Source organism: Antechinus flavipes, chromosome 2, assembly GCF_016432865.1.
Source record: "Antechinus flavipes isolate AdamAnt ecotype Samford, QLD, Australia chromosome 2, AdamAnt_v2, whole genome shotgun sequence".
Classification (NCBI taxonomy): Eukaryota; Metazoa; Chordata; class Mammalia; order Dasyuromorphia; family Dasyuridae; genus Antechinus; species Antechinus flavipes.
The window spans coordinates 575,341,563-575,413,651 of record NC_067399.1 but is presented as its reverse complement, the minus strand read 5'-3'; the positions used below and the strand labels follow the sequence as shown (position 1 = coordinate 575,413,651).

The window sequence follows — 72,089 nt, the reverse complement described above, 5'->3', positions numbered from 1 at the left end:
ATGTTGTGTGTCTGTGCCCCTGCATGGGTACAACTCAAATCTCTAGTCCCATCTTCTTCCTCCATTGGTGGGGAAAACAGTTCTTAAAGCAAATATACATGGTCAAGCAAAATAAATTCTTACATTGATGATATTTGAAAATGTTTCTCTCATTGTGCATCCTGAGCCCATCCCTTCTCTGTCAGGAAGAGAAAATTTGAATTGCAACTGGTTCTCTGGAATTGTGGTTACCATAATTAAAAAGCATTCAACGAGTTTTCTGTCTTTTGTATTTATTTTGTTTTCCTAGTTCTGCTTAAAATTATCCTGCATCAGCTTAGTAAGTTTTCTCATATATCTCTGAATTCTTCACAATCTGTTACATTCATGTATACCATATTGTTTAGACATAACTTTGTGATTTGTATTTAATATGCAGGGTTGGGCCAGGGATGAAGGTAATGTGGTATTGGAAAGAACAGGATCCCCGATGAAATTGGATCAGTTGATCTATCTCTATGATAAAATGTTTTTGCCAGTGTCCCTGGGGTTTGAGGCAGAGGGGTCATCAAGAACATTTCCCACTGGTGTTGATTAGAAAGCATTGGTGGTACTTTTGATATTACAGAAAGAATCTAGAAAATTTGGGAATTTTCTTCCTAAAGCCAACACATGGCCTTCAGTCATTCTCAGGATTATGGACTCCTGACTACAACCACGATCTTTGCTTTGCCAGTATCCACATGGAGTCCCCGCCAGCCAGAACCCCATTTCCTTCTTCTCAAATTTTGTTAAATAATTGATGGCACAGGAAGACAGCTTGAACCAATCTGGTACTCTGGGCAGGATCCTAGATGTAGATGAGAATATCCTTAAAGTGCCACTTCTTGCACAAAGCTTGAAACCTTGAATTCATGAATTGTATATTTGTTTTCATTTAGACAGTACCTACTCTGTGCCAGGTAATAGTTAAGTGCTTTTACAAATATCATCTTTTGATCTTCACACTAAACCTGATAGTAATGTGCTATTATTATAATATTAATTTTACAGATGAGGGAACTGAGCCAATCAAAGGGTCATATAAACTAGTGACTGAGGCTGGATTTGAACTCAGGTCTTCCTGACTCTTTAAGCCCAATGCTCTCTCTCTATCCAATTGTGCTATCTAGCTGTTGAGTAAGGAAATCATCACCCTCATAACCTCAATGTGGAGGTTACTGGTCCCAGGTGTTCAGGAGGGTCTCCAAAGTGAAGATGACCACGATTTCTGCCTCACAGTTTAGTGAAAGGGGTGCTCCGCTGGGGCTTGGGGGTGCAGGCAGGTTGCACAGGTTTGGATCTTGGCTCTGGTACTTCCTGGTTTCATGACTATGGGCAAAGCATTAACTCTAAACCTCAGCTTCCTCATTTGTAAAACGGGGATAATAATACTTGCGTTCTCTTGTGTGCGTTTTTCTGTGGGAAGTGCTGTGAATCCTTCAGGTACTACGTAAATGTGAGCTAGTCTTACTCATTTTTGTGGATCAGCATTAGGCCTCCAAGGAAGACTGGATGAAATCCTTCTTTGGATTCTTTGCCAAGAACTCCCACAGGACGGCTGTGTAACAAGGAGATCCAGCTTAATGGGCCCCGATAATCTTGGTTCTGAGGAGAGAGCCTGCCATCTCTTCAAGGGAAGAATGCAACCCGAGGACTCAGGTCGGAGGGTTAGCTTCCCGGAGAAGCACAGCGTTGCTGAATTTGACAGCATGGGTCACATCATCTGCAGCACCAGGAGAAACACCACCGTGTTCCATCTTTCACTTCCATAGAGCTGCCCCTGTCTTCGGCCTGGGATAATCAAAGATTATGCCTAAAAGAATCCTTGGGTTCTTCAAAGCACTGAGTGGGAATATCTCCCAAATGATATCTTTGCTGGTTCCTCTAGTTGTCAGTCATTTCCCTTCAACTAAATGACCTTTTATTTATTTTATTTTATTTATTCATCTATCTATCATCCAAACTCTCTGTATGTGTATGTGGGCAGCTAGGTGGCTCAGTGGATAGAGTGCAGGGCCTAGAGTTAGGAAGACTTCTCTTTGTGAGTTCAACTATGGCCTCAGATACTTCCTGGCTGTGTGATCCTGGGCAAATCACTTAACTCTCTTTGCCTCAATTTCTTCATCTATAAAATGAGCCAGCTGAAGAAGGACATGACAAACCACTGCAGTATCTTGGCCATGAAAACCCCAAATAAGGCCACAAAAGAGTCCAATATGACTAAAAAACAACTCAACAACAATAAAACATATTGCCATGGGGGTTATGACATAACAAAGGGGTTCACGTGATTTTAAGAGAACTGAAATTCTAGGGCTGAGAGGAATGGGAATGTCCGGTACAAGAGCGGATGTAAAAGGTGGGCCAGTGAATACAAGACCAGAATTCCAACCCTTGAGCTGACTCTGACTCAGCCCATTTCCTACAGCTTCAGTTTTGTTTCCCTTGCATGGATTCTGGCTGCTGTGAGACACGGGCATAAGAGAATGGTCCCAGAATGCATCAGCTCCCTCCCTCCCTCCCTCCAGACTGAGCTGCTCTGGCCCAAGAGCCTGGTCATAACCCTTCCTGATTTGGCTACATTTGAAAGCCTGGGCTTGGACAATGGATAACCCGGAATGGGGATGCTCCAGGCATCCAACACATTACATTTCATTGTAAAAAAAAATAATTACATCACAGGCCTGAGATATCTGTATCTCTTAGTAAGCCCTTTCTACTTAACCACCTGTGTTAAGGCTCAGCTGGGTAGTAAAATGGCAAACCCAATGGGGCTTGGGGTTGGAAAGATTTGAGTTTGCCTCTTGTTTCAAATATTTATTAATTTTGTAAACTTTGGCTCTACAAAACACTCTGTAAATGTCAAGCACTATATCAGGGGCAGCTATTTGTGGGTGATATGTGCTGTTTTTTAAATTCTTTTTTATTATGAACAATCATCCACAAATATGAATGTTTCAATTAACTAGGAAAGAAGGATTGTATGTGGAATCTTAAACTTCTGTGCATAGCTGTTGGTTTTTTAAACATACATTTAATATGGCAGTAGAAATACTTCTTTGCCTGTGTGTTTTTCTAAATTTTTTGTTTCCTCCTGTGCAGTTAAAATTTTTTTATGTTCTTTCTCTTTGTCTCTGTTTCTCTCTGTTAACTAATCAATAACATGCTATTCCCCCCCCCCCCAAAAAAAAAAAAGTTCTCCTTTGTAAGTATAGTCAAGTACAATAAATCAACATATTGGCCAGTTCTGTTTTGAGGAACAACTAAACTCTTACGGAAAACTGTTACAAACTATAGCTCTTCACCCTTCCCTCTTTATACCTATCTAAACCTACTTGTGCTGGAAGCATTTTTTTTAAATAAAGCTTTTTATTTTCAAAACATATGCAGATAATTCTACAACATTGACTCTTGCATAGCCTTATGTTTCAGATTTTCTCATCCTTCCCCCTACCCCGTCCCCCTAGATGGCAAGCAATTCAATATGTTAAACATGTTAAAATATATGTTAAATCCAATATGTATAAACATATTTATACAATTCTCTTGCTGAACAAGAAAAATCAGATCAAAAAAAAGAAAGTAAATGAGTAAGAAAACACAATGTAAGCAAACAACATCAAAAAGAGTGAGAATGTTATGTTGTGATCTACATTTAGTTCCCACAATCCTCTCTTTGGATGGAGATGACTCTCTTCATCACAAGATCATTAGAACTGGCATCAATCATCTCATTGTTGGAAAGAGTCAAGTTCATCAGAATTGATCATTGTTTAATCTTCTTGTTGCCGTGTATAATGACCTCCTGGTTCTGCTCATTTCACTCAGCATCAGTTCATGTGAGTCTCTCCAGGCCTCTCTGACATCATCCTGCTGGTTGTTTTTTACAAAACAATAATATTCTATAACATTCATGTATCATAACTTGTTTGGCCATTCTCCACTCAGTTTCCAGTTTCTAGCCACTACAAACAGGGCTGCCACAAACATATTTGCACATGTGGATTCCTTTCCCTCCTTTAAGATCTCTTTGGGGTATAAGCTCAGTAGAAACACTACTAGGTCAAAGGGTATGCACAGTTTGATAGCTTTTTGAGCATAGTTCCAAATTGCTCTCCAGAATGCCTGGATCCGTCCATAACTCCACCAACAATGTATCAGTGTCCTAGTTTTTCCCACATCCCCTCCAATATATTCATCATTATCTTTTCCTGTCATCTTAGCCAATATGACAGGTGTGTGTAATAGTATCTCAGAGTTGTCTTAATTTGCATTTCTCTGATCAATAGTGATTTAGAACACCTCATATGATTAGAAATAGTTTTAATTTCTTCATCTGAAAATTGTTCATATCCTTTAACCATTTATCAATTGAAGAATGGCTTGAATTCATATAAATTTGAATCAATTCTCTCTATATATTAGAAATGAGGCCTTTATCAGAACTCTTAAATGTAAAAATGATTTCCCAATTTAGTGCTTCCCTTCTGATGTTGTCCGCATTAGTCTTGTTTGTACAAAAACTTTTAAACTTAATATAATCAAAATTATCTATCTGGTATTCAATTATGAGTTCTAGTTTTTCTTTGGACACAAATTCCTTCACATATCTGAGAGGTAAACTACCCTATGTTCTTCTAATTTGCTTATAATATCACTTTTTATGTCTAAATCACGAAGCCATTTCAACTTTATCTTGGTATATGGTGTTAGGTGTGAGTCAATGTCTACTTTCTGCCATACTAGTTTCCAATTTTCCCAGCAGTTTTTGTTAAATAGTGAATTCTTATCCCAAAAGCTAGAGTTTTGGGTTTGTCAAACACTAGATTGCTATAGTCATTGACTATTTTATCCTGTGATCCTAATCTATTCCACTGATCAATTAGTTTATTTCTTAGCCAGTACCAAATGGTTTTGATGATCACTACTATGATAAAGTTTTAAGAATGGTACAGATAGGTCACCTTCATTAGCATTTTTTTTCATTAATTCTCTTGAAATTCTTGATCTTTTGTTTTTCCAGAGGGATTTTATTATTTTTTTAGATCTGTAAAATAATTTCTTGGGAGTTCGATTGGTATAGCACTAAATAAGTAGATTAATTTAGGTATTTTCATTATATTTTTATTATATTCACTCAGCCTATTCATGATATTTTTCCAACTGAGTAGATCTGACTTTGTGTGGAAAATGTTTTGTAGTTTTGTTCATATAATTCCTGACTTTCCTTTGCAGACAGATTCCCAAATATTTTATACTATCAACAGTTATTTTGAATGGACTTTCTTTTTGTATCTCTTGCTGCTGGACTTTGTTGGTGATTTATGTGGATTTATTTTGTATCTTGTAACTTTGCTAAAGTTGTGAATTGTTTGTAGTATTTTTTTAAGTTGATAGGATTTTCTAGGTATAACATCTGCAAAGAGTGATAATTTGGTTTCCTCATGACCTACTCTAATTCCTTTAATCTCTTTTTCTTCTCTTATTGCCAAGCTAACATTTTTAATATAATATTGAATAGTGATGGTGATAGTGGGCCACCTTATTTCACTCCCAATCTTATTGGGAATGGTTTTAATTTATCCCCATTACATATGATGCTTGCTGATGGCTTTAAATAGAGGCTACTGACCATTTTAAGCAAAAGTCCATTTATTCCTATACCATCTAGTGTTTTTAATATGAATGGATGTTAGATTTTATCAAATGCTTTTTCTGCATCTATGATTTCTTTTAGTCTGGTTATTGATGTAGTCAATTATGCTAATAGTTTTTCTAATATTGAGCCAAGCTGCATTCCTTAGATAAATCCTACTTGGTCATGGTGTATTATCCTGGGGATGACTTTCTGTAATCTCGTTGCTAATATTTAAGAGTTTTGCATCACTGTTCATTAGGGAAATTGGTCTATAATTTTCTTTCTCTGTTTTTGTCCTACCTGGTTTAGGTATTAACACCATATCTGTGTCATAAAAGGAATATGGTAGGATTCCTTTTTTCCCTATTTTTTTTTTCAAATAGTTTATATAGTATAGGAATTGTTTGGTAAAATTCACATGTAAATCCATCTGGCCCTGGAGATTTTTCTTAGGGAGTTGATTAATGGCTTGCTCTATTTCTTTTTCTAAAATGGGACTATTTAAATAATTTAATTTAATTTAATTTAATAATTTAAATAATTTATTTCCTCTTTTGTTAATTTGGGCAATCTATATTTTGTAAGTATTCTTCCACTTCTTTAGATTATCAAATTTATTTGCATATAATTGGGCAAAATAAGTACAGCCATAACAGAAATGTAGTTCTCAAGAGTTCTTTCCTTTCTACTTTTTTTATGTTTCTCTTGAGTTCTATGTTTGGAGATAAAATTTTTTGTTCAATTCTGGTCTTTTCATTAGAAATAAGTGAAATTCACCTATCTCATTGAATGTCCATCTTCTTCCCTGAAAGATAATGCTTATTTTAGCTGCATAGCTTATTCTTGGCTGTAATTCAATTCTTTTGTCTTTCAGAATATCCTTTGATCCTTTAAGGTTTCCACCATCTAGGTCCTGGGTAATCTTAATTGTGGCTCCTTGGTATTTAAATCTTTCTGGCTGCTTGTAATATCTTTTCCTTGGTGTGATAGTTCTGAAATTTAGCCATGATAATCATTGCGAATTTAATTTTGGGATCTCTTTCATGAGGTGATTAGTGAATTCTTTCAATGGCTATTTTACCTTCTGATTCTAAGATATCAGGGCAGTTTTCCTTTATGATTTCCTGTAAGCTATCTAGGTTCTTTTTTTCATCAGGGTTTTCAGGAAGTCCAATAATCCTTAGATTGTCTCTCCTATATCTATTTTCCAGGTCAGTTGTTTTTCCTAGGAGGTATTTTCTACTATTTTTTCATTTTCTTTTGTTTTTGTTTGACTGGATCTTGAAATCTTATTGAGTCATTCACTTCCATTTGTTCAATTCTAATTTTATTGTATTATTTTCTTCAATTACCTTTTTTTAATTGGCCAATTGAATTGTTTTGTTCTTTGAATTCTTTCTCCATTTCACAGATTTTATTTTTCAGTGAATTGGTGTCTTTTTTTAATATATCTCTTTTGTAGGGCATTATGTGCTTTTTCCATTCCTTCTTGCATTGATCTCATTTCATTTCCCCATTTTCCTTCTAACTCTCTTTTAAGATCCTTTATGAAATCTTGAAGACAACTTTGTAAAATGAGGACCAGCTTATATTTTTCTTTGGGGATTCATCTGAAGTTGATTTGGAGTTGAGATCTGTTCTTCTCTCTATAAAAGTTATCTATGGTGAGAGTTCTTTTTTGTTTTTTATTCATTTTTTTTAAAGCTTGAGGTCTGTTCACTGCAAAGGAGCACAGCTGCTGTAATTTGCCCTGGGGCCATTCTGCTGATTGATTTACAATGGTGAGTAATGATGGCTAGGTCTCTAGCTTTTCCTGGGCTCGGTTTACAATTTGCCTTTAGTAGCAAATCTGCCAAACCACCTACTTGCTACTAGGGCAGAGTGGCCTAAAAGGCCCACAGAAGATTCCCAGATGTGGGGAAGCTGCCTTGCTCTGATTCCCTGCCCCAACTCCTTGCCTCGTGCTCCCTACACTTCAGTGCTCCTGCCCAGAACACACCTGTTCTGTCGTTCTTCCAAGATATCTTCTTCTGGGAATGGGCTGTGCTCCTGATATTAGTGGGTTCTGTGACTCCAGAACCAGTTTAGCTTACTCTGCTGTTGGTTTGAGAGAAGATCAAAGGAGGTTGCAGAAGGTCGGGTCTGCTCTCTGCCATCTTGGCTGTGTCCTTCATAAAACCTGGAAGCATTTCTAATTTGCCTATCTTCTTTTAAAATGACCGTATCATCTGAGTATGAGAAGACATTATTTGAAATAAAGAGGAGAGCATTAGACATGAGATCAGGTAACCCACTGGTGAGAAATAATTTATGGTAAGAGAAAAGCCATGGAACCACAGCGGGAGGGGGAGGAGGAGGTCTTTCACATAATCTACCCCTATGAGAACTAAGGGAGAATGGGAACTGATAAGGATAGTAGTGTTCACCAGGAGGGCCACAAGTACAATAGAGCAGACAGATTTTTTCTTTTTTCCCACATGCCATCATCCACATTCCTTGATATTTGTGCTTCATAATTTGTAATGGCGCAGGCTTGGGATTTTCCGGGGGAGGTCATTTGGAAGATAGTGAGATTTGCTGGATGTAGATGAGAGAACAAGGGGTAGGAATGAGCTGCTTTTCCTCTCACAAGGTCATTTCAGTCCCTGGGGTCTTTCCCTCTACCTTTCACATCCCATCCCCTTCTGTCCTTCCTTTATACTCTTAGCCCTGTCCTAGTCCTCTCCAGTTCCTGTGCTACAGTGCCCCTGGAGGGCCTCCTTTTTTGTTCATATACTCTCCTTTGGCTCATGTCTCTATTTCTCATATTCCTTCTGTCCTTCAATTCTCACTGAAATCCAGGTTCTTTCTGAAGTCACATCATCTCTCTCCCTTTTCTCAATCTGGCTACTCTCCCACACCAGACACACAAGGTCAAGGGGAAAGCTAGCAATCTCTCCAATCCCAGTTTCCAATTTCAGAAACTCACTCTGGCATTTTCCCTCAGCAAGACTCTTTCCTCTTTTAAAGTTTGCTCCATCCATCCAGAATACAGTCATCTAGAACATCTTCTCTCCTGCCTTGTGGGTGCATTTTTATTTCCAGTCTTTTTCCCTCCATTCCAGTCCCTGTCCTTTTTGAAGATGGTATCTCCAAGTTTCTTAGTTTTCTCAACGTCCATGACCTTTCTATCTCCAGCTTACTTAAATGATACTTAGGAATGAGTATTTTCAACTAGCCCCTCAGTTGCTCTTCCTTATACCTCTTTTAACTTGATAAAATTTGCTTCAGATACTGGAATTTCCCAGATACCTTTCTATTCTTGGTATCCACTTCATTTTTTCATGTGTCAGGTGCTACATTCCAATTTGAACATTTCTGCACAGATTTTTCTTTCCATTTCCCCTCTATTTATTATATTTTTAGGATCAAAATTCATAGAGCTTAGGGCTGGATAAAATCCTAGAAATGGAATCATTAGGTCAATTTTATGATTCATTGTATATTGCCTCATCCCTATCCTAAGTGTTTATACCAGATTTCAGTTTTATAAACAATATATTAGAGCTCTTCCATAACTATGCCAACATTGAAATTTTGTTTCTTTGGGGGCTATATTTGTCATCCCAGTGGGTGTAAGGCAGCATCTAAATTTTGCCTTGATTATTAGGGAATTTGACAATCTTTTCATGTGGCTGTTCAATAGCCTACATATTTTTTGAAAATGTTTTGTATCCTTTGCTTAATCAAAGATTATGCTAATAGATATAAGCCAGTTCCTCCTATATTTTGAATGTTAGATCTTTATTTGATATATTTACCATGAATATTTTTTCTAATCTAGTTCTTTTTTTTATTGTAGAGATATTGGTTTTTTATTGTGTAAAAAGACTACTCTGTTTGTTTATTTGATAAATGTGAAGTCAGATTCCTTTTTCCTTCTAGTCTTTTATATTTTAAAAAATATTTAAGCCACTAATCCATTTAGAGTTTTTGTGGTATCTGGTAACAGGCATGGATCCAAACCCATTTTTCTCTAGACAGTTATCCAATTTTTCTGACAGGTTTTATTTTTTTAATGAATTGTGATTTTGTTCCTTGTTATTTTTTAAAATATCAACTTTATTTTTATTTCCAGGTATTTAAACACAAATAAAAGTATAAAGGCAACTTTTTAAGATCCCATCTGAATTTTCCTTCAGAGACTGGGCTGTTTTAAGATTGTCATCTTCCAATTTTGTTATTTTCTGTAGATAATCATTCACATCTTCTAGGTTCTCAAAATAATTAATATAGAGCTGTATGATGTAATTTCTGGCAATTTTCTTGATTTCTTTTACCCTTTTTATGTTCTTTCCTTTCTCATTTTTAATTTTGGTGATTTAGTTTTTCTCTCATTTTTTAAAATGAGATTTGTTAATTATCAATTTTGTTGGCTTTTAAAAACAGCTCTTGGCTTTATTTATCATTTTGAATGTTCTCTTATATTTTCATTTGTATTAAACTCTGCTCTAATCTTGGTTATTTTTCCTTTTATATTTTTCTGTCTGTATATTGTTTGATTGCTATTTAAAGTGTTTTAGTTACAAAACCAATTTCTTATCTCCTCTTTTTGTTATTGACCAGCATCCAGCTTTCTAAATTTACCACAGAGTACTGATATGGCTGCATCCCATAAATCTTTATTATATGATAACTGAAAAATACCATTTTAAAATGTACCTTTTAAAAATTAATTTTCTTTCACATTCTTATGTGTTTTTTATGTGATATAATATGGAAAAGTTTAGGTGAGTGGGAGTAGATCTTCAGGAAAAGGTACTTCAGAAAACAAGGCTAGATGCAGATGATAAGTACAAAAGCCCACAGACCAATTGAATGTAGCAAATTGAGATAACACCACATAAAAAATTTTTAGTGATTGGCTGAGAGGCTAAATAAATCATTCTTTCCAAAAATGGATGGGTAAATGGGAACCCAGTCTATATAAAAAAGAAACTAGCCAGTTCTAAGATACGGAGCTCTGGTAATGGAAAAGAGGGCTTAATTTGGAAGATTACAGCTCCCCAGAATACAGCCTCCAGTGGAGGAGATTTTTTTTTCTCCCCCATCCCATCAGCAATGGCCTTTTGAATGCAGCCTGAAAGAATTCAAGGTCATTATTGCCTAACCTTCCCAAACCCTAATCTTTTGTGTAGAGGTTGGGATTCTGAATGTTCTGAGTGTTCTAAGGTGTCCAGTTACCAAGTCACCTTGAGGAGTTCAAGTTGAGAGCTCAGTGACCAGAGCTGGTCCTGGCCGGCTGCAAGGCTGGGACTCTCCTTGGTTCTTGGTGGGTTCTTCAAAAGTATATAGCCTCAAAAGTATATAGCTTCAAAAGTATATAGCTTCAAAAGTATGGCCTGGCCCTCCCCAGGCCAGGATGCCAGTTGAGTTCAAAGCTGCAGTGCTGGTGCTTTAAGCCAGACAGCCAAGTAGTATCCGACAGAAACTGTTAAGACCAAGATCTATGGATCTCAGTAGTCCTGGAAGCCTGAAGCACTGCAGGATGACTTGCCCCTCCTCACATACATTGTAGACGTATGGGTTCCCTGTACACATATGCCTCTTTACTAATATACTCTTTCTGTGTGTCCACTTTGTGGGCATTTTTAGTTGAGTGTCCCCCAGGCTTACAGGGAAAATATTTAAAGCTACTATTCATTCTATGCCATTTAGTAAATACTTTTGGGCTATCTGTATGATTATTTAAGATAAACCCACTAATGAGGGCTATATTTTTAGGATTGTAGACCCACAGATTTTCTTGAAGTCAGAGTGACTGTCTTCCAGGGACCCCAATCTGTGAATGTAAGAAGGGGTATCTCCTAGTACTATGGCAGTATCTTGGATCCTGAGTACTTATGGCTACCAATTCTGATGTCAGTCCTAAGGATGTCTATATTTAGCCAAGGGTTTCCCGCCTAAACAAACTACTTCGTTACATATCAGTTTCTCATTTATAGGATCTTATGTAATATCTAAAATGTGATAATGTATATAATAGTCCTTTGCCATCTTTTAGTGCTATGTAAATATTGATTATTATGCTATTGTTTTTGTTGTTGTTGTACTAATCATGGCAATCCAAACACTACCCCAAACATGTTCCTAATGAATACTTGAAGGAATATTGACTTTTTACCACTCTAACTTTCAGATGAGTGGAATGGTTTTATTCTTTTCCATGTCCCACCAAAGTTTTATCTTCTGACATCAAATATCATCTACAGATGGAAAGTTTATCCCTCCCTCCCAGGTATAACTCCTTGATTTGCCAGAATCTAGTAAAATTTCACTTTTTCCAAATGGTCTGCCCATAATGCCCCAAGAAGAAAAGAATAATAATGGAATTTCTTTATCACTTTAAGCTTCATTCTAATATAAAGGGTTTTACATTTTTTCAATTTTTCTTCCTCCTTCCCAAAACCATACTCCCTCCCTGCTATAAGAAGTCCTATCTCATTCCTTTCTGCCAGGCTGATTTCCCTATTATAGGGCTACTTCTTCCTTTACAAAATAACACTCCAGGAGAAATAGAAAATTATTTTCAAGCACTGAGGCTGAGGAGGGAAGACAAATGGGGTCTAAATCATTACCGAAGCAGGGGTCAAACAAAAGGCTAAGCTGTGTTTGTCCCAGGACTAATTCAGAGAGCTAAAAGAACTGGATTAAAAACAAGGATGGAAAATCAGGTCCAGGAGCAGTTTCAGGCCAGGAGATCCATGCCAGAGCAGAATGCAACGTACAAATGGAGTTGGAATGAAAGCAGTTGACTGTCAAGAGTTTTTTTTTTTTTTTTAATCCATCTCCCTAATGCTCCAGCCTTCAGCGGTGGCTGAATGCATTCCTTGCCCCAGATCCTGCCCTTACCCAGCATAGTAGGACTTATTTCCGTGGTCTATATCATGTTTTCTCCTGATGCAAATGTTCCAGTAAGGCCATAAGCATGGACATCCTGAAGTGCTGAGCTGGGTAAACTGGGTCATTGTTCTTCAAATAGTTATGGATCATCCTACCACAACCATGAGGTGACTGAGGGCTCCAGTTGGCTCCCAGATGCATCAATGCAGGGCTCTTTTGTTTTCTTCTGCATGCATTTTGAACTCTTTACAAATTTCTAATTCCTTTGCTCCTCCAATCCTTCCTTAAGCTAAACCATCTGGACAATTAGCCCTTCTAAATCTTTGGGTCTCACATGCTTTGCTAAATGATCCTTGAGATCATCACTTAAAACTTCTGAAAATCTCAATAAGATTGCCTCCTTCTGCTCCCAGAGAAACTAATAGCATTGAAATTAATTCATACATCCAATTGATCACTTAGTACTCCCCTTGAGCCCAAGATAAAAGTTATTACATGGTTTTTCTGAATGTACCCCCAAATCACGAGAATCTCATTTTTGAAATGTGGATAGTTGCCCAGCAAGAGCTTTTTTTACCCCATCCGTCAGTGGTATGGCTTTATAAATACCCTTCATTCCTTGCAGGTATAAGGAGAATTTTCCCTTGTTGGAGGAATCTGTAATGACTATCCCTTCCTTCCCAGGAAAATGTAAGTAGGAGCTTTTCTTAGACTTTTTGGGTCATGGATCTCCTTGACTATCTGGTTAAACTTAGAAGCCATCTCAGGATCTTTTTAAATAATTGAAGAGAATGCTAACTTTCAGGTCCAGATTAGTGAAAATAAATATTTAATTTCTTCTATTCAAATTTATAAATCTAGTAGATTCTAGGTAAAGAACTCGACACAGAAACTTACCTGTCTGTTTCCATGCTCTCCCACAAAACATTAAAATATTGTATAATGATCAGCTCATCGCTATTATCATTATTAGTATCCTATGTAAAAACTCCACATCTTCCTGCCTCCCTGTGGTGGTAGATTCTTCACTGGAGGTTTTCAAGGAATGTCTGAATCAGTTCTCTTAGGAACACTGTAAATAGTATTATTGTTCAGCTACAGGTTGGACTTGAGGGTTTCTGAGGTGCCTTCCAATAATTACATTTTATAAACTTGGAGTGTGACTTTAGAAATGAATAAATGACCTAACCAAAAGGTTAATGGATTGATCTCAACATGGAAGTATATTGTAAAAAGAATATCTTAAGATTTTCTCTTCAACCATATTTTGGTCAACATTATTTTTGTTTTATCACTGACTTAAAAATACTACAGATGAGGAACATATTAGCCTTGCACAAAGCACAAAGGGTAACTAATATGTTAAATAAAACATCGTTCAAATATATTTTTAAAGGATATAACAATTTAATCCCACAACATAAAAAAAAAAACTTAATAGGAATAAATGTAAAAATCATGCTTTTAGTTTCCAAGAAATCAAATGAAGTAGTGAAGTAGTATAGAAATGGCTGGCTCAGCAACAATTTGCATGGAAAAAATATGATGATGTAATGAGGAGTTTGGATTAGGTTATCTTGACTGTCTTTTTCAGTTCTAAGTCTTATGATCCTATGGTCTTTGTGCCATGGTAGCTCAAAGAAGATTATGACAGTGATGTTATGTTTCAGTAAGACACACGTAACTAGAATTATGAGGTGATAGTTCCACTGTACTAACCCTCATCCCGACCACACTTGGAATATTTTGATTAGTTCTTAGTGCCCACATGCTGGGAAGGAGATAGACAAATGAGAATTAAATGAATATGATCAGGGTGAAGGGTCTTGAACTCATGCTATATAAGAGTGGGTTAAAGGAACTAGGATTCTCTTCTCTGGAGAAGAAAAGTCTCAGAGAGGACTCATGATTCCTGTTTTTAAGTCTCTGAAAGATTGCCATGTGAAATAAGAGTTAGGTAGCTTTGTTCCCTTTGATTTCAGAGAATAAACCTAGAAGAGACAAAAACTACGTACACTAAATTATCCTAAAGTCGAGTAGGTTGTTATTGTACATAACTAGTTTCCCCTCATTTGAGGTCTAAAAGTAAAGGTTGGATGACCACCTGACACGTATGTTTTAAAGAGGATTCTTATCTAGATATAAGTTGGACTAGTAGATACTTTGGTGCTTTCAAGAAATGAAAGTCAATCTATGCCTTTTTGTCTATTGATTACAGTAATATTGAGGGATTTGGAACAGAACTGAGAAAGTACTTGGAATCGAAGAAGAGACTGGGATATCAAATGCTGAATTATAAATAGGAATGTTTAGCCAAACAATGTAGTAGAAAATAGAGAGTAGTCCTAGTAGATCCTAAGCAGGAATATCCAATCAGTAAGATATTTTGTAATGATATGGAAAGCACAAGTATTGTATGAATACTTTTTATCTCTGGATAAGAGAATTTCAAGTGCTGGCTTTACTACTTATTAGCTGTGTGGCCTTAGGCATGTCACTTAAACACTCAACCTCAGTTTCCTCATCTGTAAAATAGGAATCATACCTGCCTCCTCTACCTCAGAGAAGTTGGTTATGAGGATCAAATGAGTTAATATACATGTTTTCAAAGCTTCATCCAAATGTCAAGTAACAGGGCTATGAGGGGTGGGAGCCAATAAATGAAAGAATTTCATTATTTTTAGTTATGATTTGCTTACCTTCATTACTGTCGGAATATGCAGTACTCACCATTTCTGTAGCCTAAAGTTGACAACATTTTTGTTCATGTTCCTTAGAGCTTTCTAAAGAAATTTTGATGTTCATCTTGTTTACTGCTGTTCTCTTTTCTTTCTTCCCCCTTTGTCCTCTTCTTCCTCCTCTTCCTTATTATATATAAATTATATTTTCTTATAATGACATGTTACAAGGAGTGGAGCATGATTGCTCTGTTATCTCCAATTTGAAATGAACACTTGGAGGGTGATTGCTGATGTAAATGCTTCATGCCCAATTAGAAGCCATGTGATAATTATGTTAATTGTGTGCTTTTTTGGAGCTGAGGAAAGCTCACTCTTTTTCTGTGGGAGACAATGAGTCAAGTAACTAAGTGAAAAATGGAACAGTAAAGCAGAATCACTTACAAGATTTTCATTCCAAAGAATTTTTGTGCCAAATATAGGCAACGAAGGTTAAAACGAAGTCTCATTAGGCCCAAGTAAGAGCTGGCCCATCACAAAGGTAAATGGAGTAGCTATACTTGACTGACTCTATTTTAGACCTTGCAAGCATTAGAGGAACTAATCTCGATCAGAAAGCAAGGGAGCCCCTCATACCTAGGAAAAAGATAAATATGACAAAATATGGAAATAGCTAATGTTGAAAGTGATATGGAAAAATAAGCACCTAAATATCTTGTTGGTAGCATAATACATTGTTCCAATCATTCTGGGAAACAGTTTGGAATTATTTTTTTAAAATGAAACTAAAATATTATAAACTTTGACCTTGAGATTTCATTGCTGGGCAAAAACTCCAGGGAGGTCAATGTCATAAAGGCAAGCCCCCACATATACAAAAATATTTTAGCAATGTCTTATGTAGTAACAAAAATGGAAAACAAAGATACCTATGAGTTGGGGCATGGCTAAAGAAATCGTGATACATAAAGATAATGGAATATTATTGTATCATAAGAAATGATGACTAAGAAGAAGAGAAGCATGGGAAAATCTGATGCAAAGAGAAAGAAGCAGAACAAGAAAGGCAATATATACAATAACTACAACACATCAATAGAAATAACAACAAAACAATAATAATATCTATTAATAACTTAAACAAAGTTGCAGGATATACAATAAACTTACATAAATTATCAGTATTTCAACATATTACCAATAAAGTCCAGAAGCAAGAGAAACAGAAAGTCAAGATAAAGCCAGGAACTATATGCACAAAATTACACAACATTTTTCACACTAACAAAATAAAAGCTAAACAATTAGGAAAATATTAATTGCTTGTGAGGGCTGAGACATTATAGTAAAAAGGACAATTCTAACTAAGTTAATTTACTTATTTAGTGCCATGCCAATCAAACTACTCAAATTATTTTACAGAGCTAGAAAAAATAATAACAAAATTAATCTGGAACAAAAAGTCAAGAATATCAAGGGAATTAATGAAAAAAAAATGTGAATGAAAGGGGCCTAGCCAGGCCTAGTTCAGATTAGTAATTATCAAATAAAATAAAACTGTAATAATCAAAACAATCTGGTACTGAGAATTTAAATGTGGGTCAATGAAAGAGATTAGATATATATAATACACAGTAGTAAATGATCATTGTAATCTAATGTTTGATAAATGCAAAGATCTCAGCTTTTGGGAGAAGAATTGACTAGGTGACAAAAAACTGCTGGGAAAACTGAAAAGCAATTTGGCAGAAAGTTGGTGTAGATTGATCTCTCACACAGTCTCCAAGATAAGGTTAAAATGAATACATGATTTAGACATTAAGTGTGAAGCAAGTTAAGGGAGCATGGAATAGTTTATCTGTCATATCTATGGATAAGAGAAAAATTTTGAAACAAACAAGAGATATAGAGCATTCTGGGATGTAAAACTGATAATTTTGCACAAACAAAACCAATATAGCTAAGATGAGAAAGAAAAAAGAAAACTAGGGGAAAATACTTTACATCAAGTTCCTCTTATTGATAAAGGTGTCATTTCTCAAATATGTAGAGAACTGAGTCAAATTTATAAGAATGCAAATCATTTCCCAATTGATAAATAATCAAAGGATAGGAACAAGTAGTTTTCAGATGAAAAAATCAGAACTATCTATAGTCAAATGAAAAAATGGTTTAATTTACTATTGATTAAAGAAATGCAAATTAAAACAATTCTGAGGTACCACCTCATACCTATCAGATTGAATAATATAACAGAAAAGGAAAATGACAAATGTTGGGGGGGGATATGGAGGAATTGAGACACTAATGTATTGTTAGTAGAATTGTGAATTGCTCTAATCATTTTAGAAAGTAATTTGGAACTATGTCCAAAGGCCTACAGAACTGTGCACATCCTTTGACCCAGAAATATCACTATTAGGTCTATATCCCAAGGAGATAAGGAGGTAAAGAACCTTGTGTACAAAAATATTTATAGCAGCTCTTTTTGTGATGGCAAATGACTGGAAACTGAGGGGATCCCCACTGACTGAGGAATGTTTGAACAAGTTGTAGTATATGACTGTCATGGATTCTTATTGCGCTAAAAAAAATGATAAGTGGGATACTTTCAGAAAAAAAAATGAGAAGACTTACATGAACTAATGCAAAGTGAAGTGAGCAGAACTAAGAAAACATCATTCACAGTAAAAGCAATATTGTACAATGACCAGCTATTAGCTATTCTCAGTAATACAGTGATCTAAGACACTTCCAGAGAAAGAACTAATGGAATCTGAATGCAAGTCAAACCAACCTTTTTTTGGTGGGTTTAATTTATTTGTATTTTCTTCCCCAATATGACTAACATCAAATATGTTTTACATGATTTTATATGTATAACCTATACTTTCTACCTATTGCTTGCTATCTTAGAAAGGAGAAGAAATGGCAAGGAGGGAGGGAATTTGGAATTTAAAAACCGTACTAATATTATATAGTGTTAACCACTGTGAGAAAGAGCTTGACATTTATGTTGCTGGTCCTCACAACATTCCTTAAAGAATTCCTGGGGAAGATTCCCCATTTCACATATGAGAAAACTGAAATCAACATACATTAAGTGACTCATTAGGGTCACTCAATTCCTAAGTATCTAAGATTGGATTTGAATTCAGACCTTCCTGACTCTAGGTCTGGAATTCTATCTACTGTGCCACCTAACTGTCCCCATTCCATTGAAACTGAATGTTTAAGGGGCAGTGAGGTGGTGCAATAGTTGAGTACCAGCCCTGAAATCAGGGGGACCTGAGTTCAAATCTCAACCTCAGACACTTAATATTTCCTAGTATGTGATCCTGGGCAAGTCCCTTAACCCCAATTGCCTCAGGAAAAAAAAAAGAAACTGATTGCTTCATAATTATTATGATGAATCATGGCTTGAAGAAGAGGTACTTTATTTTTTTCAGAGGTGGAGTACTATGGAACAAAGTAAATTCCAAACTTTTTCAATAAGTTTTGTTGAATTGATTTTTGTTCTCTTTTTTCCCCTTTGTTATATGAAGTTAATTTCTGGAAGGGAAGAAAGGCATACACTGGGAAATGCAGGGCATATAACGACAAAATATAATAATAAAAATTTTTCCAACAAAAATGCATAGGACCGTCTTTACAGGAGGCAATTGGAGATGACCTAAGCAAGTCACCAGTGGCTAGAAGATCCTACAGGAAGCAAAAAATGTGACCCAAAAAGTCAAGATATATAGAAAAGTGACCATGAAATCAGGGAACTTTTTAGATAAACGTGTAGTTACTGACTCAAATAGCCCATGGCACACTAGTCTGTTTGCTCTATTAGCCTCCTACTGGACACTTTTATCTTCTTCATTGAAATCACAAAAGGAGCTGAAGATGCATCCTGGCACTCAGCAGCTCTGGGCCCAGTTCTGCAGGAGTTCTTTTGCAGACACGACTGACTCCTTCAACTTGAGGAAAATGTATCATGAATCGTTAATGATATCTATCATTAATCACACCCAATGTGTTTGTTTAATTTTAGTTTGGAGTGGAAGTTTTGATTAGTGGGAAGAGAAAATGAGGGAGGGTCCTCCAACTTCAATTGAAAATAATCTCAGCAGGATGAATTCAGGCCCTCAGCATCCTCAGTGAAGAAGAAAAGGGCTTTTTTGGGTTTGTGGGGATGGGGAGAAAGTGCAGCCGAGTCATCCCAGCTCCAGCTGGCCACTCTGGCCCCCTGGAGAGGGGCAGGGTGGGACCAGCCAGTACACGGGGGAGCCCTTGGTAGCTACTCAGAATGCATAGGGAGCTGCTTGTTAGCAGAGGCTGCTCTGGCTCCCGCTGGGTGATTCTCTGTTCAAACTGTGCTGTTATCCCTTTAAGCAGAGACTCGGAGAGATGGGGGAAGGGTTTTCCCCCTCTAAATGGTGTGTTATTGTGTCCTACAGAGCCAGAAGAGGAAAATCAATGAGAATGCATAGCTTTCTTCAATTCATTCTCAAAGGTGCTGGATCCCTCTCCTTCTGTAGCACCTTTCATTAAAATGGGTGAGATGAAACTGTTTTCTAGTGCAGAGTTGAATGGTGAGAAAAAATTTTGGAAAAACATAAAATTATAAAGACAACTAAAATTGAGATTTTGTTTTCCCTTAGAAAGAGTCATTAAAAAATATCTTTCTCCTTAAATATAATGCTCTTGAATTTCGGGCCTGTATTCTTGCCATTCTATATAAGTTATACAGTATAGTAGATAGGGAGCCAGATGAGGGATAAAAATGTGGGTTCAGCTCTTGCTCAGGTTCCTTATCTGGAAAATGGGATCAATAATAGCAGTAGTCACATAATGAAGACATTTAAAAACCTTTAGGTACTGTATAAATGTGAGCTATCATATGATCTCAGGGATTCAGCACCTCTATGTGGATGGTTCCCAACTTTGTCTAGCTGAAACCTTTTTTCTGAATCCCAGTTTTACTGTCAAAATTCCTGTAAATTTTTTTCTCTTGCTTTCTTTTTACCTAAAACTTGTATCCAAAACAACTCTTTCTCCACTTACTCCTTTTCAAATATCCTGCCAAATACTTTTTCTCCAATTCAATTGGATAAGTATTTAAGTGCTTGCTATATGAAAAACACTGTGCTAAGCGCTGGAAATACAAAGATATAAATAAAAAAAACAAACATTTCCTACTCTCAAGGAACTTCTACTCTAAGGAGACACTGCTTTGACTCAGACAAGAAATTGTATTTACTGAGGATGGAGGGAAGGAGTACTAAAAACAAGGAAGGGCTTTTATGGGAAATGACAGTTAAACTGAATCTTGAAAAATTCTAAGAGGTAGAGATAAGGATGAGTGTATTCCAGGCATGGGGAATATCTGTGCAAAAGTGTGGAGCTTCTATCCATCCTTTTGCATTCAGCCCCATTACCACTAGCCTGATGGGGGCCATTCTGCCCATCACTGCCATATTAATCCTGTTCCATTCAAGCCTTCTCCTTTTGTGCAGTTTTTACCTGTGTTCTCCTATAAATGTCAGAACTCATGCAGGGACTATAACAATACTCTCACTAGTTCTCTTCCCTTCTTCCATGCATTCTGCACACAGCTGGCAGATCTTTCCAAAACAATATTTTGATCATGCCATTCTCCTGTCAAAAAACTTTCTTTAGCTTCTCAATCCCTATAAAAGTAAGTCAGAACTCCCTAAATGAATCTGACGCCAACCTGTATTTCCAGTCATATATCTTGATACTTGCCTTCCCATGAACTCCGGGCTCATACAATGGACTTTTGTACTTTTCCAACTCTGTGACTTTGCTAATGCTGTTCCTCACCTTGGAATGCCCTACCCTACCCATCTCCCTCTCTCTCTCTTTTCTTTACCTATTCAATATTTCAAGGCCCATCTTAGGTCTCATCTCTTAGCTTTCCCCCACTACCCATAATAAAAGTGAGTTTATTCACTATTTGCGCTAAAAATGGCCCTTATACTTCACTGCCTTGTGTTGTTAGCTGTCTTTCTCACGTGTATGAGACTTGTTTCTACATGCTCTTTGAGGGCAGGGGATGTAGTTTAAGCTTGCATTCCTCACAATGCATAGGAGTTGTGGATTTAACAACTGTTAAATCACTTCAACTTCCTTGCTTTTACATTTAGAGATAGCATAAATGATTATTCACTAGAAATATTAAAAAAGCTACTGTTGTTGAACTTTTTTTTTTAAAGTTTTTGGTTCGAGTTTTCTCCTACAAAATGCCCCAGATGGCTTCAGAGGAGAAAATGAGGCTAGTGACTTTGTCAGCCCTCCCTCACTTAGTAAATCCAATTCACTAGCATGTCATGGAATCACCTCCTTGAGGTTATAGTACTCTTCTAGAAGGAAGGACAAATAACAACAATAACAATGACTAATGTAGAAATATGTTTTACATGACTGCACTTGTATAACCTATACCAGATTACCAGATACCAGGGAAGGGGGAAGGGAGAAAGAGGAAGAAATAGGATTTGGAACTCAAAACTTTAAAAAATGTAAAAAAATAGTTTTACATGTAATTTGAGGGGAAAATAAAATATTAGGTAGTTCTCAACATTCATTTTTGTAAGATTTTAAGTTCCAAAATTTTTTCCTTTTCTCTTTTATCCCCCCTCACATTTCCATATTTATCAAGTTGTTAAAAAAAAAAAAATCAGAACAAAAGGGGAAAAAAAAGCAAACAAAAAGATGAAAATAGTATGCTTCAATATGAATTCAGTCTCCATAGTTCTCCCTCTGGATGTGAATGGTAAAAAATAAAATATTTTAAAACCCTTTTTAAAAACAGCTCTATAAAGGGGAGAAATGAAAGGAAATGAATGTGTACAAATCTATATATGTGGGCAGGTGTAGATGGAGAGTGAGAGAGTGTTAGTTCACTGGAGGAAGAAATGAACACAAGGAGAGAGAAAACACATAGAAAGGGAAAATAAATCGCAGAATTATGGAATGAAGGAGTTTGTAGGGCTACTAGGGAGATCACTGAAACAAACTCTCATTTTACAGTTTTTTCAGTAATTCAGTTAATAAATGGAAGAAGCTAATATCTAGCTAGTAAAGTAATAGAGATATAAAATAGTAGAGATGAAACTTAAATCTAGATTTTCTGACTCCACATCCAGTTCTTTTGCAATAGAAAGTTTTCTTTTTCTATTGCAGCACACTAGAAGTCTGGAGAAATTATTTCCTAAGACTGTAAAACAAAAACTAAATCATGCAAACATCTGACAAAAAAAATCAAGCCAGGGACTGAATTTGGCCCTAGGACCCAGGGCTCCTTCTCTTATCCATTAGAATGGTATGCATGTCTTTTTGTTATTCAGACCATTCCATTACTGTTCAGCTCTGATTGTTAGCAAAGAGCAAGTTCTTTTTGTGTCTGGAGGCTTAGCGCAGCCCTGGCACTAAATAATCAATTAATAAATGCTTGCTGATTGATTCACTATCTGAAGCCTAGTGAGTTCAGCCATTTCTTTGGTGGGGTGGGGGCAGGATAGAACCGGAGGAATAGCCAGGAGCTGTCCGTAGCTGAAACTCTTAAGAGGAGAGATAAGGCTTCCAGGGGCACAGCTTTTTTTGCCCAGTGAATCCGATTCCAAGCAAAAACCTCTCGTATGACTTCAGACCCATTTGGTATTTAGTGCTGTAGGTTCTTGTCTCCTCTTTGGCCAGTCTGTTGCTTTATCCTCTTGATCCCAAGGGGTTAGCCCCTATTTCCTGGTGGTCTGCCTCTTGGGGCTCCCCACCACCGTCTCCCCTTCCCCACCCCACTGTCCCCCAGGCTGCGTAAGCTGAGTGATAACTAACATTTTGCCTTCATCTGACAATCTGCTGGCTTCTGACCCGTGCCCTGGAGGGCCCTCAGTAGTTTGCCCTCTGTCTGATGCTGGGTCGTGCTTGGGAGAACAGCACAGTTCTTATATTAAGGCAAAACCAGAGATAAAGAGAAAGCCTAATAGAGTCTGCAACAAATGAATTAGTGAACTGGACTATTGCTCATACAGACTCCGATCCCAAAGCTTCTGCTCCAGGAGAGTTTACCATACCTGTCTAGTTGGGCTTAGCTTCCGATAAACTACTTCTAGCCATCTTCCTGCCAAGCAGCCTACCTCAACCCGCCTCAACTTACTCTTTCCTTCCCCAAACCCATTTCCACCTCTCATGGTATAAAAGCAAACCAGCCCTGGAAAGGATATACCTGTCAATTGCCCTATGACTTCCCTCACCACTCTGTGACTTTTGCCATCTTTACCAAGTCCCCAAATATGTTATTCCCTGTTAAAATGGAAGATCATTAAAGAGGACAAAATCTTTTATATTTGTAGCCCTAGAGCTTAGCACGCTACCTGGAATATAGCAGGTCCTTTTGTTACTTAATTTATTCCAGTCATTGATCTCGCCTCCTTGTGTTATTTGTCCTGCCTTTTCCAAGAGAACCATGACATCAAAGTGATGATATCATGACATACAAATAAATTTGATTTAAGTGAGGGAGGGCTGTGCAAGGTCACCTGCCTCAGTTTCCCTGCCAGAGCCATCTGGGCCTAGAGGCCAGTTACAGATCAGGAGTGGAGATGGCCCTGGATGCAGAGGGAGACCTTGGCTTTTTTGAACAAAGGTCTTTAACAGGTATCAATTTGGTTGAATTAATTCAGTGATTAAATCTAAATAAAAATGAGGCAAAGAGTGGCCTCTTTTACCTATTCCAAATACATAAAACCAGTCAGAGGGGAAAACCCTTAGAGTTGTTGGCCAAAACCAAAAACAATTACTATTTACATTTAATCTGAGCCAACCATGGCCCAAATAATGATCAGGTTGAGCGTGGCCTGGGACCTATTGCAGGTCAATCAATGAAAGATACGGTGATTTGTGTAGAGGGACCGAACTCTGGAAAGGTGGACTTGAATCCAGGTCAGCATGGTGCTGATCGTTAAGCACCTCCTGGGTGTGAGATAATGGTTCTCTAAGGTGATGTAATGGTTGCGCGGGCTCAGTGGACTGCAGTGATGTAATCGTACTGAGGCATTTAAGGGAGTCTCAGACACAGAAGGCGCTCTCAGCCACAGCTCTCAGCCACTGCCATGGAGAAAACTTCAGACTCCAGACTCCATCTCTGACCAGCCCCATGGCTCTCCTGCCTCCTTCACTCCTCTACTAAGACCAAGGATTTGGGCTGATCTTGAGGTCCTCCAGAGAACTAATCCGGACATTACAAATTTGGGTTAAAAAAAAAATCTAAGGAGGGAGGAGAGGGAAGAAATCTAGAAGGAAGGAAGGAAGGTCCCCAGTGGGGCAACTACTTCTCCTCACAGGGTGATTAATTTTAAATTTAATTATAAAATTTAATTCTATAATTTATGTATTCATTCATCTTGCCTCCTAAATACTCTAGCTAATGAAGTGATGTTCCTAGCTAAAACAAACATTTAGAGATTTTATTGTGAATGAGAAATTTACAGTATTTCACCAATTAGGAAGCTTATTCTATGGGTATCAGTTGGCCACATAAAGTCACATAGTAAAATTCCAAATAAAATCAAAGTGAAGGCTGAATTTTCCTGAAAAAAATGAGGTTCTCCACTCTGGAATTAAAAGTATATATGCAGCTTTCCTTTTTTTTCCTCTGCGTTTCACCTTCACCATAAATATTGTTTTCCTCTTTACACCTTTGTAAACTTTGTATTTCATTATTAGATGGTGACTTAATCCAAAGTTTTACGGCCAGTTATACAGTCTGGTTCAGGACCAATCTATCTCCTTTTTCTGATGCCCTATCTTCTGGAGGATATCTTTTATATAAACTCTCATTAGTAATATGCTACATTCATTATGCTAATGATGTCTCATTTGCTCTTTGGTTCAATCACATTATTGATAGTTGGAGAATATGATTTTTCACAATAATCAGTTGCATGGCATCATAGAAAGAATATTGTTGTTAAAAGAACTTTGTATGTCAGGGAACAGCTTGGTCCTTTACAACTTCCAATATAGTATCCAAGATGCTCTTTCTTATATTTAGTTCTGGGCCTAGATCATTCTCTATCTAAGACATATATATGATGAATTAATTCAGTGAGGTGACCATTCAACTCTGTCAGATTTTGTATATTAAGCATTCTTTATTCATTCCCCCCCCATGTAGATTATTAGGTTGACTTCTTTTGAATTAATATAAAGTATATCAAGCAGATTTATGTATGTGTGTGCAACAATTTTTATTTAAAAAAAATCCAAGTGAGGTGTTGGAAAATGATGGCTCAAGGACCAAATCCAGCCTGCCTCCTTATTTTTCCACAGTCTGCAAGCTAAGGTTAGTTTTTATATTTTAAAATACATTAAAAATTCATTTATATGGCTTTAAATAAAACTTATTTTATATGGCCTACCTTCTAAGCCATCTGGATGGAAACAACATGGCTTAGGGAAAAAGAAAGCAGAACTTGGGTTTAAATCCCTGTTTTTCCACTTCCTAAGTGACGTTGAGCAAAATCTCAGTTTCCCCCTCTGTCAAATAGGAACTCAGCATTTTAACCAAACAAATATTAAAACTTTGTAGTATTTAAAGCATCATGAGTGCTGATACAAAGAGCAACCTTATATAGTCCCAGCCCTTGGGAAGCTTACAACCTCACATTGGCACTGCTTGCCTAGGGGGCTATTTTAAGTATAGGACTCTATAAATTGTAAAAGAACAGAACAGAACGGTACTTTCTTAGATAATGATGGAAATTGGAAGAAGTAGTTTCCCATCACCTAAGAGAGATTTCCTTTTCCCTTTCATCTGACTCCCCTGACTTATTAAAATAACAAACTGGGTAAAAAATGTTTCTGTTATTTGTAGAAGCTTAGAATTCAGTTGTGAAGCCTGTGGGTTTTTATGATATTACTGCCAATTTTGAGTGGAACCAGGGAGTTTTTTATAGATAATATAAACTATACAGAAGGCATCATGGCATATATTTGACTATCCTTATTTTCTATGTGTACCAAAAAACAAAGTCAACGGAACAACTGTAGAAGAAAATATAGATAGTATTGAGGGCATTTATGGTCTCATTTTTTATGTGTATTCTCAATCCCTGGCATAGTACTACCCAGCACACAATAGTAATAAATATAAAAATAGTAATAAATGCTTGCTGATATTTGTCTCCCATAGGGTCAGTTATCATGGATAGGCACTTTATTCCTTATTAGAGGAATTGTAATAAATATGTAAAAAGGCCACTGATTTCAAGCTTCTCCTATTATCCTTTACAACAAACTCAATCAGAGGTTATTTTGTCTCTGTGTGAATACCATGGTGATGGGAAGCTCACTACCTCATAATGCAGTTCTTTTTTCCATTGTTATCACTAGCTCAGTGGGAAACTGGTACAACTGAGGACTATAATAGGTTGGTGACCTCCACCTCTCAATATTTATAACAAGGAGAATTTCCAATGGGTGATATTTGGAGGCTGTGGTTAAAGTTAAAGACTACTGTTTTGTAGCTCAGGAGCATCAGAGTCTGATTATCATGTCAGCTGCAATGAGAGCTTACTTCAGGTCTAGAAATGCAGGTGAAGTACCTGAAATCCCCCCACACCCTGAAAATAAGTCACTGGACTCAAGTACACGAAAATATTTATATCAAAAATTGCTATGGTTGCAAAACAGATACCCATTTACAGTATTGGGGAATGGCTAAACAAATTGTGGCAGATAAATGTAATAAAATATTGTTAAAAATGTAATAGAATATTAAGAAATGACAAATATGAATAATACAGAGAAATATAGGCTTCTATGAACTAAGGTGAAATGAAGTAAGCAGAGCCAAGAAAACAATAAGCACACTAATTATGACAATATGAAAGTAAAGATCACAATCACTGGATTGTGCTAAATGCTAAGAGAACACAGCTTCACCTATCTACCCCTCCATTCTTTTGCAAAGGTGAGAGTTTCACAAATGTGGATCATCACACATTTTCAGACTTTTTGAAAGGATTGTTCAGTATTTTCTCTCCTTTTACTTTTAAAAAATTATTTTACATGGAGGAATACTGGGTGAAATTTAGAAAACAAAAGCTATTAATAAAACTTTATTTTTTTTTTTTTAAAGTCAGTGGTTCTAGAAGATAGTTAGTTGCAATAGAGTTGAATTGCAGCCCTGGTCCTGGGAAAATGGCCCCAGTGACATCAGTCCCAAGAGTAAGGCCAGGATGAGTACTCAAAGAGATACACAGGAATCACTGTAGCCCAGCCAGCAAAGGACATGAATCCAAGGAGGAGTGCTTACCAGCAGTTTTCAGAAGTTTCCTTCAGTCTGGGGACTACATACGAAGTCCTAAATCAGGCATGACAAACTCTTCACAATCATACTCCTCCTACCTGTTCTTTCAGCCTTTATATTGCTCTCCTTTATGCATTTCCAACTGAATTGGCCCACTGGCTATCCTTAGTACTGGACATTTAACCTCTCCCTTCTGCCCTTGTGTCAGTGGTCCCTCCTCCCCACTCATGTCTGCAATGATCTCCTCTCAACTCTACCCTGGGTGTATCCCTTGTTTCTTTGAAGGATTATCTCAGGTGCCATCTTCATAAAGTTTTTCCTGATGCCCTCAATTAATGCTCTCACAAAATTTTATGTTTTCTGTGACTATAATTTATTTATGTATTACAAGTAGAACTTGTAAGCTGCTTGAGGACAGAAGCAATTTTATATGGGCCTTTGCATTCCCAGCTCACACCAAAAGGAGGCCCTTAGTAAATATTTTAGAATTGGATGACTACATTAGGACAACGTGCTCTTCAGACTACCAACACAGTATGAGGGGATTCCTTCACTGGGAGGGAGGTTGACTGCATGACCTCTAATGCACTTTTTCAATTCTGATATTCTAATGGTTTTGTGTGAATACCATCATTGTGAACACCTGAGCTTATTAATGGGGAAGTTCCTGGAAAAACACACACATACCAATCCACATACAAGCAAACAAATATTTTTGACATCTTAAATGAAGATCAATCACTATTAAGTAGCATCAATTTAGGAAAAGAATGGGGAATTTAGAATTTCCAACTTAGTTAGGAAGTTAACTGCACCTGGGCTTGGTGCTAGTGCTTTTAGAAGGTTGTCATTTCCACTATTCCTGATCTCTTGTGGAGATGGGAATAAAAACACAAAACAGAGTTCTGCAAGCAATGGTGATTTAAAAACATTGATTTTACAAAACCAAATCATGGCTCTTCCATTCATATATAGATAAGGGAGGAAGAAAGGAGATCATTTGAATCACTATAAATTAATATTCAGAAATTTAATTAATTCACTATGACTGATACTTTTTATGGATTGGACATGAGTCTCAGCAGTATTATAAGAGAGTACAATGGATTAACAGGTTTGGTCAAAACGGTTTGTGGGATACCATATGTTTAACAAGCACACCAAGGTCTTGTTATAACACTGTCCACTAATGTGCAGCATTGCTTGCACTTTAGACTGAAACTCAAAAGAACCTTGGATTAATTGGAAGTTTTAAAAGGTTGTAATTCTCTTCTTCTCTCCATCTCTGTCCCTGTCCCTTTTTTTGTCTCTGTCTCTGTCTCTGTCTCTCTCTCTCGGTCCAATCTTATGGCTGTCAAATCTAATAGCTGCTTGAATTGAATTCAACTCATTTGACCCACATTGATCTAGAGTCAGAGCTTCTAAGTTCTCTATCAAGATCTTAGTATCTTTGTGATCTTGGACCAGTTACTCAGTTTCCTTAACTATAAAATCAGGGGTTGGACAAGATAATCTCTGGTCTTTTCCAGCCCTAAATCCTATGATTCTACTTTGGACCCCAGTCAGGGTATTTTGTTTTCCCGTGTATAGGGAGGGCTCTAGCACTAATTAGGACACTAGTTCTGGTACCAAAAGATCTGGGCTTTGCTACTTAACGTTTATGTGACCTTGTACACACAAGTTATTTACCCTCCCTAGGTCTCAGTTTCCTTGTTTGCAAACATAAATCATAAAAGTGACTTTACTGGTTATATCATGTGCTAATCTCCAGGGGACACTTGTAGGAAGACAAACAAATAAAAAAAGTTTTAACCAATAAAGAAACTGATGAGGGAGAGATGGAGAAACTTGTTCCAAACCAAGTAAGCTATGTCCTAGTCAACATCCAAACCCATACCTTCTGACTCTAATTCTAGTACTCCTCCTATGTCGGGAATGGGACTAGATCAGCTTCTTAAGAGGCCTGGGGATCCCTGGGCATCTCAGACACACTGTGGGGGGAAGGAAAGACCATCCTCAAAGTTAAAACTATTTTTACAATAATATTAAGATGGCAAGTAACAATAGAGGGAATCCTCATAAGCAAAAGATCTTTGGAAGTCCTCAATAATTATTTTAAATAATTGCTTTTTATTTTCAAATATATGCAAAGATAGTTTTCAACATTTACCCTTGCAAGAAACCAATAATCCAATATATGTTAACATGTGCAATTTTTCAATACATATTTCCAAAATTATCATGTTGCACAAGAAAAATCAGATCAAAAAGAAAAATAGAAAGAGAAAAATACAAGCAAACAAAAAGAGTGAACACACTACATTGTGATCCACATTCAGTTCCCACAGTCCTCTTTCTGGCTGAAGATGGCTCTCTTCATCACAAGACCATTGGAACTGGCCTGAATCACCTCATTGTTGGAAAGCCACGTCCAACAGAGTTGACCATCATATAATCTTGCTGTTGCTGTGTAACAATGATCTCCTGGTTCTGCACATTTCACTCCACGTCAATTCATGTAAGTCTCTCCAGGCCTCTCTGAAATCATTCTGCTGGTCATTTCTTACATTACAATAATATTCCATAACATTCATATACCACAATTTACCCAGCCATTATCCAATTGATGGTCATCCACTCAGTTTCCAGTTTCTTGCTACTACAAAGAGGGCTGCCACAAACATTTTTGCACATGTGGGTCCTTTTTCCTTTTTAATAATGATCTCTTTGAGCCTCAATAATTTTTAAGGATAATAATATAAATGAGTTATGTTTACATATGGTAAATGCATATGCATATGTTCCTGAGCATGTTTGGATATGTATGTGTGAATGCCTACGTATGTATGTATGTATGTATATATACATATACAAATGTTTATTTGTGTATGTGTGTGAGTCTGTGGGCAGGTATATACACACACATATATGTATATATAATATCCGTCCTTAATTGTAGTCTACTTTTGGGAGGTAGTTTTTTTTTTTTTTAAAGAATTTTACTTAAAAAACATTTAAAAAATGAGAACCATAGACCTAAGTAACTTTTAAATCCTGTATAAAATCCTATAATTCTTCACTTTTTTTGTAGCATGCATTCTAAGGCCAATATTAGGATTTATGATATAGCATAAAATATTAGGACTTTTTTTAAAAATGAAAGTTCTAGTAGTTCAAAACATGATGAAGATTTTCACCTTTTTACCTTTCTGAGAAGAAATGCGGACCTGGGAAAACTGGGTTCTCAAAGTGAAGGTGCTATAATGAATATTCTTTGAAATGAAGGGAGCACCAGAGTTGACAATTTTTGTGAATGTCTGATGACTGAATGCTGTTTCCTTTAGAGTGATTTTCAGTGGGTTCATTTTTTTTAACCTATTTGTATATTTTGAATATGCTTATAGAGTTCAGCTGGCACAGTAATGTTAAGGCAATTTAATTTCCTTGCAGATGTGGCTCTGGGAGGACAGTACTGCCTCTGGTGCTTGAAGCCACCCAACATCTGCCAGGGCCAGAGCACATATGGCATACTAACTCCAGTCGCAGATGCAGCTAATGCAGGAACAGTGGTGTCTGTGGTACGGAGATCCCCCCTCCTTCAGAAATACACAACTGTGCAGACAGTAGCATCTGTGTTACTCAAAACTTGCCCAGTATCTGCTGGAACAGTTATGTCTATCTATGGCTATTGCATCTACTGGGTCTATTTGTCAGAGAGCCGGAGTTTGCCATAGCTGGGATAAGACTTAGAAGGGGTGAGTTGGAATGAGGGGATCGCTGAGAAAGGGATATTAGGTCCCATAGATAGATACCAGACTTACAAGCTAGAAAGGACCCCAGAAGTCACCTCATTCAGGCCCTTCGTTTTACAGATCGTAAACAGGTGTGGAGAAACTGGAGTGGGTTACTCAAAGTCACATGGGAAGCTAGCATTCCTTCATTGGGAATATGGGAAGGAGGGGGAGACAAAGATAGATTTCTCTTCTTTTTCCTCTTCACTGTCTCTGCTTTCTGGATTTTTCCTCTTCTTCTTTCTCACTAGGTACTGATAAAAAGTTTTATTAGATTTTGAAAGGGGAACTGCAAAATGCAGTTATGCCCCTGGCTAAAACAGAAAACCGAGTTACAAGGGTCCTCAAACTTTTTTAAATACGGGGCCAGTTCACTGTCCCTCAGACTGTTGGAGGGCCGGACTATAGTAAAAACAAAAACTTTGTTTTGTGGGCCTTTAAATAAAGAAACTTCATAGCCCTGGGTAAGGGGGATAAACGCTGCTGCATCTGGCCTGCGGGCCGTAGTTTGAGGACTCCAGACAGTTTTGCACTGGGTCTTGGTGCAGGCTGCTGGTACCCTTGACCAAGAGAAGTAATTTCTACACTTGTTTCTTCACCTATCAAACACATTATCTTTCTCATTAACAATTTGCTTGTGGATGTTGGCTGGATAAAGACCAAGATCCCAATGCTTCATATAAAAGAAATGTTATGCTACTCATAGGCTGGATATTTATTGCCTGGAAAGCACCTGGCAAGGTATATAATGATATGCTGGATTTATAATAAGAGGCTCTGAATTCAGAGTTCCAGCTCCTCTTTATACTGTTCTAGCAAGTCACCTGATCTTGAAGGTTCTCAATTTTCTTATCTACAAAATGGGATGGGTGGATTAGATGATCTCTAGAGGCCTTTTCAGTTCTAATTCTATGACTATATGATCCTTCCTTACTGATTTCTGTGGGAAAATCCAAATAAAAGCAAATAATTTTTAAAATGTAGTTATTTAAATCATAGATAAATTTTCTGTTGGAAAAAATGATGTAGAATTGAGAGGTAATCAATTACAATGTAGTGAACTGTAAAATTACTCTATAAGAAACATTCACAATTCAAAAGGAATTATCCCAATTTATAGAAGCTAGGAGTGTGTACTCAGTCTGCAGGATCACAGAGGATATTCTAATTAAAGTGGGCTCAGAGCCAACCTTAAAAAGAACAATGGGCCAATTCTAATGGAATCATTATTATTTCTTGCCTTTTGTGGCTTTTTCAGTGAGGGACACTTGAATAAATTTTGTTTAACTCACACTTCCAGTCATCAGTTTTAGAGAATCAAACTTAAAAAACAAAGATGTAGGGAATTCTTTTTGTCTTTTCGGTGTCTTTTTCTATCCTTCTTAGTGTGTTTCTGTATTCTGTCTTTTGTTTTTTTGTTTTTGGTTTTTTTTTTTTCAGTGAAAGGCACTTTTAGTACAGGCTTGCTGACTATGCATAAACATCGCACTTAAGTGCTGAAAAGGTATTTCAATCCTCTCTTGGGGGTGAGTCTCTTGGGTATTCAACTACCTCTCTGAAAAATCTTAATATTAAATAAAATGATACAGAGGCTCTCATGGCATTTAGAAATTCGTACTACTAATTTGAGTTGCACAGTGTACTTTCTAGGATCTCCCCACATAGATATGTTGCTATTTTAAAGGAATGCATCTCTTGTCTGAATCGTCAGAAATCCTAGTGAAGAGGGTTAACAACTTAAAAAGTTTTCATTAACATATCTATGGGAGTAAGTAGCTGAGGGACAAAACCCCTACTTTTTTGCCAAAAGTGATTCCCAACTGAGCTTTTGTATTGATATGACTACTACCCATCCCCCACACCTTAAGCTATTTTGAAAGCTACATGGGGGAAAAAAAAAAACTTTCTCAAAGGAGTTCCTTCATTTGAAGAACTAGTCCAATCCAAGAAAGTTATAAGAAAATTAATGAAATATGAAACTGTCTTTTATAATTATTTTTTCTTCATTATAACTTATAGGGGTATTTTTGAAGCTCTCCAGACATTCATTTCCATAAAAATCTGAATGAAAGATCTTGGGATAGTTGGAATTTTTATTCTCTCAAGGTTGTTTATAGAGTTTTCCTGGAGCTATAAAAGAAAGTGAATTAGTGGAACTCCATAATGTAGATGCAAGGTGATTGCAAATCTATAGAATGCATTCAAATACATATTGCATATATATGTGTTTATGTCTATTCTGTCAATACTTTAAGAAATTGAGATTTGGTAATGAGTAAGTGTAGAGGAGTTTGTAATCCACATCCACAGAAGTAAACCACTCCCAGAGCCATCAATGAACAAAGAGCCTATGGGATTTGCCAACCGAAGGGGAGCAATGGGGTAATGGAGAGGAAAGTTAAGGATGGCTGAGTCTTGGGTCACTGAGGAGGGCAGTCAAGCTATCAATAGAACTAGGAAAATTAGTAGAAAGATCAAGTCTTTAAGGGAAGTTGATGGGTTCAGTTTTGAACATACTGATGACAGTGGGACATATTTCCTCTTGATTAATACCACAACCATACTTTTAGTCACCTGGATTTTAAAGTTTCTACCTTTGTTTTCTCCCCCCAAAAATTAGTTGCCAAGTCCTGGGATCTTAGATTCAGAGCTGGAAGGGATCTTAGAAGCTCAGAAACTTGAAATGACTTCCCTAGTCACATATATAGTAACTGGTACTCAGAATTTGAATCTAGGGCACTCTTGCCACTGAATCATTTCAGGCCGTACAGAGTTGTTGTCAAGCCCTTTCAGTCTATGTTGGAAATATGTCCTGTATCCATCCCCAAATCCTTTCTCATATAGACACCATCTTAAATACAGACTTTAAATATCAAACTACAGTCAACTTGCCATCAATTTCTTACTTCTCCAGGCTTCTTTACACAGCTGCCAAAATAATCTTCCCAATAAGCAGGTCTGAGAATTCTACTCTCCCATTCAAAAGTCTATTTGACTATAGGCTCCATTTGTGGAGAGAATGTGTCTTATCTAAACTTGTCTGTTCCTTGGAAACTAGCAGAAGTGTTCTCTGTGCAAGGTAAGTGCTTCATAAATGTTTGTTAAACTGAATCCAGGTGGACATTTCCAATAGGCAGTTGGAAATACGGGATTGGTTTAGGAAAGACACCAAAACTCAGTGTTTGTTTTTGCATGTTAACCTGCATAAAAATGATACTTGAAACCATAAGAGTAGGAGAGTGTGCAAAGAAAGGGGGATGAAAACAAAGCTGGGAGACACTAACATTTAAGGAGCAAACAGGACGAAGTTCAATATGAAGTATTAGGCAAGATAATAATTGAAGCAGTTAAGAATCAAAAATCAAGGGAGAAGAAAACATTAATTACAAGGAACTCATGCAGAATGTCAAAGGCTAAAGAAAAGCAAAGGAAGCTAAATGCTGAGAAAATGCCATTGGATTTGGCAATTAAAAGGTCAGTAGTGATTGGAGAGAGCAATTTTAAAAGAGTGGTCAGGAGAAAAAGCCAGGTTTCAGAGCACTGAATAGGGAAGAAGAGAATGAGCAAAAAGAAATAGCAAGTCTATTTGTCTGTCTGTCTATCACACACACACACACACACACACACACACACACACACACACAAAGACACCATCACACATACACATATATTCTGTGTATATGTGATACCCACACAGCTTATGCTTCAGATACAATCAACAGAGGAGATACAACCATACAATTCAACTTAGACTGACGCACTTATTCCCTATAGACAGGACTGTTTTCAATATAGCAAACATTAAGTTCTTAGTTTATGCAGAATATGACGCGAGGTTCCAGGATGATAGGTGTAGATAGCACCTTGTAAGAATCCTAACAGGTCCCTGTCATTTTGAGTTTTCATTCTAATAAAAAATGCCACATACACTGTAATATAATTCACACACACACACACACACACATAATATAATGTAATGTATAATTATATGCATGTCTATTATATTATATTATTATATATATTTATATATTATGTATTATATTATGTATATGTATGTATAATTATATGCATGTATATTATGTAAAATACATGAGTAGTCCAAACAAAGGGTTGAATGAGTCCAAAGGATCTTCCAAATGAGTGCAAAGGAGGTAGCATTTGAGTTGGTCTTTAAAGGAATGTGAGGGACAGGATTGCCCAGTAAATAATGGACTTCTAAGGCTGAAAGAACAGGGTTCAGGCAAGCCTAGCCTTTGACATGTACTGCCAGTTGACCCCAGGAAAATTACCTTAAATTTTTCTTTATGCTAGACCAGTGGTGCCAAACTCAAAGGATTAATGTAACCACTAAGCTGTATAAGGATCCCTATGGGCTGCATACTGACTATATGTAGCATTTATACTTTATTGTATTTTTATTTATGTTACAAATTTCCCAATTACGTTTTAATCTGATTTAGTAGCATTCTGGAGTGTTGCTGGAGTGTGATTTTTATATCTCCAATCTAGAATCTCCAAGTCTGTTAAGTTACAGAGAAGATGCTGACCTACCTTGGTAAAAGCACTATACTGATGAAAACACAGGTTCACTTCCTATCGCTTTAAAAGTATTAGTAGTAATTGAAGGGTTATGGTAGAAGGGAGGAAAAGGGAGAGGGAATAGGGCATTCCAGGATTAGGGAATCATCTATTGATACTTTTGCCTGCTATTTGAATAGTATAACTACTTAAAAATTATCCCAATTGATAATATTAGTTGTATGGTCTAGAAATTCACACATAGTAATTTACCTTGAGGAGTTGAGGGGTTATCTTTCTGTTTAGAAAGCGGGGCGCTCTGCTAACTGCTTTGAAGAGATTTCTGGAAAATTAAAAGCAAAAACAAGAAGAATGTTTGTAAAACAGAGTTCCTCAGAAATAGAAACTACACAAAGACAACGTATCTATTTCGTTTTGTGAAAAAAATAACTTTTCCTTGTGATTAGATGTCTACTGAAATGGTGTATCACATCAAAAACTCCACATTTGGAAAACTGTATGCATGTGTATTTGTAACCAGAGGAAGCCATATGTCTGGAATTTTGCAGAACTTTGGAAAGGCCAACACCTGAACTAAAGAGGTATGATTGTATATCATCGCCTTTTATATTAAAAAAGGAGAAAATATAATAAAAATACAACTGAAAGGCATCAATGCAATTAAATAAACATGCGTTAAATTGAACAGACCATCTGGGACAAAAGTACTTTGCTAGAGGAGATGGTTTATACAGAATTATGTAAAGAAAATGTCGAATATTCACAAGGTCAAATGCCCTATGAGCAACTATGCTCACAATCATGGGGGTCATAGTATCCCTGTCGATTTCCTAGGGGGCAAGGGTACTGAGAAAATTGAGATGCCCACAGCAAAATTTCTCTGGAGAGTTGTAAAGCTTTTGGGAGCTAGGAAAGGCTTAGGTACTCATAATGTACATTTACTATTTTGGCAAGTATTTCCACATATATCATCTAATTTAATAATCTTTTTATAATGAGGAAAGCAGTTTCAGAAATTGTAATTTTGTCTTTCAGATAATACGGTCCCCTTAATGTCACTGACCCACAACTCTCACTGCCTCCAGCTTTTCCTTCCTCCTTTGTTTTTTCTCTCTCTTCACAGCTCCCCTTCTCTGGCCCCAGGCCATTTCCTCCCTGGTTTTAGTCATATACAATTTCAGTTGTACATTTAACTCTCCTAGCTCCACAAGTGCTACTCTTTTAGGTATAGGATTCTTAACTTTTTATTATCTAGGATTCTTTAAATTTAACCGGAACCAATAGCCTTAATATCTGATTACTATGGTCTGGAAGGAAGGGGTTATTCTTTACTTTTCCACTCTGTCCTTTAAATCCAGTCCTGAGGTGTGTGAAAGGAGGCCTTGACCCTTCCCTATGGAGAGTCCTGGTCCTCTTTATCTTGAATTTACAATAAAATCATAGATTTAGAGCTGGAAGCAACCATGGGAAGCCATTAAATCTAATCCCTTTTTACAAATGAGTAAATTGAAGCCCAGATTATTTAAATAAATCTGGTTACCTTTTGTAAATCTAGGTAAACCCTTTTCACCTTTAAGTTTTTTTTTTTTTTTTATAAATGTGTATAAATAAGAAAAAGTGATCAAATAGAATCCATTCAGGAACCAAGTATTTTCTAATACAATTTGGTACATTATTCAATCCCAGAAAATACCTTTCTAAGACGTTAAAAAAATTCAAATTTGACTAACTTTTAAAATTTCTCTCTATCAACACACTTTGTCGTTGTTGCATATATATATATATTTTTTACAACCCAGGAATAACACAGTCATGACATCTTTATTCTATCCTGCCAGGACCCTGCACTGGGCAGTCAGAACCCATTCATCTCAGCAGGAGCCTACAGATAACTACCTTGGCCTCCCTTCCCTCAAGCCGATAATCAGTTTTCTACAACATTTTGGATTCTTTTCTTTAAGGTGGGGCAAGGGATTCAGCGTTTCCCTAGATTTCTTGGGTAGTGGTTTAAACTGAGGCTTAAGTAACATTTTCCTAAGAGCCCAGGGCCTCCAAGCAGTCCCTTCAGAGAAAAACAAACAAACAAAAAGGATCCCATTGAAACTGAAGTAAACATCCTGAGGAAATGACAACAATAAATAATTACCTGTGACTTGTTTCACTCAGTGCCCTCAGGGGCATTATCAGCACCCTACCCTTCAAATCGGCTCTCGAGTGGACTTCCCTTCGAGATCCTATCTCTACCCGGCGTGATGAAAGTGATGAATAGAAATTAAGCACTTTATCTCCTCTGGAGTTCGGGCAGAGAAAGTAACTGAATTCTCATTCCTAAGATCAGCATCTCTGCCACTATTATACTTGGCTGCTAGTGGAGCGCTTTGTTCGTTTCAAAGCGCTTACATATTTGAGATTTTGGAGATGTGTAAAAGCCTCGTCATCACGGCACTGAAAAATGGATCGCTTTAGAATGAGAGTCTGAACCCTGGAGGCTGTGAGGCAACTGTAAAGCGAGGGGCTGACCCCGGTGGGAGGAAAGCAGCCAGGGTATTAAACGGCGCAGGACGGAACAAAGGGAAAGAGAAATGGAGAAAAGCGCGTGTGTGGAAACGGATGTCTGGCTCCCAGGTCAGAAGCCAGGAGGACGCGAGTGGGGGAGGGAGAGTCCGAGTTCCCGCCCGCATGAGAGTGACACGAGGCTACTCGAGAGTTCGCGTCCCTCCTCTCTCGCCCTCCCCCAGCCAATGGGTCTGCTAGTACTCGACCAACCGCCCCAGGAAAGCGGTCCAGACCCCTAAGCGGTCACGCCTTCCTTCCCAGCCTGCCCCAGCCACGGCCCTGCGGAAGGCTTAGAAAGCTGTCGGGGGCCGGGAGGGATGGAAGGGCAGCCTGCGGGAGGGACAGAGCGACAAAGGCGGGCACCACTGGGCTCCCTGCCTGCCCTCCCACCCTTACTCCGGCCGCAGTCCGACAGCCGTTGCTTGGGGGCTGGCAGGTTTTGCGGACTCCCGTCCAGCATCTGGACCAGAGATGGGGACAGCTTTCTTGACTAGAAAGGGTTGGCTCGCTCCTTCTCTTTGCCTTTCCTAAAACCCTAGGGACAAGGACACGCGTCCTCCTTCGCCCCGCCTCCCGCTCACACCGGGGACCCAGGCCCCCCACCACCGTGGGGAGGAGGGACGCATCCAGAAGGACTGCACACTCCACTAGACCCCAGAGTGCGTCCGCGCGGGCGGGTCAGCCTGTCCATCCCATCCTCCACCCTCTCCCCATCCTCATTCCCGCAGACAGCACAAAGACCGCGCACACGAGCTCTGCCCCGGGAGGACGCGGCTCGTAGCAGTAGACTAGGGGTGGGAGGGCAAGGAAGGCAGGAGGGCGGGCAGGCGCACACCCCAGAGAGCCGAAGCTGCGGCTCCCGCCGGGGAGGAGCCTGGGGCGGCTGAGGACGGCTCCCGGGTCCAGCCTTCTTCCCGAGTATGCAGTCCCAGTCTTAAAGCTACAGTTCTCCTCCTCCTACTTAAACCCGAGACGGGGGGTGGGGGTAGTGGGGTGGTGGTGGGGCGGCACCGCGCATGCCTCGCTTGCTCCAGGCGACCCGGCGCGCATGCCCCATTCACCCGAATTGCACTAGGGCAGCTTTGCATTTGTCTGTGCAAGCTGGGCGATGGTCTGTTCCGCGGGAGTCCGGAATGAAACCGATCAGTTTCAGAAACTGATCATTATCCCTAGAGCAGGCAGGTGCTCTTTCTGACCTTAGGTGCACGCCTAGTCTTGTCGAAGCGTTATCGAAACGGGTTGAAATGAAATAGTGATCACCGTTGCGGCTTGTATGTGCGTGTGTGATATATGTGTGCGCGCGTGTTCGTGGGCGCGCGCGAGTTCCGTTGCAAGCTTCTTCTATTGTCATGTGCATTTTTTGTGAAGGTAGGCAGCTTTCCAGGCGGTGTTTCCGATTACCCTTTTTCTTTCATCTCCTAACACTTGGCCAGAATAAGTCTGCCCCCACTCAAGTTTTCTTTGTCCAGGCTTCAGTGATGAGCGTAACGCCGGGTTGGACAGACAATAGGCCTTCTCCAAGACGCACCTTTCCTCTTTGAAAGTGATTTACGAGGAGTAGGAAAAAGTAGTTTATGGGAGACGGTCCATTAGACTCGGGCCCCTTTATACAATTACCAAAAAAAAAAAAAAAAAGTTCAGCACGTTTCCCCCTTTAAAATAAGGAACAGCGAAGGGACATATGGAAACAATGATTTATCCCTGGTTGATAGATACAAACAAGTGTCTCGAGTCTTTATTGTTCTGCATTAGACAACAAAGAGAGGCGTTTGCGGCGGGGGGGAGAGGGGGAGGGGCGAGGGAAAGGAGGGGAGAAGGAAGGGAGGACGAGGGCGGGGGTGGGGGGGGCGAGGAAGGGAGACTGTTAAGACATCCTCCTCCCGCCCTCTCCGCTTCCCGCCTGTCCAATCGCCTCACACAGCGATAGTGTCAGTAGCATTGTAGTGTCAGCTCCTGCCCGTGACGTTGCGGTTCCCTTATCCCCCTCTAGTGCCGTCTGGCTGCAGTGGCTCAGACTAGAGGAGGGGAGAAGAGGAAAAAACGCTGAGTGAGTGAGTGGAGCCGGGGAGGGGTTCCTTAAAGAAACGCTACCATCGCTTGGCATTGTGGCCAGGCAGGAACTCCGGGGGAAATCAAATCCTCTCCATTATTACCCCCACCCCACCCCTCCAGAAAATTTGGGGTGGGGAACCAGGTGGGGGGATTCTGCAAGCATTTTATAAACCGGATTGCACTGAAAGAATAGATAATAAAGGCAAAAAACGGCAGCTGAGCCATCTCCAAGCAGCCGCCCTCCCTCCTCTCTCCTCCTGGCCATCTGCCTCGGGTTTTTCTTTGTGTCTGATCTTTTACTACTGAACCGAGTGCAGGAGGAGGAGGAGGAGGAGAAGGAGGGTGCAGCACACACAGGGGAACTATGCCCAGTTCGCTCTTTGCAGACCTGGAGAGGAACGGGAGCGGCGGTGGCGGCGGTGGCGGTGGTGGTGGAGGAGGAGGAGGAGGAGGCGGCGGTGGTGGCGGCGGCGGAGGTGGAGAAACCCTGGATGACCAGAGAGCCTTGCAGATCGCGCTGGATCAGCTCTCGCTCTTGGGGCTGGACAATGACGAGACCGGCTCCCTGTACGACAATGAGCCCCGGAAGAAGAGCGTGAACATGACTGAGTGCGTGCCGGTGCCCAGCTCGGAACATGTCGCGGAGATAGTGGGAAGGCAAGGTGGGTATTTGAAGGAAGTTGGGTGGGCGAAAGACAAGAGTGGAAGAAATAAAAAAGGGGGGGTGCTGTCCATGCTGGGTGGACTTGTGTGATGTGGGGTTCTGTGTGTGTGTGAGATATGCGACACTAAAAACTGAAGTGAACTAGCGATGCTATTACGGACAGTCCCCCCAGACAAAGAAAGTGCAGATGTGGGTTTTCCTGGAGCCTTGCTGCACCAAAGCCAAGATGCACTTTCACCTACTAAAATCACAGTCCATCTCACCCACCTTTCCCCACCTTCTCCCCGGGAAATTTAATTTAATGGGAAATGCATTCAGGGGGAAAATGTGGTCCCTCCTTTTTAAAAGGAGTGGGGGGGGAGGGGAGAATCTGGGAGAGGAGGAGAAGTCAGGATTTCTTGAAACCGAAATGGAGCATAGAAGAGGAACAATGGGCACGGGAATCAAGACCATCCGCATTGGGAGGGAGTGATCTTGCAGCCACTCTCCTTTCCCCCCTCCAACTGATTTGCTCTGAAGGAATGTGTTGGGCACTTAAGTGTTGATCAGCATTACTCCTCTTCTCTCCCTGTCTTCCCCCCCCCAACCCCCCCTGCAGCTGACTTGTGTTCGATTTTGCTTTTGAGCCCTTGGCAACTGCCATGTATTCGGAAGGTTGGGGATCCGATGGGGCTTTTCCTCGAGCTCCGAGCAAACTCGTCCTCCCTGCGAGTGCCCTCGCTCCAGTGGGTTTGCTTGAGGGAGGAACCAGCAAGTCGCCCCTCATCCCGCCCCATTTCCAGGGTCTGCAGCCGCGGACCCCTCCATCTCTGCGGTTACACGCGGATAATCGATATGTTTCTTTCTCTTTCCCTGCACCCCGCTTCCCAGGTTGTAAAATCAAAGCGCTACGGGCAAAGACCAACACTTACATCAAGACCCCGGTTCGCGGGGAGGAGCCTGTCTTTGTTGTGACTGGCAGGAAGGAGGATGTAGCTATGGCCCGGAGGGAGATCATCTCAGCCGCGGAGCATTTCTCCATGATCCGCGCCTCCCGGAATAAAAACACCGCTCTCAATGGCACAGTGCCGGGGCCGCCCAACCTGCCTGGCCAGACCACCATCCAGGTGCGGGTGCCCTACCGCGTGGTGGGGCTGGTAGTGGGACCCAAGGGGGCCACCATCAAGCGGATCCAGCAGCAGACACACACCTACATCGTCACGCCCAGCCGGGACAAGGAGCCAGTATTCGAGGTGACCGGCATGCCTGAGAACGTGGACCGGGCTCGGGAGGAGATCGAAGCGCACATCGCCCTGCGCACCGGGGGCATCATCGAACTCACCGACGAGAACGACTTCCACGCCAATGGCACCGACGTGGGCTTTGACCTGCACCACGGGGGCGGCGGGCCCGGCCCCGGAAGCCTCTGGAGCAAACCTACCCCCAGCATCACGCCCACCCCGGGACGCAAGCCCTTCTCCAGTTACCGCAACGACAGCTCCAGCTCTCTGGGCAGCGCCTCCACGGACTCTTACTTTGGCGGGGGGACCGGCGGCAGCACCAGCGCTGCGGCCACCCCGCGCCTGACGGACTACAGCCCACCCAGCCCCGCGCTCAGCTTCGCCCACAACGGCAACAACAACAACGGTAACGGATACGTGTACCCCGGAGGCGAGGCGACCCCCTCCCCGGACTGCTGCGCGGAGCTGCCGGGCTTCGATCCAGCTCCAGCCCCGCCGCCGGGGGCCCAACTCATCTGGTCCCAGTTCGAACGGTCCCCCGGCGGAGGCCCAGCGGCTCCGGTGTCGTCCTCCTGCTCCTCTTCCGCGTCCTCGTCCGCCTCGTCTTCCTCCGTGGTCTTCCCCGGCGGCGGCGGGGGCGCGTCCCCCAACGCCAACCTGGGGCTGCTGGTGCACCGCCGGCTGCACCCCGGCGTCAGCTGCCCCCGCCTGTCCCCGCCTCTGCACGGCGTGGGGGGCGAGCACCATCTGGCACGCCGAGTGCGCAGCGACCCCGGCGGCGGGGGCCTGGGGTACCCCGCCTACGCCAACGGGCTGGGCGCTCACCTGCCCGGCCTGCCGCCGTCGGACTCGTCCGCCTCGTCTTCCTCGTCCAGCTCCTCGTCCAGCTCGTCGTCGTCGTCCTCGGGGCTGCGGCGCAAGGGCAGCCGCGACTGCTCCATCTGCTTTGAGAGCGAGGTGATCGCGGCCCTGGTCCCCTGCGGGCACAACCTCTTCTGCATGGAGTGTGCCAACCGCATCTGCGAGAAGAGCGAGCCCGAGTGCCCAGTCTGCCACACCGCAGTTACTCAGGCCATTCGTATATTTTCATAAAGGCAAACACACCCACACACTCTCCTCTGCCCTGCAAACACACCCTCTTTTCTCTCCCAACCTTAACACACTCCCGAGATCTAAGATGAGCTTTTAAAGCTGTAGTATCTGCACATTTTTTTTTAATTTAAATTTTTTTTAAAGGGACTTGCCAGGATATTTGCATCAAGTGTACTGTAGCCTGGGGAAATCTCTCTACCATCTGAAATGCATGCTATAAAAATAATAGGAGCAAGGACATTCTATTAGTAATCGTTTTTACACTGTACTTTAAAATAGGAAGCCTCCAAAAGAATATCCCCCAAAGTTTTTTTCTTTAAAGTAGGAAGAAATGAATAATATTATTAATAATAATAATGATAATAATGCCTATATCATGTGTGGACTTTTAGTAAGTGTGTCCCTCTTGCTGGTAAGTCCCCTAGAAATGTTTATTCCAGAAATACAGTGGATACTTTTGGAATGTTCTTGAAAGGGCAAGGAATGCCTGTGAAACCATGATACTGCAGCTTTATTAAACTTAAAGAAACTGTAACATATCTCTTATATATATTAAAAAAAAACGTTTAAAGGTTTTAAAAGAGAAATTGCATTAATACAGATTGAAGTATTTTATTCTTTTTTGACTTGAAAAATTATATTTCATATTGCAAAGATGTTTACAAGTATTTTAATTTAAGTTCAGTGAACTTTTTTGTAGCTGGGTTAAATCTTTTTATTTTAGTATGGCCTTATGGCAAAGAACACTGTATTATTTTAATATCACACAATTGTGACAGAATTACAAACCATAAAATGTGTAATGCTTTGAACAGTATTCTGTTGGGATGGAGATTTTATAGGTTCAGAAAAATCTTTTAAATCTACTTCACCCAGCATATTTTCTATTCAGTGATATAAGACATATTTTATTCTATATTATTACAAAAAATGGAAATGTTTAAACATGTCAAAAGGAACCGTTGACGCTTTCTAACATTTGTATAAATAGAATTCAGTGGAAGTTACAAAAATTCTGTTGCACCACTAGTTTTAGTATTTCTATTTTAATACATTTGTTTACCACTTGTTTATGTATATGTAGGTGACGTTACTTGAGCTTAAATGTACTTTACTGAGCAAAGTTTAAAAAACAAAGTATATTTTATTTTATGATAAAGGGCCTTTAACCTCATGGTCAAATACTAATATTATATTTGCTGAGACAAGATTTGAAATTGTATCAAGAGTTTTATTTTTCTGACATTTAAAGTTCTACATAATAAAGGTAAAACTTAAGTAATGGTGCTACTTCATTTTTTAAGTATTTCTATATAAATAAAGTAAAATATTACAGAATATCAGTCTCTTGTGGTGATTTGTGCTTTTTTTTTTTTTTTTTTTAAACCAGGGAGTGTGATATTCTATAGGGAACTGTCCCACTCCTACTTTTTTAAGTATTTGATGTAGGCTAAACAGCAGGTAAGTTAAAAATACTTTGACTTTTATTGTATAATTTATGCACTTATTAGAAGTAATGAACTTGAGAGCTAAGAGTTATATTTGGCACAGTATAGCTTGGCTTTTAGGTAAAGGTGTTTTCAGCTCTGCCTTAGGTAAAGGTGTTTTTTGTGAAATGTGCATAGCAGCTGGTCTTATGTGGAGAGTCTTTGTGATAAGTGGAGATGATCAGCTTTCGGCTGCCTTGTTACAAATAGGGAGGGGCTCTTACTTAATCTTGATAAATTATGAAGCTTGTTTCCTGATAGGTGTCTGGTTGAGGGGCAGGCTAATTGGCTTTGACAGGGCTGGGTTTGTTAACTGGTTGTTGGTTCTGGGAGTTTTTGTTTGCTTTTTGACAGTCTACACCTGCAGGCTTGGGCTTGGATGGCTTTGGGTTTGGGGCTGAGTGTTTCTGTGTTTGACATCAACAATGCCTTGAGAATTGTGTTGTTCTTAGGATTCCCTAGATTGTTCAAATGCTCTTTGAGCACACTTACTTTGAGCCGCTACCCTGGAGAAAAGGAAACCCAGACACAGGCTTTTCTTCTAATGAGGGGTGGATAAGGTGCAGTGTCTCCGCAGGGAAGTCCATAAATAGAGATGCAAGATATATTCTACCTGTTCTTCCCTCCCTCTTCTTCAGGGTCCTTTAAGCCGGGAATGGCTGGTCCAAATCTCTCTGCAGTAACTGTCTTTGTGTGCTTGTCGCCATTGTTTGACTTGCCTGCTTTTTATGACACTGATGGATAAGGCTCTTAGAGATGCTGGTCAATAAGTATGAGAAAATAATGTTAAAAAGCTCATATTGGCAGGTTTTAGCTTTTTGTTTAAATAAAGAAAAGCTTTCTGACATCTGATATGTCCTTTTGACTTAAGGTACCCTTTAACATGTACTTCCTTTGTGGTTCATGGTATTCCAAGAATAAGTTTACACCCCTTCCTTAGCTGTTTTTAATTGCTTTGGCCATAACCAAAATGCTTTTTTTGTATCATCAGCTTTCTCCACTGCTGTACTTTTTAGTCATTGAAGACAAGGACTCTTAATAACAGACAAACCAAAATTCATAAGTCCTGATTGAATGTCTATAGGCTTTCCTTAGGATATTTTTTTAGGAGATAATGAATGGCTCATAGGCTTTTTGAGAGGGTGAAGAAAAGGTCTGATGTGGAGACATCTGTCGAACTGTCCAGTGAGTCATATTTCTTTACTTCCTAGGAGTGTTGGGATGGATAATCTCCGTTTGGTAGAAGGCATCCCGAGGATGGCTTTTGTCCCATCTCCCAAGGGTGTGCAATAGCTAGTAGCAGGGGGCCGGGGAAGGAAGGAAGTAGCTTCTCAGTATCAGGCTTGGCAGTAACAAGAGATTGTGTCTGCAGCGATTCCCCAACCCATTCTCCACTGCTGGAAGCTGTCTCTGCAGCAAAGTACCTTGAAAACAGCCCTTTCTTCGTCTGTGGTCTCTCTGTGTGTTTAAGTAAACAAAGAAAATACGTTTTCACAGTTGGGGGGGGGGGGAGGGAGTAGTAAGTGAAGGAGGATTTGAATGAAAACTCCTGGTCTCTGACTCTTGCACGATGTCTCACTTAAATACTTAGGGATCTACTGTATGCTAACTGTACCTGTCTTACTGCATGCTTCTATTCTTGGAACAGCTCTAACTTGTGTTTGGGAATATTGAAAGGGAAGGAACTAATAGGTAATGTCCTAAATGTAAAAAACAGATCTACAAAGGAAGCCTTTTCTTTTTTTAAGAAAACATAATAATATAGATTTACTGTACAATTGATTTGTATAGCTCCAGGTTAATCCTAGTTCAAAATTGAAAAGTAGGTCAGTTCCCCTCCTCCCCACCCCCAACCCTCCTTTTTGTCCCTTTTACTTCTTGAGAAACAGCTGGGTTGTACAGTGGGCAATAGTGCTGGACTTAGGACCTGATTTGGAATATTTTGAGGACTTCTTTGTTATGTGACAAGTCATTTAACCATGATTACTTCTCTGTAAAATGGGAAGAGATAGTAATAGTCTGTACCTCCCAAGGTTGGTGATGAGGATCAGATGAGATGATATTTTCAATGTTTTGCCAACCTTAAAGGGTTATAAAAAGACTAACTTATTATTAGTGGTTCCTCCATGAATCTTCCCTCCACCTTATCTGGACTGACAATTGTAGAGCTACACCTTCAGAGGTCATGTAGTTTAATCCTCTTATTTTATAGGTGAGGGAACTGAGACCTCAGGGAAGTAAAATAACTACAAGGTTTACAGGTAGTATCACAGGTGAGATTTGAACTCCAAAGGCACCTCTTTTCCATTGTTCTCTTTGGCTAGATTGCCTCTTCAGTATTTAGATTCCATTTATCAGTCCCCTCTTCCAGTCAATTTAATCGACCAATATTTGTAGCACCTACTGTATACAAAGTTCCCCCCTCCCCCAGTGCTATGTGTTGAGAATATAAAAACGAAAAATTGCCCAGCCCTTCTGGAAAGGAGCCCCGAGAAAAGTGAATTTTATCAAGGGTTATGGATGAAATGCCAGAAATTCCTTCAGCAAGCTCTGAGAAGGAGTCTACCTACTTATGGAGAGCACAAATTCTTATGTGGGGAACACAAATACTTAGGATAGGAGCACAAATAATTCTAAAACAAGATAGTGTATGGTGAGCAAAGGAAAAATGAGGACAAAGGGGTCTAGGAAAACTTGAGAGATCCTTTTCATTTGTGGGGGAGAGGATCAAGGAAGACTTCCTAAAGAAGGTATCACCGGAGCTGAGCTTTGAAGGAAGAGGATTTCAATTTTGCAGGGAGGGGAGTCCTGGGAAGCAGACATTTAGGAAATCCAGTTTGGTGGGAATATAGTGTGTGAGGAGCATCAGGGGGTGCTCTTGGGCAATCTGATACTTGAGTATTTTATATGGATATAGACTTGATGATAATCTAGGGCTAGACCCCCTTGTCCTACCAATAATAAAACTGGTGTCCAAAAATGAAGTCACTGACCCAGTGTTGACATCTATGAGTTAGTAACAGGTCTGGGATTTGACCCACACCCTATCAGTCCGTTGCACAGTGGTGGGAATTTTAGTCCTTTTGTTCCTTCCCCCCAGGGATATTTGCATTCAAAATCTCTAGTTGTGGATTAAAAAGCTAGTTATCTCCTGCTAAAGGAACTTCTGGTATTTTATCCTTACTGTGGCCAGAATTTGTTTTCTTCAGTGCTCCTTTCAGGCTGCCTGGCCAATTATCTTTGGTACCTCCAACCTTCCTCCTTTGTTGTTCCTATTTTCCCACTAGGTGGCTTCCCCATCCCCACCTGCCCTTCGTGCCCAGTTCTTGCAAGCCCCTTCCTAATTAAAAACTGCTCTCAAGACAATATTCTGTTCTCATCACATTTTAATAGGAATTAAAGCCTAAAGCAAAAGGGAATGTCAGTGGAATTTGAATCTTTAACCAGCAGTTGGGAGGGTTGGGGGGTGGGGAATGACAAAGGAGCCATTTTGAAGGAAGCAGTTCTTCCCTGTACCCCAGCAATATCACCTCTTTTGTAGACAATTGTCTGTCCACAAGGCCTGTGCTGTTTTCTATTAAAAATGGAAAGAAAGGTGTTAAGGATTTTTCCTTAAAGGAAGCAATAAAATCATGTTGAAACGTTCAAATGTTTGCTTCAGACAAAATTCACAAAAGGGAATGAAAGAAAAATTGAATTTATTTCTATTTCTCCAAACCCAACTAGATTTCATATAAAACAGTTATGGAGGCAATATGCTAATTTTTCTCTTGTCATGGGTAATTAGTCTGCAAAACTGAGGAGTTTACAACTGCTGAAGAAACTATGGTGTTTGTACCAATACTATTAAAAAAAATCCAATAGTTACTTTTCAGTTCATTCTCAGATCTAATGACACATTTTTCTACGTCACTTCCTCATCTTTCCCTTTGGTGATGATGAAGTAACTTTCTGTGGCATTTTTTGGACTCTGTTTTATAATAACTTCTGGACTGATTTAGTTTGGGCCTAGGAGATGACAAAATAATTACCTGGAATATGAATTTAGTCAATTATCTGACCTATATAATGTCAAAGGACAAACAAGAGTTAAAATAATCAGTGTCGATTTCCTTTTAGTCCTGATGGATTTGTGATGGAACAAAGAAGTACCAATTCAGTTCAACCTAATAAGTTCTAGGTAGTACTGGTCTAGACCCTGGGGATAAATATAAAAATAAAAATCAGCTCCTGCCCTCAAGGAACTTAAATTCTATTATGGGTAGGACAGGTAGGTGGAAAACATAACTATATATTCAGATAAGTGGAGGAAGGACAGACAATTTGAGAAGGGAATGAGCACTATAAGAATCAGGCAGGTGAGAAAAGGTTTCCGTAGGAACATAGTGCATGAATTGAATCTTCAGGAGTTCTAAGAGGTAGAGATGAGAAGGAAGAAAGACAATCTCTGAAAAATCAAGGAAGTTGGAAAATGAAGTGCTGTTAACAGAGAACAAACAAATAGGAAGATTGGCTGGGTCTCATAGCTGAGGAAGAATCAATCAGGAAAGATGAATTGGAGTCAGGTGCCAAAATCCTTTAGAGGCCACAGAAGAGGAACTTATATTTTATCCTAGAGATAATTAGGAGACAGTGAGTTTTTTTGACAGAGAAATGATATGGTCAGACTTGTGCTTTAGGATATCACTTGGCAACTGTGGAGAATATATTGCAGAGGAGAGAGACTTGAGGCAGAGAATCTAGTTAGAAAGCGATTTTGATGGACTCTGTGAAAAGTGGTGATGAGGTCTGATCTAAGATGGTGGCTGTGGGAGTGGAGAAAAAGGTATGAGTGTCAGAAAGGTGTATAATCTCATTTAGCAAGCGACTGGATATAGAAAGAGTTAATGGTGATTCCATGTTAACTGTGAACCTGGGTAACTGGAAGGGTCCTAAGGCCACAGATTGAGAGACTTAAGTTTAAAAAAAAAAAAAAAAAGGGACTTGAGAGGTCATCTAGTTTAAGCCACTGATTTTTACAATTAAGGCCCATAAAGGTTGTCTTTTAATCAAGGTCATTTAGATAATGACAGAGGGAAAATTTGAACTCGGATCCTCTTCAAATTTCGTACCCTTTTTAGATGGTCTTCCAACAGAATTGGGAATTTTAGTGGAAGAGCAGGTTTAAGGAGAACAATAATGAGTTTTGTTTTAGATATATTGAATTTGATCTGCCTATGTGAAATCCAGGAGAGAGATGTACAGTATCTGATAGTAATTTGAGGCAAGAACTCAGGAGAAAGATGGAACCTGGATGTAGAAATTTGTTTGTCATCTACATGAATAATTGAACCCATAAGAACTGATGAATTCATTGAGAAAGATGGTGTAGAGAAAGAAAAGAGGGTCCAAGGTAGAGCCTTGGCAGGGATTTTTGACTTTCTGAAGGAACAAACATGATGATTTAGCAAAAGAGACTAAGAAAGAGCAAGATAAGATACTGAGGAGAGCAGTGTTCTGGAATTCTGTGCAGGAAGAAGAGAGAGGTCAGCAGTAGCAAAAGTTAGCTTCCAATAATGATAAAAACCAAGGAGAATACAGCAGATTTAGCAATTAGAAGAACCATGGTAGATTTGGAGATAATGAGTAGTTTCATGCAAAAAGAAACCGGAATTTCAGAGGTCTAGGATTAAAGCCAGATTTCAAAGTATCTTTAAGTGAATTGGTAATTAGGAAATGGAGGTAGTGAGTATAGATCAGCGGTGTCAAAAGAAACAGGGACTATTGCATCAAATTGTAGAGACAGTTAGATGGCCCAGTGGCTTTGAGTCAGGGAGATCTGAATTCAAATGTGACTTTGAAAGCTTACTAAGAGTGTGAACAGGAAATGTCACTTAACTCTGTTTGCCTTTATCCACTGGAGAAGGAAATGGCAAAGCACCCCAGGATGGAAAGAAAGGTCAAAACATGATTTCTGCCCACTTTAGGATGAGGAAGACCACATAAAAATAATTACTTACATACAAGTAGAAGTTAACCTGGGAGAGGAAGGGGGACTGGGAAAAGCCCCCTGCAGAAGACAGGATTTGGGCTGAGTCTTGAAGGAAGCAAGTGAGAGGAGCTAAGGAAGGAGAGCATCCCAGGTCTGGGGGTGGCTGGTGCAAAAACTGGAAGATGGAGAATCTTGTAGGAGGAACATCAAGTAGATCAGGAGAGGTCAATCATAGAGTGAGAGGAAGAAGACCGGGAATAGGCCGCAAGTTGCTCAACAGAAGATTGAATAGTTTATCCTGGAGGTAATAGAGATTCACCGAAGTTTATTGGGGAGGGGGGAAGGAGGTGACCACTAGACATGTTTTAGGAAATCCCTTTGACTATTGAATTGGAGGATGCATGGGTATAGGAAATGTTGAGGCAAAGACCAATTAGAACAAAAAAGGAAGAACCAGAGATGGCTGACCTTTCTCCCAACCTTGAGTTTTTAATAGGAGTAATACATAGATAATTGGGTATTTTTCATGTAAACTACTTGAAAAGATGAGTTAGGTTCACTATTTACAGGGTTGAACATGAATCTTTTGCCTTTTTTTCAAGCCTAAATAAAAGCTTTCCTATCTCAGTATTTTGTTAACTGAAATAGTATTTGCATGGGAATTGAGGGATTTTTTTTTTTGGTAGCAGTTTAGACGAGCCAAATTCTGATGTTCCCAGGGAAAAGCCTTGGTGGGGCAAAATGAGTCATTGAAAAGATTTGTCAAAGGTCCTCAAAATGAACATGGTCTCTGTGACCCAGAACTGCTTTTCTATTGTGATACAGACCATGGTTTGGGAGAAATTGAGTATATTTGCCTTAAAAAGAAATTTAGTGGCAAGAACAGTGAAGTCATTTAAAAGGAGGGAGATACACATGCTCTTCGTACTGATGAGCTAAAAACTGCACCAAGACAAACCTTTCAGACTAGATTAAAAAAAAATTCTGGGCTAAGCAGGATTTCCATGTGATAAACACTCAATAAATGTTTGTTGAATGAATATATGAACTTTCAAAAATTTATGACTGTATTAGGTACACAGGATATAATAGTGCTAATTAAAATAGTATCTACTTACATTTTTATTTTTCAAAGCAATTCCATTTGACAGTCTCTTGTTTGGTCTCTGCAATAATACTAGACTATAGGCAAGTCAGTTTGGTAAGATGAGGATAAGAAAATTTATCCCACTTTAAATGGGCACAGAAACTCTCAATGGACGAAATTGAAACTTGAACCTAGGTTTCCTAATTTGTCCCTTTTCCTGTTGGTTCACACTATATGCAGACAATGAACTATGTATTAATTTCTACTTGCCTATAAGCTTATTGAGTTTATTCAATATCTAATTAACTTTACGTTATTTATTATATATTATATTCATAGTACATACATAATTATATGCATGTTTTATATGTATATATAATTTATATATAGTATGTTATAAACAAATTAATTTTCATGTTTTCTAATAATTAAAGTATGAAAAATATACTTTCCATTAGAATTATATTGCATATCATTTAATATTTCTTTTAGTGATTCAGAAAACACTTATAGGTCACTGTGATACTATTATGAATCATTAAAAATAAGAACTGCACTGAGACTTTTGGAATGTCTTGTATATGTTACTTGTGACTCAGAATGATTGCTTTTGATTTATACAGCTATATTCATTCTGGCAGTTTTTCAATTGTTCTATGTTTGGTTGATGCCCTGATCTTCCTAGATATACATACTTAATACAATAGACATTTTATACATACATGCATACAAATATACATATATATATATACACACACATATATACACATGTATATTATATCATAAAATAAGATTTCTATTAACAAATAATACTATTTGATAAAATTAGAATCATCAATTATTAACAACATCAATGATCATTATTCAGAATTGCACAAAAATCAACTTTGAGTTTTTTTTTAGATTCTATACAGAAGGAAATGTGCTTGTGTTAGATCCTTGGAAAAAATGGAGCCATGGTAAGAACAGTGAAGTCATTTAAAAGGAGGGAGATACATGGAAAAGGCACTTAGTGTTGCTAGAGCATCAAGTGACTTTTCTTTTGATTGAGCCCTATGTTCCTGGGATTTATATAATCACTTTCAGATTTAAAATACTATACCTAATTCTATAATTAATACTACATATTATATTACTATAAAACTACATACTGTATTTGAGGTGTAAGCTCTCAAGGCAACTTTTCTTTAAGCTGAGTTCCCTCTTCTCAAAGACATACAATTCTCCAAACAGACCAGAGTCAGGAAAAAAAATCTTAGATCTGATAGATCTGAACCCTCCCTTCCTCTTGATTGTCACTGCCCACATAACTCACAGTACTATTATTTTATCATGATTCTGTTGCTTTTTGTTCCTTGGCTCCAACTACCATTTTGCTCATCTTCTGTGGGTGCTCTTTTGATGGAGCATTGATTCTTTCCCTTCTCTGGGGACCAGTTCTATCCTGTGTGAAGTCCATATTTATTCTGCTTTTATTTCTAGAAACTTTCATTTTAAAGGCTAAGATTGGCTAGAATTTAGCATCAATTTCATCAGCCATTATATATCAACAGGACAACAGGTAATTTTGAATTTGGTGTTAATTTATAATAGTTCATCTTATCAAGGGAGATACCTTCAATGATAGAATAAAGGTAACATTATTTGTTAACTTTGCTAAAAATTAGTCACAATTACAGATTTGTCTTGGAATCCTCTATAGTTTGGAACATTAATTATCATTGTTCAGAACTTCCCCCCAAATCAGCTTTTTAGGTTTTTTTATTTGTTTGTTTTTAATGTCTTATAGAAGAGAATATGGTTTTTTGTCATTCAATATAGTTGAATTTTCAAAGTATGGCCTCTGGAGACATCTCTTAGGAATTATTGATGCAGTTTGGATAGCTGCCACTAGGTAGGTAGAGGTGCCTTTCTAGGATATGGTTTGACACATTAATGGTGTGGATAAATGAGACAGATATTAAATGCATCATATCAAATGAGCATTGTTTTTAAAATCCAAAGTTAACCAATAGTAGCTTGACACAGTATAAATATTAAATTATAAAAGAAAAATAGAAAATATAAGATATAAAATATAGAGTAAGATTTAGAGATTCAACCAGTAAACAAATTAGTACCTTCTCTTTATTTTCAGTAATCACCAATTATTGTTTATCTAAACTTTTAGTCAGATCTAAGTTTCAAACTTACTCTAACATTTTCTTAAGGTCAAGAATAACTTCTAAGCTTTGCACATTTTGCAGACTGCCAAGTTTGGCAAAAATGGTTAAAAAGTTTTTTGCTACATTTTCCTGCAGTTAAGGTCTTTAGTACTTTATAGATCCAAGATTTTGTGGCATGGTTTTTGTATCTATTGACACAGGTCTAGGTGGTGATTTTACAGAATTATCAAATTTCTGAGTTGAAATGAAAGCCAGTGGCCATCTAGTCCAATTCATACTTGAATAAAACCCCCACTATACCTTGTCATTCATTCTTTTCTGAAAGATGTCTAATAAAGGGAGACCCACTACCTTCAAAAGTGATCCATTCAACCCTAGAAAACCTCCAATTGTTAGGATTTCCATCCCTTTAGCATCAAAGCTAAATTTTCCTTTTTGAAACTTCTACTCTTAAGTAAGTGCTTTTGTAGTTGGTTGGACTGCAACTTTCACCTGGTGATGAATCACCTGCTGCTTTTTAATCATCTTTACTTATTTTGGTCAACTACTAAATTTAAATAAGCCCTCATGTGTTTTTGTCTCTCTACTATTGTTGTATGTACAGGAATATTGCACTTACCTAAGCATCTCTTCTCCCCCTCTCTTTCTTCCTTTCTTCTTCTCTCTCTTTTCTTCCATCTTCCCTTTTTCTCCTTCTCTCTCTACTTCTTCTCCCTCTCTTACCTCCCTTCCCTCCTTCCTTTCCATCCTTTTCTTTCCTCCCTCCTTTCCCTCCTTCCCTTTCCTTCCCTCCCTTCCTTCCCTCTTTTCTTCCTTTCCTCCCTTCTCCTTCCCTTCACTGCTTCCTTCCTTGTTCAAGGCAATTTACATGTTGCTGTAAATATAGCTAATCAATACAATTTTCCTAATTATTTCAGAAACAAGTATTTGATAGTTCAAAGTTCTAACTCTTTTTCTCCTTTAGCAATGCTTAATTTTCATTGAATACTTCTGTAACTAAACTGGGTTGAAATTTCCTTTCTCAATGACAAACTGTTTCTTAAAAGGGCTATGCTTTTCCTACCCTCACTTGCTCTCTCTATTTAAAATTCATCTGAATGAGCATTATTGATTTAATACACAGTTATCAAAGCATTTTCCCAAAGAGATTTGACTGTTATTGATAAAATGTATGTTCTTATGTAATAGGATTTGTATGCACTTGATTAATTTTATCTGAAAAACTTGAGTTTCCCCAATCAGAATGATTTTTCTCTTTCCAACTGGATTGTTATGTCCCTTGATTACTTGACTTTTTTGGGCCAGTCATTTTAGACTTTAAGATAATACCCTGTTGCACAGCTCTATCTTGCTGTTAATTTTGAGAGAGAACAATTAAGTGGATGCTGCTTAGAAACAAAACACTGCCAAACAGTATTATCTTCTTAGAAGAATTAATTGCCCAACTCAAGCTGAACTTGAGAAGTATTATTGTTAGATATGACATTTTTCTTGAAAGAAAATTGTGAAACATAAAGAAAATACTTTTCATTTTCTTGTGCTGAGCCATCAAACAAGCAAGTGACAGCATTTACTTTTGAACATTCATGGGAAAGGGTAGATCATCATTGCATCTAACATTTTCTAGAAGAATAAAGATTCTACAGAATCTATATCAATACCTATCACATTCTAGAAAGATTGACTATTGTAGAGAACCAAGGCTGGCCATGAAGAATGGATGAGAAGACATCTCTCTTTTTTTTTTTTAATATAAGATTAATATAACAAATATTTTGGCACATACAGGTCCCTTTCCCGAGAAGACATCTCTTTTGTAGAGGTATGCAACAAGTATAGAAATTATAGAGGAGAACAGGAATGGAATATTGAATATAACATCAGAATTTTTTTTAATGTATTGATTGGTTTTGCTGATTTTTTGATATTCCTCCTTTTGGGGGGGATTTTTTTTTGTTAAAAATATTGTATGTGAATGTAATGGGAAGCTTTTGTTCTATGAAACGATGAAGGGGGGTATGGTTTCAGAGAAGTTTGGGAAGACTTGTATGAATGGTTGCAGAGTGAAGAAAGCCGATCAAGAGAATAATTTACATAGTAAAATCAATATTCTAAAGACATACAACTTTGAAAGACTTAAAAATTCTGATCAATTGTACACAGCAACAAGATTATACAATGATCAACTCTGATGGACATGGATCTTTTCAACAATCTTTTTATTCAGGCCAGTTCCAGTGATCTTGTGATGAAGAGAGCCATATATATCCAGGAGAGAGGACTGTGGGAACTGAGTGTGGACCACAACATAGCATTTTCACTCTTTTTGCTGCTGTTTGCTTGCATTTTATTTCTTTTCTTTTTGTTTGATTTTTCTTGTGTAGCAAGATAATTGTATAAATGTGTGCATATATTGGATTTAACATATATTGGATTATTTGCCATCCAGGGGAGAGGTTGGGGGAAAGAAAGGGAAAAGTGGAACACAAGTTTTTGCAAGGGTTAATGTTGAAAAATTATCCATGCATATGTTTTGAAAATAAAAAGCTTTAACAAAAAAGAATTCTAATCATCACAATGATTAATCATGATTTTAGAGAAATCAACTGTATGTCAGGAAATTAAATAGTGTGACTCAATGCAGAATGAGAGAAAAATTTTGGACATGGCCAATGATGGAATTTGTTTGCTTAACTATATGTATCTGTTAAAAGTACTTTGTTTCTGTTTTTCCCAATGGGGAGAGATGGGAGGAGAAAAATTCAATTTTTGTTAATTAAAAAAATTAAATGAAAGAGGACTGAATTTTAAACTAAAAGACCTCAGATTTAGTCTCAATTCTGTCACTAGCTATATGACTATGGGAATATATTATTGTTTCTCTGAGGATTAATTTTCTATTTTATAAAATTCTGGAAGTACACTAGATGATGTTTTGGGATCCTTTTGCTCTAAAGTTCTAAGATTATTTCCTAAGCAATAGTAAATTATAATCAGAATCAGAGCAAATTGTGATATGGGTAGTTTAGATTGGGGAAGGACTTGCCTTTTACTATTTGTTCTTTTCCCCTTTCCTTTCTTTTCCCTTCCTGTGTTTCTCTCTTCTCCAATCTTTTTACCCCATTCCTTATATCCTCTTACTTTTCTCTTTTCATGTGTCATAACCCAATCTGAAGAAAGGACAAGATAAAGAATTAGGTAGTGGTCAGTCTCTATCCTAAGAAAAGAATGGGAAAGCTTTACGTGACTAAACGTGGAGAGTGATAAGAATTCAAATAGAAAAGCAAGAAAGACTCTGATCTCAAGGAGTTCACATTCTGATTGGTTGAGAACAATATATAAAGGAGGATTCAGTTTCAAGGCAGATGGGAAGGTCAGGTGGTTCTTAAGGTTTGGCAGACAGTGTCATAGAACAGATGTCAAGCTCTGATCACTTGGGGAACAATGGCAGGGCAGATGGTCCTGAACCAATGATTCCTGGGAATAGGAGAGTGGGTCCAAGAATTGGAGTGGAGTGGGACTCTGGGTTCCTCCAAAGGAGGTAGGGATGAGATGGTCAGTATCTAGCCAAGAATAAACACCCATAGATTGGTGGAAATTTGATTATAGGGACTAGGATGGTGATTGATAGAAGTATTGTAAAACCACCCATTGGTAGGTTGGGGTGGAAGACAGCGAAATTTTTTGATTTTTCTCCATGATTTCCATTGGTGGTCCAGTCCATATGTTTCATGTGTAGTCCTTGAAGTAAGCAAGAAAAAAAGGTAATTAAGAATTATACTCTTTCCAAGATAAAATAATATATCCTATGGAAGTATATAAGTAATATTGTAACATAGAGACAAAGTTGATTTAACATGAAAATAATGTAATCAGAGGATCAAAGTCTTTTTGCCTGATTTTTCTCATTGATGGAGATGGTTTTTTGCTCTCTGTGTGAGGAGTGGAGTTGTCAAGAGCTTGAGAAAGGAGATTTTTGTTGTTTAAGCTTCAAATGAAAAGACACATGGTTCCATATTCTCTTTAAAGAGATGTCCTTGAAGAGAGTTAAAGACTCTGGGAAGAAGACAACATGTAGAAGGGAGCTAGCATCTTAATCACATCCTTATCTCAAACTTGTTTCACTAAGGATTTCAGGGAATTTCCATTTGCATGAGATTTTGGAATTTTTCTTTATTAGTTGAGCTAAGATATTTCACTTCTGGATCCAAGAGCTCATTCATTCTGTATGTTATCTGATGTGATCTTACCTCTTCTGATTTCTTGCTATCAGCTTGGATAAATTGGTTTATTTGCTATTCACTACATATGTTTTTTATGTAACTCCCATAAACTGGCATTTGGTTGGAAGGATGTCAAGCCTTAAATACATGGCAAAGGGTGCTCCTTCCTTATTAAGGGATTAAGAGCACAGCTTGAATTTAAAAATTATTACTCTTAGACTAACAATATTTAGGTGATGAATGTAATTCTAGCCTAGTGCCCTTTATCTGCAGAGAACAGAATAGTTAGCTTTTGGCCCCTATCTCCTGTTTCTCCTCTTGAAAGGAATCAAAATTGTAAGATAATCTAGATGGACAACAAGAAGAACAAGAATAAGAACAAGAACAACAACTAAAGCAGCACCACATAGACCCTACAATAATAAGGGGATGATGATGAAGGTAAATACTTGAGTTCTATTCAAGAGATCTGGGTTCTAAGAACTTGATTTCTGCCACTAACTCCTATAATGTTAAAAACTGAGTCCTGTTGAGATGAGGATGGTAGACTAATTGATTTCTATGGTACTTTTCATCTCTTAATAGTATGATTTCACAGGTCTAATACATAAGCATTATAATTTTGGAAAAAATGTTCCTTTTTGTCTTAAGACAAAGTAATGAAGTTTTAATTATGGAATTTATTGGCTAAGTTGAAGAGTAATTCTTCAGTCAGTGAGAACTTTCTTCAACCCCTGAAATCACAATTTATCAATAATTGCTGTTTACTCATTTATTATATTTGATTTTAGTAATGAACCAAATGAATGAAAAAAGTTTATTAAACATACCACCTTCCTGAGTGCTAGGGTTACAAAAGCAAAAGTGAGATCATTGCTGCTCTCAAGGAACTTATATTCTAATAGGGAAATTGGTAGTCAAGAGAGGGCTATTTTGGTCTAAAAAATTACAGGGATGGTGACTAGAGCCATGCGAAAATATTATGACACATCTCTTCCAGAGTAGTGGCAATATTAGTATGATTATGTTTCCAGATTTAGAAATTGGAGGGCGGGAAATGGGTTTAGGCTAGGCATGTGGCAGCAAGATGACAAGGAGTCTGGTGGAAAGATGGTGGGAAATTTAAGTGCATTGACTACTTATCTACCTTGCTGGGTTGGAAGAAAGTGCAATTGTCCCTTTATAGCTACAAGACAGTGCTTGGTAGAACTAATGCAGACAGGATAGTGGAGGCAAAATCTGTACTGATTTTATGAGGGATTATTGTCGGCTCAGAGTGTCTGAGCTAGGGAGGTCCTTAGGAATGATCTAATGTATATGAGCTCTTTTGTACTAGCTAAGAATTGGAAATTGATGCCCATCATTTGAGGGATGGCTGAATGAGTTGTATATGATAGTAATGGAATACTATTGTGTTATAAGAAATGAACAGGATGATTTTTAAAAATCCTAGAAAGACTTACATGAACTGATATGGAGTGAAATGAGTAGAACTAGGAGAATAGTATATGTAGTAACAACAATATTTATATGATGAACATCTGTGAATAACTTTGCTAATCTTAACAATCCTCCAAAACTCATGATGAAACATGCTATCCATCTCCAGAGAAAAAAATGGATGGTATCTTAATACAGACTGAAGAATACTATTTTTAATTTTCTTTCTTTTAGTTCACATTTTCTTCCACAAAATGACTCTTTTACATGATTGTTAATATTTGATCTATATCAGGTTGCCTGCTTTAAGGAGAGAGAGGGATAGACTTTGAAACTCAAACTTTGAAAAAGCAGCAAAAGTTACAAATTATTTCTATAAATAAAATAAAAAAAAATAATGCTACTAAGAAATTACCTAGTTTAACTATCTTATTTTATGGTAGAAAACCTGAAGCCTTAAAAAAAAAGAAGGAACTTTCCCAAGTTAATGAGCTACAGTCAACTGTTAATCAGTATTGGACTACCCAAAAAGGCACTTGCACATCTTCTTCATGGTCAATAAGATAACCAATATTTCTAGTTTTCTTCTAGTAATTGTGGGAGGGGACATGCTACTACCTGGAAATTTTTCTTAAATTGTCTGGCATTTCAGACCTTCTTCTGGGGTTATTTATTTAAAGTTAGGCTAGTCTTTCTTCCATCACTACAGCCTAAGCTGTAAATACTCAGAATTCCCATATTATTTTTTCCAACCATTGAGATATAAGCTTGGGCAGAGTAGAATTTCTGGAAGATTAAACTCTGTAAGTTAGAAGCAAGGCAAATACTATTGTTCCCACTTTATGTATGAAGAAACTGAAACTTTAAAAAATTTTCTTCTTCATTGTTGTGTCCCAGTGCTTAGTGCATAGAAGGTATTTAATAAATGTTTATTGCATTTAATTGAATTCACTGACTTGCCTAATGCTATACAACCTGGAAAGGGCAAATTTAGTTCTCTAACTCCAAGTTGAGTTTCCATTAGGCCATGCTATCTTTAATATATTTAGAAATTATCATGAGCAATAGGAATAAGAATAAAATATTCCTCACCAGTAAAACTGGTAAGCAGGTTTTAAAAATCTGAACTGAATATAAAATTATTGTTTTAGAATTGGGAGGAATTAGGATTAGGATTGTATCAATATCTTTCTAAGTGAGTACATCTATTTTTATTCTCAGTCATTTCTGGATATCAATATTGGTGGTCCAAGAAATGGCTAATTCAGGAGAGGAATTTTAAGGAACTTAAAATAGGTGAGTTAAATTTCTTGCTTGATGGAAAACAGAAAATGATTTCATGTACATTGGGAACCCTCTAAAGAGCATACAGAAGAAGGTAAGAGAAAAGAAGGCAAGAGAAAGGATATTTTTTTCTGAATAAAGGTACAGAAACAGTTTAATCACCTGAAGCCTTTGGGGAATAAGTCACTTTAGAAAGTAACATTTCTATAATAGTTTAGGGCTTGCCCCTTTTAAAATGAAAACAGATCATAAAATGAAAACAGATTTATAATGTAAAGATCCCACTTCTTAGAGTCAAAAGACCTGTGTTCAAGGCCTAGCTCTGACATTTACCTAATTAAGGCATTTATTTTTTATGTCACAGCTATACCACTTGTTTAACAAAGTTTGTTGTGAAAGCTATCTATAATTGGAACTATGGATAAGTATGCCCCCCCAAACCCTGGTTGATTTGATAGGGACGACAGATTTTTAGCTATGGGAAAATAAAAGAGGGGAAGTCAGTCCCTGATCAACTGATTTTCCTAGACAGAATATAATCCAAAAATGATGAGGGGTTAGTGTACCCACCAGATATTAATACCTTCCCTTTTATGAAGTGTGAACAATTTTCTTTATTGAAATTAGATGGATGGCTTGGAATTGGGTGGCTAAAAATTGACCATACCTCCTAGAAGATCCCTAAAAACTGATTCTCCTAGCTCTGGACCCAACTTAGGTAGGAACTGCCAGTTGAGAAAGAATCAGATTCCTAAGATAGAGAAAAAAAATCTGTTTCTTTTTCTCTTTTTCTCTGTCTGTCTCTCCTTTCCCCCAGTTCTCCCTTTTCACCTACTTTGAATGAAGCCATTCAACTAGGAGATATACATTCTCTAGTCATTCATAGCTGCAAAGAAGCAACCTTTAAGCAACTGCTTTAAAGAGCACTCAAAAGTAAGTTAGGAGAGACAACTGAGAGTTAAACTGAAGAGAGAAACAGAACCTGGGAGGCCCAGTTAAGTGACCCAACCAGCAGACACTGTACCCAGGGTAATCATAGGAGGGAAAGAATATAAGCATCCTACAGTATAAAAGATGTAAGTTGTCTTTTTCATGTCTGTTCCTTACATGTATACCTTATTCCCATTATATTCTGAGTTTGTACCCATTTTCATCTTGTGTGCTGAGATTATTTGTGGGAGAAGGCAGTTTAGGTATAAGGCTGGGGTCTTACTATGCTATTTAAATATACATTAGCTTTGAACTAATTTTGTCAACTGGCTGATTACAAATAGCACATTAATAGGGGCTCAAGAGCTATATTATTAGAAGAACTTGAACCCACAGAATAACTTTGAAACTGTATAAATATCATTCACCTTCTGGACATAGCCTTTGAATTCAATTTGGGAAAATGGACTAGAGTGGGGTACTCTCTGTATTTTATCGCCTTTGATTTTCATAATAGCTCTGTGATATAGACACTCTATCAATTGCTATTATAATTATTGTTATTTGTTCGTATCCTTTATGAGATCTTGATATAAACTTTCACACAAAGAAATTATTAAAGGCATTTCTAGTCATATGAAAAAATTAGCAAAATAACTTAAAGATTAAAGAAACGCAAATTAAGACAACTGTGAGGTACCACTTTTCATACCTCTCAGGTTGGCTAAGATGACAGAAAAAAATAATGATAAATGTTGGTGGGGATGTGAAGAAAACTGGGACACTGATACATTGTTGGTGGAGTTGTAAACTGATCCAACAATTCTGGAGAGCAATTTGGAGCTAAGCCCAAAAGGCTATCAAACTGTGCATACCTTTTGATCCAGTTTTTCCCCTGTTTGGCCTGATTTTTCTTGCCCAACATAACACATATGAAAATGTTTAAAAGGATTGCACATATTTAACCTATCTCAGATTGCTCTTGTGGTATGAGGAGGTGAAGAAGAGAGAGAGAAAAATTTAAAACATAAATTCTTACAAAAATGAATCTTGAAAATTATCTTTACATGTATTTGGAAAAATAAAATACTATTGAGGAAAAAAATAAGTCAGAACTTGAATTTCATTTGTGTAAGTAATTCTTGGTGTAAAACTCCCTAGTAATGGTTCAGATTGTTGTTTAGTTATAGTTTTGTCTGACTCTTCATGACCCCATTTGGGATTTATTTTGGCAAAAGATTGCCATTTTCTTTTCCAGTTCATTTTACTAATGAGAAAATGGAGGATAAAAGGGTTAAATGATTTGTGCAGAGTCACACAACTAGTAAGTGTCTGAGGCTGGATTTGAAGTCAGATTTTCCTCTAGGCGCCCAGCACACCTATCTACTGCATCACCCAGTTACCCCCTCAGATAAAATTGTTTTTCTTTAAATTTCAGTCTTTATTTTGTTGTCTAAGACATTGAGATATTAAATAATTCACCCCTGGTCATGCAGCTATGATGTGTTAGAAGCAAGATCTGATCCTTGGTCTTCCTATCTCCCAAAGGCAGCTCTCTTTCCACAATTCCACATCATCTTTCACTCCAGGTATTATCCCCATTTTACAGATGAGAAAACTAAGTCTTCAAGAAGATAAATGACTTATCCATAGCGACATAACTTAATTAGTTCTAGAAATAGGGTTATAAGTCAGGCCTATTTGATTCTGAGTCTAGCCCTCCAGTATTGACTTTATATTGCTTCTCATGAAGGTTTGGGCCCTTAGGATAAGTTTGTAGTCAACTGCATATACTTTGTCATGTACAGCAGTTTTACAACCCTGTCCCACCATTTTCCATTGACTAAGTAATCATCTGAGGATCTTTTTCTCTCTGTTCTACAGTTATGAGCATCTTGAAACAAACATCTCTCAAACTGTTGACAATAACTTCAAAACAAATGAGGAAACACTCTAAGTACAATGACTAGAGATGGCGCACTATTTGAAAAGAAGTACTTTAAGTTTATCTGGATTATAAAAATTCTATCTCCATAGCATTGTGGTAAAGTCTGCTTTTTAGTGGCAAAGGCAAGGTATGAATATAAAGGAGAATTTAGTGTTGTGGAAGAGCCATAACAGGCTTGTTCGTTTCAAAGTAGGGTGTATAACTAATTATGGTTTAATTAAATCTCCAACATCGACAGCTGTTTTTAAGGGGTCTTTTTAAGGTACATTTATTTTTAGTATTGTTTGAGATCTTTTCTCTTTATGAGCATCTATATTAACAGATTATGGCTTGCATTTTTTTTTTTTTAATCTCTGATGCAACAGTGTGGGTGTGAATTAAGGGTGAATGTTGGCAACATTTCAAAGAGGGATCAAAATGGCATAAAAACACCCAAATAAAATGACTGTTTAATAAGAAAAAAAATTATATAATCCTTCTCAAATTTCAGAAATAAATGAAATGTGTTATAAAATTTCCTTGAATTCTAACATGGAAGGAAAGGGAGGTAATTGACTGGATTTGGGATTTGCCACCTAAACTGTCCTCACTTCTCAACTCTTTAGATAGGGACCTATGGAATAAATTCCTCTTCATATTAATTACTAGACAAAAGTTGCCTTTCCAAGTGAATTTGTCCATCATCTTTTATCTGATTGAGAGAACTGAAGAACCAATCAATCATCTTTTTTTTTTTTCTTCTTTTTCTTTTTGTCTTAACTGGCAGGACATATTAGATAAATTTAGTGCTCAAATATATTAGTCATTGGGGTGCCTCGTTTGGTCTTTCTCTACCTTTTGGGAGGGAGTTGAGATCATTGAATTTTTATCACTCTGCTTTATATTAATATTTATTTTATGTTTGTTTTTGTGCCATCTCAAGTTCTTTTCAAACTATAATTATGTGATTATACCCTCATAGATTTGGGATTGTAAAGGATCCTAGAAGTCGTGTAATCCAAATCCCTCATTTTATGGATGAGGAATCTGACACTTAGAAAAGGCGATTGACTTCAACATCAAAAAAAAAAAAAAAAAAGCTATCATATTGAAGTGGCACTACACATACTTACTTGATTTTATCCTTACAAAAAATTGTAAAATAGGTGGTGTAATTATTAGTCTCGTTAATTTTTTTACATTAAGGTGCTTAAATAACTTGCTCAGGACAGACAATGAATAAATAATAGAGCCGGGATTTGAACATAAGCCTTGAGGCTTAGAAATTTTGCTTTCCTTGTCACAATATTAAAAACAGTACTTCGATTGCTTTCTTTGTCATAATATTAAGAATTAGCATTTAATATTAATAACTAGAATTTAGATGATATTTTAAAGTTTGCAAAATACTTTACAAATATTCACTTCTTTTATCCTCACAAATGACTCTTAGAGGTAGGTGCTATTATTATCCCCATTTTATAGATGAGGAAATTGAGGTTTGCCCCAGATCACATAGTTAATAATTATCAGAGGCCAGATGGGAACTTGCACATCCTTTCTCCAGGTCCTGTGTTTTATTCACCTTTTAGTGAAGAAATTAGTAGCGCTGTTCTAGTCCAGGAGTATGAGAGGAAGTGGGGTAGACGAGGGCTGTGGGGGAAATAGCCTCCATATCTTAATTCTTTGCTCCCAGTCTCCAACTTCAGAAAATCTTTATAAGAAAAGCACTTTGAGGAGGGCATCTTCTATATTACACTGAATTTAAAGTTAGATTGTAAACCTCTTTGTAAACAGAGCTTTGTAATTACCCCACCAGCGATCACCAGTGAAGCTCTGACTCAGAGTCTGTTTATGTGATGTATAACTTAGGAGCTTTGGTTTCTAAACTAAGAAAATATTTGTAATGCAGCAGATAATATTTTGTGAAGCAATTGCAAGGGGAAAAAAAAAAAGCTTCCAAGCTTGTCTCCCAAGGAATAATCCAGTCAAAAGACAGGAGCTAACATTATCAAAACACAATTTGATCCATGCCATGATATTATTTATATCCTGATTTCATGAAGAAACAAGACATTTATTTCCAGTTAACGAGATTTGCAACCTGGCTTTTGAATATTAACTCACTGCCTAATTCATTAGCTGTCTTTGCCTTCAGTACTCAAGCTCAGACTCTCAAATTGCTTTATCTCTAATCTTGTATTTAAATGTAAATGAATTTCTCTGTCTATGTGACACAAGAACATCCAGGCCATTCAGTCAAAAATCCAATCATCCAGATGTTTTGGCTACATGATGTCTCACATCTGGTTTAACTTCATTTTTCTTTCTTTTTCCAGCTAAATTGAATGGATGTTTTGGCACGTAGACACGGCCTTAATCTAAAGCATGCCCCCTCCGCGGAGCAGACAGTGCGCTGCCGTCCGCACTGGGCGCGCTCCTGGGAAGCCTCCCTCCCGCCCGAGCCCGGGCTGAGGAGGGGCGCTCAGGGGCCCGGCCGCAGGGCCGCGGGAGGGGAAGAGCCGGCCGGGAGCCCCGCCTTAGGTGCCTCTCTGCCCCGCGGGCGGCCCCGAGGGTCTCTCTGCGGCGGCTGTCACTCAGGGAGCTTGGTCGGGCCGTTGGTTCCGTGAGCATTTCCCGAGTGGGCCGCGCCCTGCGGGAGGATCTGGCGGGCGTGGGGACTGAAACGTGGCCCCGAGGCTCGAGGAGCTCCGAGTAGCCTCGCCGGTAGGGCCCAGTCAGCTGCTCGCCGGCTAGGCCCGGCCTAGGGAAACTTGTTCCAGGCGGCGTCTCAGTTCTTGGGGAGAGCGCCAGGCAAAGCCCTTGTCTTCGCGGGGAGCCTTTGTTTGCAGAGATTTAATATTCTATCACACGTGAACTCTGTCTCCGTCTCTTTCTCTCTTCCTCTTTTCCTCCTTCCTCTTTCCTCCCCCTCCCGTTCCCTCTCCCCTCATCTCTGTGTATCTCTCTTCTGTCTTTTTCCTGTTTCTTTTTTCTCTGTGTCTTTGTCTCTGTGTAGCTCGGTCTTTTTCTGTGACTCTTTTTCTCTCCCTCTCTGTGTGTTTCTTTGTCTCTCTTTCTCTGTGTTTCTCTTGGTCTCAATGTTTGTCTCCCTGCTTCTTTTGTGTCTCTGTCTCTCTGTGTGTCTTTGTTCGTCTGTCTCTGTCTCTTTTTGATGTCTCTATTTCTGTCTGTCTGTCTCCCTTATCCCTCTCTCCTCCTTCCCTCCTCCTCCTCTCTCTCTCCCCTTCCCTCCCTCTCCTTCCCCCCTCTTTTTTTGTATCTCTCTTTTCTGTCTCTGTCTCTCTCTTTCTCCCTTTCCCCTTTCCCTCCTCCTCTCCTCCCTTCCTCTTCCTTACTTCCCTCCTCCCTTCCTCTCCCCTCCCTCCCTCCTTCCTCCCCCCTCTTTCTGCATATCTCTCTCCTGTCTCTGTCTCTCCTTCCCTCCTCCCTCCTTTCTCCCTTCCTCCCCCCATCTCCTTCTGTGTCTCTCTCCTATCTCTGTCTCTTTCTCCCTCTCCCCTTTCCCTCCCTCCCTCCTCTCTTCCTCTTCCTTACCTTTCTTCCTCTCCCCTCCCTCCTTCTTTCCTCCCCCCTCTTTCTGTATATCTTTCTCTTGTCTCTGTCTCTTTCTCCCTCTCCCCTTTCCCTCCCTCCCTTCTCTCTTCCTCTTCCTTACCTCCTTTCTTCCTCTCCCCTCCCTCCGTCCTTCCTCCCCTTCCCGCCCTCTTTCCTCCCCCCTCTTTCTGTATATCTTTCTCTTGTCTCTGTCTCTTTCTCCCTCTCCCCTTTCCCTCCTTCCCTCCTCCTTTTCTCTCCCCTCCCTCCCTCCTCTTTCTGTATCTCTCTCTCCTGTCTCTGTCTCTGTCTCTCCTTCCCTCCTCCCTCCTTTCTCCCTTCCCCCAATCTCTTTCCATGTCTCTTCTGTCTTTGTCTCTTTTTCCTCTCCCTTTTTTTCTATCTCTTTCTTGTATGTCTTGTGTGATTTGTTGTTGCTTTGCCATGGAGCATTAAGGCATGAGCATTTCTCAAACACATATTATGTGTATAACACTGTATACTAAGTTATGATATACAGTGATGGATAAAACATAGTTCTTGCCCTCAAGTAGCTTTTAATCAGTCAGATTATATAACTTTGTGCACTGCCACCCACTTCTGTGTACTAAAGCAGCCAATGGCACAGTGGTGTTGGTCCTGGAGTCAGGATCGGAATTCAAATCTGCTTACTAGCTGTGTGATCATGGACAAGCCATCAAACTTCAGCCTGCCTTAGTTTCCTCACTTGTACCATAGGCATAATAATAGCCTGTTCCCTCTGAAAGCTGTTGTGAGGATCAAATGAGGTAACATTTGTAATTTGTCGTTATCCAGTCTTTTCAGTCAGGTCCAATTCTTCAAGATCCATTTGAGGTTTTCTTGGCCAAATACTGGAATGGTTTTCCATTTCCTTCTCCACCTCATTTTACAAATAAGGAAACTGAGGCAAATAAGGTGAAGTGTCTTGTCCAGAATCATACAGTTAAGTGTCTGAGACTGGATTTGAATTCTGCAAGATGAGTCCTCTAGATTCCAGAGTTCTATCCACTGTGCTAACATTTGTAAGGTATTTTGTGAACCTTTAATTTAAAGCTTTACAGAAATGCTATTCCTGTCATTATTTATGGTTCATTAACCAGTTTATTAAGAAAAGTAATAGTGGCAGTTTCTTTTTAGAGTTGCAAATCAGACCATTGATCAGGAAGGCAACCCCCTATAAAACAAGAAATTCCTAGTGAAAAGTCACCTGGATATAGTGGGATGAACACTGGATTGGGATTATTCAAATCCCAGTCTGCTGCTTAATTTGCTGTGTAATTTTGGGCAAGTGCCTTTATTTGAGCCTCAGTTGAATAAGAAGACAGATTAGTTCTCCTAATGTCCCTTCCAGCTCTGACCACCTATAATTATATTTTAACTTGGAGTGTTTTTGCCAGGAACATAATCACCTGGGTTTCAATAGCTTGCATTTGTGAAAAGGTCACAAAATCTCAAAAAAAGGCTCACATTGTATATATGGTTTATTAGTAGCATCCTATTGCAAACCAAATTCAAAATTCAGGGGAGGGAGGAAGGAAAAAAGTAAAAGAAAGCTTCAGTGCTTCCCATTATTTCATAGATTTGGATTTGTAAGATTCGATGTAAGGGCAATTATCATTTCCTCTTTCATATTGGGTGGGTGTGACAACAAGTTGATAATGAAAGACATGAGTTAGAATCAGAGAGGGAGCCCAAAATCAAGGGCAAGCAGAAAGAATGGCAGTAGGATGAGGAATGTCTGAAGCCCTATGAGGACCAGAATACAGAACTGTAAGGCAGAATAAGGTATGTGTATGGGGAAAGGGGGCTTTGAAAGTCCCAGTAAACAAGAACTAGGTGACCCACGTACATATAGCAAGAGAGTCTTGGGAAATTCAACAAGGAAGAGTCTGTATACTTTGTTTAGGACAATTGTCAGCCTTGGGATTGCCAAGTTTGGAATCTTCAGGTGGAAGCAAGTGGAAATACCTAACCTGATGAATTAGAGAACAGGGAAAAAGTTAATTATTCACAGATATCTCCTAATATCCTTTTAGGACATTTGTCTCTAATTAGTATAACACCAGAGGTGTTGAATTATCCCACAGTACACCAGTAGGCTTGCAAAACTCCCAGAGGAGCCAGAATTAGATTAAAATATAAGGAAATGTTTACCAAAATAAATTTAAAAAATAACCCCCCGCCCCCAAACCCAACATAGAAAATAATAATTTGCGTTTTTCTAAATCATATTGCCCACCAGGATTCTGATGCATTTTTATTTCAGTTTGACAACACTGGTATATACTATAACCAATTATGTGATGAAGACCTTTATTATATTCTCATCCAACAAGCTTTTCAAAGGTGTGTTCAATAGATTAGGAGGATAAAAAGGAAAGGGGGAATAAAAGAATCTACTAATTGCCTACTCTGTTTCTTTTTAGAGTTGCAAATCAGACCACTAATCAGGAAGGCAATGGCCTATAAAGCATGATCTTCCTCTTGAAAAATCACCTGGTTGTGGTGGGATGAATGCTGGATTTGGATTTTTCAAATCTCATTGCTATGTAACATTGGGAAAATGCCTTCACTCATCTGAATCTCAGTTTATCCCTCTGTAAAAGAAGGCAATCAGATTAGTTCCTCTAATAGTCCCTTATAAATATTATCTTATTAGATACTTACAACAACCCTGGGAGATAGGTGCTTTTTTATTACCCCTGTTTTACATTTGAGGAAACTGCAGAATACAAGGTTAAATGACTCACCCAGGGTCACATAGCTCATGAAAATTTATGGCAGGATTTGAACTCAGTCTTCCTGATTTGAAGCTTAGTGCATCCATTCCATTGTGCCAGGTTAGCTGCCTCTTATCTTATGATTCAATTATAAAATTAAGAAAAAATGGAACTATTTTAAAAATAAATATATAAGCATAAACATTTCAATTAAATTCAATAAACATATAAAATGCCTACAATGTACTAGGTACTGTGCTAAGCTCTAGGGATTTGAAAAGAGGCAAAAGACAATTTATATTCTTAAGAATCTCAGAATCTAGGGGAGCTAGGTGGTGCAGTGGGTAGAGCACCAGCCCTGAAGTCAGGAGGTCCTGAATTCAAATCTAGCCTCCGACACTTAATACTTTCCTAGATGTGTGACCCTAGACAAGTCACTTAACCTCAATTGTCTCAGCAAAAAAAAAAAAAAAAAAAAAAAAAATCTCACAATCTAATCATCTAATCTTGGAGAAGGAAATGCACATTTCAGTGTCTTTGTCAAGAAAACTCCAAATGGGGTCCCAAAGAATCAGCCACAGTAAAAAGGACTAAACACCAATGAAACTGAGGTTCAAGCAGAAAGAGCAGAATAAGCGGGAAAGTGTTTTGAACTGAGAATAAGGACATTTGGATTTTACTCCTCAATATCCACTAACTTGCCGTGTGACGTTGAGCAAGACACTTGTCTATAAAATTCATCTATAAAATTCAGTTTAATAAGAGGCAGCTGGGTAGCACAGTGGATAGATCACTGGACCTGAAATCTGGCCTCTGGTACTGTGACCTTGGAAAAGTCATAACATTAATCTGCTTCTGTTTCTTCGTCTGTAAATTAGGGACAATAATAGCACCTACCTCCCAGTGTGTGAGGATAAAATGAGATATATTTATAAAGCATTTTGCAATCCTAAAAATGCTAAATAAATGCTAGCTATTATCACACATTTGGCACTGTTCTAGGTGTTGGTTTGGCACCTGAACAAATGGAATTAGCTTTCTAAGTTCCCTTCCATCTCTGAAATTCTCTGATGCTCTGCTGTCCTTTCTGGATTAGAGCTCTTGAAGCACATATCCATAGCCTGGGACCTCTGGCTGGATTTACATCAAAAGCCTTTACTGACATCTTCACTCAAGCTTCTGATCTTCTCCCTAGTGAGAGAACTCCCATATCCAGCTGTCTGTTTATGGTTGTTCAGAGCAAAGGCCTCATTTTGCCTTTCCAAGTGCTCTTTTTTCAGTCCTTGCTTCCTCTCAGGTGGCAGAAGCTGAAAAAGAGGAAAACCATCGAGCAGGGAGAGGAAAGCCTGTGGTTAGATTTTCCAATTAGGAGATTTTTCTCCATTTGACTCATTTGCTGTAACTACCACCACCTTCTCAGGTACTTTTCTGCGTTACTCATGACTCAGAAAGACTAGTTTACTGATCGATTGACATGTGTCCCTTGGTAACTACCCTTGCCATTGAATTCTAAACAAACTGTTTTTTGATTGTAAAATGTAATTATGCATCTCAGACCATTACTTTAAAAAATATTTAAACAATCCTTACTAATGTTTGTTATAATGGCTGTCCCCCCACAACAGTTTGAGTTATGTGGGAGAAGGATAAAATCTTCATTTGTCAGCCTTCCCTTTTTTCTTCCTCTATTTTATTAAGAATTAATTTTACTAATTCTCAAAGGTCCTTCTAAGTCTGGGATCTTGTGGTTCTGTAAAATAAAATATTGCTGGAAAGAATAAATGATAAATGAAATGTAGTTTATCTTGAGTAGATTTGAGTCAA

The 72,089-nt window shown here is 38.5% G+C and overlaps 1 protein-coding gene and 1 long non-coding RNA gene across 2 annotated transcripts; one reads left to right on the top strand and one right to left on the bottom strand.

The window, feature by feature from the left end:
• Window positions 1–29,474: 29,474 nt before the first annotated feature.
• LOC127551444 (uncharacterized) lies at window positions 29,475–40,942 on the bottom strand. The gene is made up of 4 exons (XR_007951089.1): window positions 40,865–40,942; window positions 38,015–40,439; window positions 36,121–36,190; window positions 29,475–31,583 (listed from the first exon to the last, which is right to left on the bottom strand). It is a non-coding gene; the product is annotated as an uncharacterized LOC127551444 (long non-coding RNA).
• Window positions 40,437–44,790, top strand: MEX3B (mex-3 RNA binding family member B). Its single transcript, XM_051981170.1, has 2 exons — window positions 40,437–41,138; window positions 42,011–44,790. The coding sequence occupies exons 1-2, from the start codon at window positions 40,841–40,843 to the stop codon at window positions 43,450–43,452; spliced, it is 1,740 nt and encodes a 579-aa protein (XP_051837130.1). The 5' UTR covers window positions 40,437–40,840; the 3' UTR covers window positions 43,453–44,790.
• Window positions 44,791–72,089: the final 27,299 nt, after the last annotated feature.

Coding starts and splice junctions, on each gene's coding strand:
- MEX3B (XM_051981170.1), top strand. CDS start 40,841: ATGCCCAGTTCGCTCTTTGCAGACCTGGAGAGGAACGGGAGCGGCGGT. Junction 41,139..42,010: donor GGAGATAGTGGGAAGGCAAG/GTGGGTATTTGA, acceptor CCCGCTTCCCAG/GTTGTAAAATCAAAGCGCTA.